General features: G+C 42.9%; 1 protein-coding gene across 1 annotated transcript; it reads right to left on the reverse strand.

Moving 5' to 3' along the window:
- Positions 1-701: 701 nt before the first annotated feature.
- Positions 702-29954, reverse strand: LOC137352619 (G-protein coupled receptor family C group 6 member A-like). Its single transcript, XM_068018354.1, has 6 exons — positions 29733-29954; positions 19535-19838; positions 13162-13944; positions 11498-11698; positions 4785-4905; positions 702-1970 (listed from the first exon to the last, which is right to left on the reverse strand). The coding sequence occupies exons 1-6, from the start codon at positions 29927-29929 to the stop codon at positions 850-852; spliced, it is 2727 nt and encodes a 908-aa protein (XP_067874455.1). The 5' UTR covers positions 29930-29954; the 3' UTR covers positions 702-849.
- Positions 29955-68926: the final 38972 nt, after the last annotated feature.

Below are 68926 nucleotides of genomic sequence, written 5' to 3' on the forward strand. Positions count from 1 at the left end.
TGTAGCAAATGAATATCAGCCCTGATATTAACACCCCTGCACTCAAGGAGTCCTATGATGCAGTTAGGACCCTAAAGTAATTTTAACCCCTGGTTGTGCAAGTTGCACACAGTCCTGAAGTCACCAGTGAAATCTGGCAGCAAGCAGTAATATGGGTGGAAGACGAGGAGGAAAGTGCCATCTTTTTATAGTTTTCTATAACATAATATTTATAATTTTTAAATAGTTTTCATGAGTATTCCTCCTGGCCCCACCAGGATGTCTGTGGGCCTTTGCTGCCCAAGGCTTCTTGACCCTCTCCCATGTCCACCATACCTGGCCAGTCCCCCAACTGACCACATACGGTAGTGTCAGGGATCGTTCCCTCAGGTCTCTGATAATAGTATTTAGCTCTGCTAAGTAACTGGCCAAGTAATGATTCCAACCACACCGCACCGCACCCCCCCCCCCCACCCCCCACCCACGCTTCAAGTTCAAATCAGGGCTAACATGTCTGAACAGACTATAGTGTCGCTCAATCCCTTTAGAAAATCTGGGTCTTGAAATTATATTGTACAATATCAGTGTAAAAATGTGTTTATAGGGAATTCTTCTGAATTTTAATTTAAAAGATGCTAACTGATATATTTTAAGCCAGCACAAAAAAGGGGGTTAATGCTGCCTTTAAAATAACAAATTAATTTCATACAAACGTGTCCTGTATTTATTTGTTAATAGTGCAAAGCATAATTTCAAGAATCTGTTATTTATATTGTGCAAACTTATTGCAGCATAGGTGTTAATTTCAAAGTAGTTAAAATAATGAAGAAGCTACTTTTTCTCTGCATTTCACTCTATAACATGAAGTATTTACCAGCTTTTATGTCTTTTTTTCAGGCAGTTTGATCCAAGCATTTGATTCTGGCAATTTTTGATCTGGTTTATGTGATTATTTTGCTGATTAACTTGACATTCAAATTCAGAATTTGTTACCTCTTGAATCAAGGAGAAAGGCTGTTCTACAGTAGAAATCTCAGAGCTTCTTTTTGTCTTGGCAATTGCACACACAAACTGTCCTTTCTGTTTGAAATGCTCTCTTGCATGTGTCAAATAATTTGACTGAACATTACTTTCTTTCTTGAAGTAAACTATATAGCAGGTTGGAAAGAAATGGCAGCATAAAATGCTATAGATTGATGCTAAAATTGCAATTGATTCAATTACTTGGAAATACTTGTTGCTAGCTTCAATATTAATATACACAACAGAAAAAGAAATCCACACAATGAAATACACGAGCATGCCAAATGTGATACATTTTGCCTCATTATACATTTCTGGAGCTTTCCTTCCTTTAAAAGCAAGAATGAAGCAGACGCATGCGAGAAAAGCAATGTATCCTAACATTAAAACAAATGTTGCCCGGGAACCTTCATCACATAACAACAAAATGATTTTGGGGATGTTGTTTCTCTGCACAGATTTTGGAGGATTCAAAGATAACCACATTGAGCAAATGACCACTTGAATTCCTGTGGTAATAATTATAATGGGCAATGGTTTATAGACATACTTCAACTTTTTATGGATAGTTGGATTAAAACTAAAAGCGAGGATGATCCGAAAAGATTTCACCAAAATACAGGAAACACAAAGAGTAAAGCTTATACCAAAAAGTGGTTGTCGGATTTTACAACTGTAATCAAATGGCTTTCCAATAAACAAAACAGCACTGACAAAACTGAGTACCAGTGAGAACAGCATTATATAACACATCCAACCTCCAGCAGCTTTCACAGCTGGCGTACCCACATATTTTGTGAACAATATGATTATTATACATATTACAAGTACTCCTAAGATGGCAAGTATGACTAAGAAAATAGAAAGACCATCTCTCCATTGAAGAAACTCTATAGTTCTATTCTGGCATGTTGAACTTCCTGTCTCAGACCAGTGGTCTTTTGAGCACTTGGTACAGTCATTGGAATCTGCAGGGGAAAGAATATTACAGAATAGCATAAAAGAGGTGAAGTGGAATTCTGAAACAAAATATTTTTACATAATGGTGGTAGTTTGATACCAGTATGAAACCTCACTGGAAGTGCACCTTCAGAATTTGGGCACACACTAAAATTCCTGAAGTGCAGCCCCAACAGGCGAGGCGAGGCTTCTGCACAGGGAGCAAAAAAGTCATAAAATTATTCTTTGGCCTATGTTGGACATAAATGTTTAATCAAATTATAGGGTACATTCAGCAATTCTGCATTCCTGTTAGGAAGCTGCTCTTAAAGCAAGTTTGAAACAGAGATAGAGCTGCATCACTGTAACACTGACTTTCTGACACTACTCCCTTAGAGTACAGGATCAGGTTACCATTAAATGTTGATAAATCTGAAGTAATGATCCACACTCATCAATCACTTTTTAAACTTTGGCATATATCAAGGGCATAGATGAACTGACATTTAACCTCCCTACTATTAGCTGCTGTTGGTAGTTATGTTGCTCCGCAGACAACTGAAAGATTTCTAATTTAGGTGTAGCACACAAATATATGTATAAAAGTCTTGCATTTAGCATGCATTTCCATTACACCTCAAAAACACCTTTTCTGTTGTTCACACATAACTTGGCTACAATTTCATATTTGTAAAACAGGAACGAAGTACATTGACTTGGAAAGGAACATGTCAATGAAAAACTGATTATAAAAAAACAAAGTGTATATAAAAATGAGCTACCAAAAATGTAAAGAAAGGTAACCAGCCAAGTTATTTCAAATACGTAAGCAAAATACTGCGGATGCTGGAAATCTGAAATAAAAACAGAAAATGTTGGAAATACTCAGCAGGTCTGGCAGCATTCGTGGAGCGAGGAACAGAGTTAACATTTCAGGTCGATGACCTGTCATCAGCCTTGGAAAAGGTTAGAGATGTGACAGCTTTAAAGCAAATATAGAGGGAGGGAAAGTGGGGAGGGGAGGATAGAACAAAAGGGAAGGTATATGACAGGGCAGAAGGTAGGAGAGATCAAATGACAAAAGGGTTGATGGAACAAGGCTAAAGTGGGTAATAACGGCACAAGTAAAGAAACAAAAGATGTGTCTAGAGGAGGTGTAAATGGGAAAGCAGAATCGTTACTAAGAGCTGCCATCCAAAAACAAAATTAAAAAACACAAAATCAAATGGAGGCAGAGGTTATGATTGTTGAAACTGTTGAACTCAATGTTGAATTATTTCATACATTTTTTGAAAATCCTTTCAACCACCCTCTTAAGCAGTCTCTCAGGTGGCATAATAAGTACTGGTAATAAGATGTGTAACATAATGAATCCATTAAAAAAGAATTGTAAGAAAATGATCATACTTATCTATGCAATAGGATTTTCTGTATCCCACTGAAAAAAGTGATGCTTGAGTTCTTGGGGCTTCACCTACCTTTCACTGTTGACTGAAAGGCTGAACAAGGTGGTAGATTATAGCTCTTAGCAGGCTTCTGAGTCTATAACTCTCTGATTTTTTAAAGTGTGACAATAAAGGGCCATGAGGTTGGGGTGGGGGGAGTCTCAGCTACCGGCTGAAGCATTGGTGAGAGCTAGGATCGTCTCCTCTGGGGAAGGCCCATCCCATCCCATGCCAATTAGGCACTTAGGTGGACAGCGGTGGGCCTTCTGCAGAGTTAAGGATACCGATGACGGAAGTCCTGCCCTCTGAGAGCCGTTGGTCAATCAGAGGACGGCCACTCTTTCACTGAACAGCGCAACCATGGATGCGATGGCTGATGCTGGTAATGGACTCACTGGAGGCGCTGGAGCCAGGACACAAGTGAGTCAGGGAGGGAGGGGTTTTGCAGGGTGGGTGTCATGGGGGAGGGGAGGGTGTGGGCGGCAAGGAAAGGGTGGTGGCTGTCAGTGCCCCCTCCCCCCCCCCCCCCACTTCCTGATGTCAGATCCCTCGATCAGGCACTAAGTGCCTTCTAACAAGGGAACCTTCCCCCAACCCCCACCGCTGCCACCACCAAGCCTGGCAAGCAACCCACATGGGTTTGCTTGGTGTGCTCCCCATGTGGCAACAGGCACGCCCGCCATTGGGCTAATACTGGTGGAGGTGGGATGAGGCCCTTAATTGGGCATTAATTGCCCACTTAAGGGCCTCAATTAGCAGTGCGGCAGGAAGGCCATCCACGGGTCCCTTCCATGGACTTATTTAGGGTGGTGGTGGGGAGGTGGTGGGCTTCCCCTCCCACCACCATCCCGCCTGATTAAATGCTCTCCCTATTTCAAAACCCTCCGCAGCGACATGCATAAAATTCCCCCCATTCTAGGACTTGCTGCTCGCAAGCCTCACCCTATTGTTTTCCAGAACCAATAACAACAAAAGAATTACTGTATCTTAGAGATGTCTTACAAACTTCTTTCTAAATCCTTTGAGTGGAGTGTGTACCTCTATTCCACTCCCACAGCCTAATGTTCCTGCTAAAACTGTACACCTCTAGTTTACTGGCCAAGTGAGATCTGCAAGTTTCTATACTATAAAAGTAATAGATATCAATAATGATTTGAAGATTGAATTATACCTTTGGAGTTCATATTATAATCAAACCTCTCAATTTTTGCTCTTATTGTTTATAACTATTTTACGACCTTGATTGGCATTGTAAATGGTACCATATTCTAAATATTATAAAAAAAACTTTGCAAACTGAAAGTCCAATCACATATTCAGTCTGTAGTATGTACATATTTTGACATATGTAACTAATTCTGCAGGTTTTCTCCCTGCCATCTTACACTTGATACCTACTATTTTTTTCAGAGTAAGATCCCGCTGGGCAGAGACTACAGTTAAAACAACAGAAGTTTTCAGTTGATGCAATCTTCCTTTCTCCAGGTCTACATGTTCGTGAGCAAATAGATAATATAGGCTATGGGAAACACAGCATAAAAATATGTCAGTAATTGTTGAGACTGCATTTCTTAAGCTACTGCCTCAAGTCAAGTCTACAACTAGCCTAGGAGATCAAAGACTAAATGTAGCACTAGCAAAGGTAGTAAAAAAACAAAATCGTCAGGGGCTGTGTTGTAGGGGGCTAGAAGGAGATCTGGTCATACAGTAAATAGGAAAACCTTAGTTTCAATTATGGTACCAGGATTTAAATCATTCTGAGGCAAATAGAATGAAAGGGTTTTCCTTTTAGCAGTCATCAAGAGTCTTTGTGAAGCAAGTTCAACCAAGCTTACAGTGAGAGCCAGTTGACAACAACAATTCAGTATAAACTGGTCAAATTTCTATCTTGGACAAGATTGGCCTGGATTTTGCAGTGGTAATGACAGTGAAACTGTCAATATTCATCATCATTCCTCCTTTGAAACTGACAGCAACTATTGGAGTCTGCACATGCAGTTAAATCCAGAAGTTGCTGCCACCGACTCTGTGCTCCCCCATCGGGTGCAATGTTGAAGTCTCCCCAGACTGCAATCAAGTAGAAAGCTCTGAATCGATGTGAACTTCCCATTTATGTTGTTTAGTCTCACTGTAAAAATCTTTGGAAAAGTTACATCTTGTTAAATGAGATGTAACTGAGAATTTAAGAGCATACTAAGTTTATAATTACTGTTGGAAAACCTCTCAGGCCATAGAAAACTAATTTTATAGTTGTAGAATTTCAAATGTCTCCATTATGATAAAAAAATCCACACTTTTAAGCTTTTTAAAGTTTGTTTATGATATTTCAGCTTCTACTTTAATCCCATGTGTATTTCCCAATTATTTAGAGTCATAGAATCATTTACGGCACAGAAGGAAGCCACTCGGTCCATCAAGTCCATCTTGGCTGTCCATGGAGCTATGCAGTCAGTTCCTCTCCCTAGCTCAATCCCTGTAGCCCTGCAAGTCTATTTCTCTCAGGTGGCCATCCAACGTCCTCTTGATGTCAGTGATTGTCTCTGTTTCCACCATCCTTGTGGGCAGCGAGTTCCAGGTCATTACCACCCGCTGTGTAAATAGTGTCTCCTCATATTCCCCCTGTATCTTCTGCCCAAAACATTCAATCTGTGTTCCCTTGTCCTTGTACCATTTGTTAATGGGAACAGTTTTTCCTAGTCTAACTTCTTTAAGCCTAACATAATCTTGTACACTTCTATTAAATCTCCCCTCAATCTCCTTTGTTCTAAGGAGAACAAACCCAGCTTTTCCAACCAAACCTTGTAACTGAAATCCTCCATCCCTGGAACCATTCTGGTAAATCTCCTCTACACCCTCTCAAGGACCTTCTTAAAGTGTGGTGACTAGAACTGGATGCAGTACCCCAGTTGGGGCTCAGCCATTGAGTATGTCCAAGACAGATTGATAGATTTCTAGATATTAAAGATATCAAGGGCTATGTGGATAATGCAGGAAAATGGCTTTTAGGTAGAAGATCAGCCATGATCTAGATGAATGATGAAGCAGGCTTGAGGGGCTGAATGGCCTACTCCCTGCTTGTATTTATCAAGGTTCAGGATAACTTCCCTGTTTTTGGATTCAATGCCGGTATTTATGAAGCCCAAGATCCCATATTCTTTACGAATCACTCTCTCAATATTTCCGTCACCTTCAAAGATCTATGCACTTGTACCCCCAGGTCCCTCTGTTCCTGTACACTCTTTAGAACTTTACTATTAAGTATATATTGCCAAAATGCATCACCTCACACTTGTCAGTATTAAATTCCATCTGCAGCCTCTCATTCTGCTCTCCTATCTATATGCTGTTGCAGGCAGTTCATATCATCCTCACTGTTTGCCGCACCTCCAAGTTTGGTGTCAGCAGCAAATTTTGAGATTCCACTCTGTATTTCAAAATTCAAGTCATTTAGATAGAGCCAAAAAAGAAGTGGTGCCAGAACTGACCCTTGGAGAACACCACTGTCTACCATCCTCCAGTCTGAAAAGCAACCATTTACTACGACTTGCTGTTTTGTGTCCTTAAGTCAATATTATTTCAGTATCTGTAAAATTTAACTAAAAATGAAGAACACTCAATGCACTTTACTTCCTTGTTTGCTGTCTGTGAGAATTCTTCAATGTGATTGGCTGCTTACCCTGCTTGATGAAATCACTGAACATCTGGAGATCCCCTTGACTTGGCGCTATATTTAAACTAACTTTTGGAAAAGGGAAATCCATGCCACAGAGATCGCTAGATCTTTGTAGGTAGCTTTCTTGGAGGTAAGTGGCATACACCATTCCTTTGCCGCTGACTGCAAATTCCAGGCCATTTTGCTGGGAATGTAAATGCTAACATCATTGCAGCAGGAAAACAGCATTAACTCACATTGTTGAGATGGAATAGACAGAAAATATGGGGAAGGCTATAAGCAACAGTCTTGTCATTTTCTTTTTGTTTCTTTTTCCTGAACAACTCCAGCAATCGGAACTAAAATCCTCTGCAGAGAAGTTCTAAAGGCTTGCTATCGGCACCAGCCAAAACCTCACAAAGAACTAGGCTGAAGTACCAACTGTTGGAACTCGCAGAAAGGGAGCTAGAGGGAACATCCATCTCTCAAAACAGCAGGAAACCTACTTACAACTTGTACCATATTCCTTTACCCTGACCAGTTGCAGGCTTAACTGGAAAATTTGTATTATATAAGTTATTAGAGGGTACAAATCACTTAATATGTTACACTATACCAGGGATAGGATTCAGATTATGTGGATAGTTAATTTGTTACTGGTGATTGGCAGCCTGTTTAATTTATTGTGGTACCATTCTACCTCTATATTTGGATTTTTAAAGTTGTCCTTTCCTTAAAGTTTCATTGTGGTTCCCTGCTTTGATTTTGCAATGTTTGATAATTCAAAATTTGAAGGTTGCAAGATATCCTCAAGGGCCAGATAACATTTACAGGAGTTTTATTTCCAAATTGTCATTTTTCATGTTCTACCATTAGGTTCCCAATATTATGGTTCATTTTAGATGACTGGCATGATCTGTGATTGGTGCCAGCAGCAGCACCGGCACATGCTTATATTTACCACTTTTTTGCCTATTTTATGAAATATATCAACACGTATTAAATATATTTCAGGTAATGGTAACTAACGGCCCAGAACTGATTCAGAGTGATCCTGTAGTGATTTAGTTTTACTATTGAGACTCATAAATGAAGTGCCAAGGCCCATAGTTCAGGATACTACCATGTTTGAAAAGAATAGGAGAGAAGATGGGATAAATGAAAAATTAGTGGTTATGCAATACAAAGGTTGTGTTTAAAAGCTAGTAGATTAAAGGAGGAAGGGAACAATGATAATTGTAAGGAGTTCCTAGGAAAGCATCTTCTTGTTCTTTCATATGGGAGGAGCAAAAAACAAATCAAATATCAATATCCAAAGTCAGATATCCAGGCCAATGCTTCCAGTGTAACAGCATTGATATTTTGTCCCTTTGTCCAGTCTCTTCCCAACTACATCGGAGACTCTTCCAATGCCCTCCATTGCTTTAACAGTTTCCAGTTTTCTGGCCCTAACTGTTCCTTTTCACCATGGACATCGAATCTCTCCACACCTCCATCCCCTGCTCTCTGTTTCTTCCTTGAATGGAGGTTCAACAGCACCATGTCCACGGCCACACTCCTCTACCTGGCTAAACTTCTTCTCACATTGAACAAATTTTCCTTCAACTCAACTCACTTCCTCCAAATAAAAGGTATTGCTATGGGAGCCCATTAGGGTCCTAACTAAGCCTACCTTTTTGTGGGATACGTGGAATGTTCTTTGTTTCAGTCCTACTCATGCCCCTTCTATCATCTCTTTTTCCAGCACATTGATGACTGCATTGATCTCATTTCCTGCTCTCACCCTGAACTGGAAAATTTCATCAACTTTGTTTCCAATTTCCACTCTTCTTTCACCTTCAGATTGTTTATCTCTTGACTCTTCCCTTCCCTTCCATTCCTCGACTTCTCTGTCTCAATTTCTGGGGATAGGCTGTCAACCAACATTCATTATAAGCCCATTGACTCCCACAGCTACCTCGACTATACTTCCTCACACCCTGCTTCCTGGAAGGACTCTACTCCATTCTCCCAGTTTCGACATCTCCGTCGCATCTGTTCTGGTGATGCAACTTTCTATACTAGCGCTTCTGTTATGTCTTCCTTTTTTTCAACCATAGATTTCCCCCCAGTGTAGTTGACAGGGTCCTCAACCATGCCCACTTCTGCTCTCAGCCCTCCCTCCCAGAACCATGATTGTGTTCCCCTTGTCCTCACCTTACATCCCATCAGCCTCCAAATTCAACAGATCATCCTCCACCAGTTCTGCCACCTCCAGCGTGCTGCCACCACCAAACATATCTTCCCCCCCACTTTCAAAATTCTGAAAGCACATTCCCTCTGCGACACCCTGGTCCACTCCTCAACCACCCCAACATTTTCTCCCCTTCCCACAGTACCTTTCCAAATAACCACAGGAGATGCAACCCCTGCCCTTTAACCTCCTCCTTTCTCATTTTCTAAGGCCCCAGAGACTCTTTCCAGGTGAAACAATAATTTACATGTATTTCTTTCAATTTAGTATACTGTATTCACTGCTCACAATATGGTCTCCTCCACACTGGGGAGACAAATGCATATTGGGTGCATATACTTCCATTCAGCCAGCAAGCATGATCCCTTTGTCCTTGCACAATCAAACCTCAGTCATTTAATCTCCGCCCTATCACACATCTTCCCTTCTCTTCTTTTTCTCACCTTCCCCCTTTCACCTGTTTAACAGCTAATTCATCTCTAACTTTTGCCAGTTCTGATGAAAAGTCAGTGACCTAAAGCATTAACTCTTTTCTGTCTCCACAGATGTTGTCAGACCTGCTGAGTATTTCCAGAATGTTCTGTTTTTATTTCAGATTTCCAGCATCCACAGTATTTTGCATTTGGATATTTTGTCGGGTGCCTGCAAATTTTCTTTGAGGGTAGTGCTTGATGATATGCTTCAGGGTCTGATTAGGATCTTTGCAGTCACATAATGGGGCTGCTTTAATCGTCCATGTATGGAGAAGATGGCAGCATCTACCATGAGCAGTTCTGAGATGGTTGATGGTTGTCCACAAAAAAAGGTTTGATTCTTCAGGTTGTCCTGTGGGATTCTCTATAAGAATCCATTTGGTATGTCGCAGTTCTTCCAAGCATTACGTCATCAGTCATCAAGGAAAGAATGACTGCGAGTGGTCAGTGATGTGATGAGTTGAATTCAATACAGTGAGGATATAGGGAGGGGAATTAGTATATGTGATGTAAAAATCTTCTAAGCTTCAAATGCAAGAGTGGAAAATTCAAAAAAAGCAATGGGCATAGTAGTAGTGATAAAGTGACAATTGAAGAGATAAGTTACAGGTTAGAGGTGAGAAAATGATGAAAAGCTTTTCCTCATACCCTGTGCAGGAACGTAAGTAAAATTGTCAGAAGAAAGTCTACAGGTATTTGTGAAGTATTAATGGAACTGAGACTCAAATAGTTGTTGAGAGGAAAAGTAGTTTGGCACAAAAAGAAAACTAAGCTTCTTGGAGCAGATTTTAGCAGTAAAGGAGACGTGGAAGTTCAATTTATATTAATAGATGAGGAAGGGCTGAACGTTTCCATCAAGTTAAGAGATAGTAGCCGTTTTTGGACTTGTGAAAAAATGTGGCCAAAAATGAGGTGCTAGCACCATGTTAAAATGAACTGAATTTGCATGATGATAATAGGTCAGCTCATTAAGGTAATTTAGTGGTATATGGCATGCTAAGACCATCACAAGGGGTTATATGCTAAAGAGAAGGGGTCCAACAGCAACAGAATGATTGATGGTTGCCTGTACGGTGATGCTTTGATTTAAATGCCTTGCGACAAAAAGTCCAATTGAAGAATTTACCATTTGAGGCTTAGACAAAAGTAAGGTATGAAGCAAAGGTGTCCCTACACTAAAGAGCACACTGAAGCAAAACTAACATTTTTTTTAGGCAGATTTTCCTTTCAGTACCTGTTGCATATGGACATTCAGTGACTGGAGTGCTGTTTAGGCACTCTAGTTAAATTATACCGAGGCCCCAAATTCAAATAAGCTCTGTGTATTGATGATATTTATGTCAACATATAGGTTTCTAGCACACTAGGACCTGCTTGCCTGCATCTGGGTGCATGGAGCTTGTTGGGAGCAGAGTAGACCTCAGGCTTCTATGCCTGATAATACAGATCCAGGCATTTCAAGCATCTGCCAGTTTTATTGGCTCCATTGGGGAAAGGTGGTTGGAGGATATTAAGGAATAGAGTGTTTAAAATGTTTTTAAATCAATTACAATCTAAACACTCATCTGTAAATTTTACCTGGAGCAATGACTTTTCCAATGTAAGTTTAAGACCACTGCAAAACTTTCTAAACTATAAAGAAGTCCAATTCTAAAAACAAATTGTTTTATATTAGATATTCTTTTTAAAAATTACAGAAAAATTAGAATGCAAAAGAACCACATCCATTCCTGAATTGTTTTAAATAAATCACCTTTGTAGTGTTCCTGAAGCTATCGTTGATAATTATCATTTGTTTCTTCACATCGTAGTCACCAACGTTGACAAACTTTATAGAACCTTTCACCATTGTCCAGGTGATTATGTCATATCCATTTGAGAAATCTCCTGAACTGTCAAATTCATATTGCCCATCTTCTATCTTAAAGGTAACATTCTTCAATTCATTTAACAACTGCAATTAAAACATTCTTCAGTTATTAGAAGTTTGTAGAGCAATATGTTGAACAAAGAAAGCAGACATACCTTATTTTCAGAATGTTAAGGTGTGCAATAGTAACAGTCTTTGGGTAGACTGAGGCTTGGGTAGAGCAAGAGAGTCTTTATAACAATGACATTGTGACTGAAGGAGTTGGGACTATGGCAGGTTAGGGTTTGGTATTATAACTGGCAAGAGTTTTCTTTGGTTTTGTTTTGTTTTTCCTTTCTTGCTTTATCATTTCAGGTACCAAAGAGGGATTTTCAGAGGACTATCACTGTCACCACTTCCAACAAACAAGTTCATCATTGTTTCATGTGCAAGCATACATCTCAGCTAACTTTGGAAAGGAGTGGGTTCCCACAATGCACTGTAAGGAATTCATCTGTTCCATATGTGAGGGGATATAGCAGTAGATGAGTAGTTACAAGGTTAGTAAAGCAGATTAGTGAACTTAAATTTGTATAAGGATTTTTTCTGCACTTCTTTACTGGTAGAATGCTGAGATTAGTGTTCACACAGCTAAGTAATTTCTGCTCTCAAGCCAGATGGAAGCTTTCATGGAGAGTAGTAGACACTAAGTAAGAAAACAGATGTAATTAGGGACGAAAAGCCAGGCAAAGGGGAGAATTGCAATATTTCCATGGAAAGGAAAAGCAGGTGGGTTGCAAAAATAAGTGATTGGTTTGCTACTGCCTGTTCTTGAATAGTGATTTATTTTTTATTTATTTAGAGATACAGCACTGAAACAGGCCCTTCGGCCCACCGAGTCTGTGCTGACCAGCAACCACCCATTTATACTAACCCTACAGTAATCCCATATTCCCTATCACCTCCCTACACTTGGGGCAATTTACAACAGCCAATTTACCTATTACCTGCAAGTCTTTTGGATGTGGGAGGAAACTGGAGCACCCGGCGAAAACCCACGCAGACACAGGGAGAACTTGCAAACTCCGCACAGGCAGTACCCAGATCCCTGGAGTTGTGAGGCTGCAGTGCTAACCACTGCGCCACTGTGCCACCGAAGAGTCAAGTTTTGTGGAGACCTTTGAAGGTGAGGAGAGAGGTAGCTGGTAGCTTTACCATTTATGATGGATTTGAAGGAGAGATTGTGTGGAGTAGATGAGAGACGGAAGACTGGAGTGTGTATTTGGAGCATGGATATGGAGGAGATTGCAAGGGTAGGATTGAGTGAGGTGATGAACAAATTTAAAGATGAGGACAGTGCATACAAGGCTTGTTTGGAATAGGAAAGAAGCTGTGAAGTTCTGAATGAGTTGAAACTTGCGAAGGGGTGAAGGCAGAGTGCCAGTTATGAAAGGGTTGGAGAAATCAAAAGTTGGAAGGATGAAGGCATGGGGCTCAGGGAGGGGAGTAGGCTATTGATGGTCTCCAGATGCCTCCATAATACAGAAAGAATCTTGACATTTGTTTACCTGCCATGGTCGAAAATTCAAATTTAGATTGCAGTTTCCTTGACTACAATTGAGCATCTTCTGAAGAGCAGAAACAATAGCATTGATAGCTAAGTATACTCCATAGATAGTGGATTCATTAATAGTTTCAATTATTCGGTTAAATGCTAGAAATTTGTTTTGCTGTGAATTTGTATCATTCTGAGTTGCTTTATTTGTATCATTTTCATAGCTTATATATTCTTCAATAAGCTTGTTAGCATCTTGGGGATACAAGTCAAACGTTTTAAAGTAGTCTTTAAAGTTTGGAATGTTTCCACCTTTGAATGTAAAGCCCAAAATAGTTCCAACTTTGTCAATATGATTCATGCTGGCAACCTGCTTAGAACTGGACCAGGAATCACTGGCAATCCAGGTTTTAGTTACATTCTGTTGAATCAATCTAGTGAACAGTTTGACAACATCAGATGATCTTACAAATACGATCATTACTTCTGCAGTTGATTTCTTAATCTTTTCAGCTGTTGCATTGATTTTAGCACTTTGTTGTCCATTGTTATAAACTGGGATCAGTTCAAGAAAATCAACACATATATTGAGCTTTTTTGCATGTAAGATAAAACTATTTATTCCAGCCTGTCCGTATGCATCTTCAGTAGCAATGGCTCCAACCCAGTTCCAGTTGAAGTGGTCTACAAGTTTAGCCATGGCATAAGTTTGATGACTGTCACTTGGAATAGTCCGTAAAAATGATGCAAAACTTGTCTTGTCACTGAGTATTTCTGCTGATGATCCATAACTGATCTGTCAAGAGTTCAAGGAAGGAGGCAATGTTTCAAACCAGAACCATTTTGTACTGTCAGAAAAAATATATTTAAATACAAACATACAATCTTTAAAGTAGATTTTTTTAAGCAAATATCAAAAGTGTGAGGCAGAAATTTGTTTTCTTTTACAAATAATGAAAAATGCAAGATGCAATAGAGAAATAAGTTTGTACAGACTCAATTCAGTTTTGGTAGCATTGAACCTACAGCCAAAAACGGGCTGATAATTTCGTACCAATTGGCATTGAGTTCTACTCAGTCAGCTCAGGCTAATATAAGCAATGAAATGTATAAGGACGAGAAGCCTTTTTTGATACAATTATCTAGCTGGACAATCAACAAGCATGCTTTGGGAGCTGGGAACAATGCTGATGGGGGTAAAGCTTGCTTTAAAATTAAAACCTGCTGGACTGTTGCAAAGCAGCAAAACTAGACAGTACTATCAAGAAGGAACAAAGACATTGTGTAGCTAGGGGAGACATCTGTGTAAACGGGGCCTTGGTGGAATTACACAGAACTCAATGGGCCTCTTCAATAAACAATCCTTATCAGAAAGTTTGCCAGCTCAATGGTTGAGATTTGTGTGAGCTATCCAACCAATCACTAGTACTGTGGTCATCACATGATGGAATTTACTGAAAAGAAGTTTAAGTAAGGTGGACAATGTCGTGTGGGCTTTAACTTTCAAGTTTTAAACAAAAACACAATATATTATTGGTTATTATGATCTAAGGCTATTATTGATAGGTCAATGAAGCCTTGGCAAGGTAACATCCTGTCCACCATTGAAAGGAAAGAGATATAGAAGAAGCTGTTCAGGTAACCGTATTACTGCAGACAAGGAAGGGACCTCACCGATCATTGGCGGACAGCTGCAGCCAAGGGAACCAATTGTCAGAAGGAGATCGGCAGTCAAAGAGGGAACCTGACTCATCTTCCGAAGAATATTTGTTCTGTATTCAGAACTAGATATTTAAAGGGAGCCCGACCCATCGTCAGAAGGATATCTACAATCAACAGGAGTTTGCCACACCAGGGTGATTGTACGACCATTTACTTAGAACATATTTGAGCCTTGTACTGCTACAGCGTCTTTGCCAAGTACATAAAGAAGGGCTTTTTCTCTGTTTGAAATATATAACTCTGTGTGTGCGTGTGCCTATGTGTAAGCTCCGTGGTTTCTCTTTGAATCTGCTCAGTATATTTATTGTAGGTGCTACATAGTCCATAGTAGAATAGAATATTGCATTGTATTACTGCTTTAATAAATGTGCTCTCGTAATTTCTAGTAATTCTCGTATCCAAACTGAAGTGTAACCTATCAAAGGTAGAAGGTTACGTCCTACAAATGTCACACTGGGGTAGAGTCTCAACTTACCACCCACACAAAAAACTCATGTTGCAGATTGGTTGCAACATCAAACTTTCCTTGCACTTTAAAATTCTAAGAATGCTTGTTCAGGTTGATGAGAAACGGATGATTTTCACAGATTAAAATAAGTTTTGTAAAACCACTACATAATAGGAGCAGCAGTTGACAGACTATATTAGACTGCACCAAAAATTCAGTTTGCTAACATAATAGACTTGAAAACTTTTTTTGTATAGAACCAGCTGCTTCTAGGGGCCCATGAATAAAATCCTCTACAAAAAGTATGTCAGAGTGCAGTGCATGTATGTTGATGCTGCAGTGCATTCTCCAGTTCATTAGACGAGTCAAATCTTACTGTCACTGTTTTATTAATATAATAGGCCAGATGTTATCAGTAGCCATCAGTAGTATGTAAACCTTCAAGTCTCAACATAAGTGTCCCAATTTTGCTTTGTGCGTTCCTCTTCCCACCTCTGCATATCCACTGAAGGCAATGACATGCACACATCCATACACATATAGTTTGGTGCAGGGATCATTGAAGGGTGGGAACCTTGTCTGATTTTTCATCTGTCTACCCCAGGGATACTGAGATCAATTGCAGCATTGCTGCTATTACCCTGAGCTCTGTTTACTTCAGCACACATTGAGGATCAAGCCTGAACCTTTCTTAGTCACCATGGCAAAGTAGCACCCAATGTAGTGCATTCGCCACTAAAGACATATGAGAAGGTACCATCAGAGTTGCATTTGAATTATTGGGCTGAATTTTATGGGCCCCTTAGGTATGGGAACAGAGGTGGGAGGGCCCATAAAATTGCCTGGGAAGGTCAGTAGGGGAGTGCCCATCACCTTTCCAATGCCTTCAAATTTAGTTCACTTTCGGGTCTCTTCCCGCCTCCATCTCAATTTAATGGAAGGCAGAGGGGCTCGCCACCGTGGCGAGACGTTGCTAGGTAAAATCTGGTAGGGTGGGCGGGGTCCTTCCTTCGGGGGCAATCCAGGGTCCCCGGAGGGCTTCACCTGGAGGTGATGAAACAGTAACAAGATATTGCCTCCACCAATATATGTTCTACTCATCTCTTCTACTCTTTTCTGTCCCTATCTTGCATGTTTATATCGCATGTGCATGCTAGTGTGAGCGCATCATATATCCGCAGGTGTGAACCATATTAGAATTAAGGTTAATGTTTAATAAATTTCCTCTTTCTGCTTTAAACCAAAGAAAACCTGTTTCTGCTCAGTTATTTGCCTGATAATTGGAAACTGTGAACACGGATTCACAAAAAGGGGAGCTTAAAACACAGTGTGTTTAAAATTAAACCCTGTTACAATAAGACCAGGTGAAGACAGCAAGAGACCCCTGGACACATTGCTCACCTGGTCATAACAATGACCTTTCCACCATCAGAAGGCCGGAAGTGGACCTGCTCACTAATGATTGCATAGTTCAGTTCCATTCGCAATTCTTTGGGTAATGAAGCAGTGCATGACTGATTGCAGCAAGACCTGGACAGCATCAAGGCTTGGGCCAATAAGTGGCAATTAATATTTGCACCACACAAGTGTCAGGCAATGATCATCTCCCAAAAGAGAGAGCTTAATCATCTCCCCTTGACATTCAATGGCATTTCTTCTTTGGCCTCCTTGTCTCGAGAGACAATGGGTAAGCACCTGGAGGTGGTCAGTGGTTTGTGAAGCAGTGCCTGGAGTGGCTATAAAGGCCAATTCTAGAGTGACAGACTCTTCCACAGGTGCTGCAGATAAAATTGGTCATCGGGGCTGATACATAGTTGGCTCTCTCCTTGTGCTTCTGTCTTTTTTCCTACAACTGGCGGCACAGTGGCGCAGTGGTTAGCACTGCAGCCTCACAGCTCCACCGACCCAGGTTCAATTCTGGGTACTGCCAGTGTGGAGTTTGCAAGTTCTCCCTGTGTCTGCGTGGGTTTTCGCCGGGTGCTCCGGTTTCCTCCCACAGCCAAAAAAACTTGCAGGTTGATAGGTAAATTGGCCATTATAAATTTCCCCTGGTATAGGTAGGTGGTAGGGGAATATAGGAAAGGTGAGGATGTGGTAGGAATATGGGATTAGTGTAGGATTAGTATAAATGGGTGGTTGATGGTCGGCACAGACTCGGTGGGCCGAAGGGTCTGTTTCAGTGCTGTATCTCGAAAAGAGAAGAACTGCTAAGTCTCTTCGACTCGCCATGCTTTAGCCCCGCCTTTATGGTTGCCCGCCAGCTCTGGCGATCGCTGGCAACTGACTCCCATGACTTGTGATCAATGTCACAGGACTTCATGTCGCATTTGCAGACGTCTTTAAAGCGGAGACATGGACGGTCGGTGGGTCTGGTACCAGTGACAAGCTCGCTGTACAATGTGTCCTTGGGGATCCTGCCATCTTCCATGCAGCTCACATGGCCAAGCCATTTCAAGCGCCACTGGCTCAGTAGGGTGTAAATGCTGGGGATGTTGGCCGCCTCGAGGACTTCTGTGTTGGAGATACGGTCCTGCCACCTGATGCCAAGGATTCTCCGGAGGCAGCGAAGATGGAATGAATAGAGACGTCGCTCTTGGCTGACGTACGTTGTTCAGGCCTCGCTGCCGTAGAGCAAGGTACTGAGGACACAGGCTTAATACACTTGGACTTTTGTGTTCTGTGTCAGTGCGCCATTTTCCCACACTCTCTTGGCCAGTCTGGACATAGCAGAGGAAGCCTATCCCATGCGCTTGTTTAATTCTGCATCGAGAGACAGGTTACTGGTGATAGTTGAGCCTAGGTAGGTGAACTCTTGAACCACTTCCAGAGTGTGGTCGCCGATATTGATGGATGGGGCATTTCTGATGTCCTGTCCCATGATGTTTGTTTTCTTGAGGCTGATGGTTAGGCCAAATTTGTTGCAGGCAGCCGCAAACCTGTCGATGAGTCTCTGCAGACACTCTTCAGTGTGAGATGTTAATGCAGTATCGTCAGCAAAGAGGAGTTCCCTGATGAGGACTTTCCGTACTTTGGTCTTCGCTCTTAGACGGGCAAGGTTGAACAACCTGCCCCCTGATCTTGCGTGGAGGAAAATTCCTTCTTCTGAAGACTTGAACGCACGTGAGAGCAGCAGGGAGAAGAAAATCCCAAATAGTGTAGGTGTGAGAACACAGCTCTGTTTCACGCCACTCAGGATTGGAAAGGGGTCTGATGAGGTGCCGCAATGCTGAATTGTGCCTTTCATATTGTCATGGAATGAGGTGATGATACTTAGCAGCTTTGGTGGGCATCCAATCTTTTCTAGTAGTCTGAAGAGACCACGTCTGCTGACAAGGTCAAAGGCTTTGGTGAGCAACGTAATGAAAGCAACGTAGAGGGGCATCTGTTGTTCACGGCATTTCTCCTGTAGCTGGCGAAGGGAGAACAGCATGTCAATGGTGGATCTCTTTGCTTGAAAGCCACACTGTGCCTCAGGATAGACACGCTCAGTCAGCTTCTGAATCCCTCACTATTAACATCCTGAATAGAAACTGACCTCAAGCAGCCATATAAATGCTGTGGCTACTGGTCCAGGTCAGAGGCTGGGTACTTTATGGCAAGTGACTCATCTCCGGACTCCCCAAAGCCTTTCCATAAGGCACAAGTGAGGAGTGTAATGGAATACTCTCCATTTGTCTGGATGGATGCAGCTCCAACAACACTCACGTAGCTCAACACCATCCAAGACAAAGAAGTTTGCTTGATTGACACTCCACCCACTGAATTAAACACCCAACCCCTTCACCATCAGCTTACTGAAGCTGCATTGTATATTATCTACAGGATGCATTGCAGCAACTCATGAAGGTTTCTTCTCCAGCATCTCCCAAACCTGACACTGCCACCAACTAAAAGGACAAGGGCAGCAGGTGCATAGAAACACCACGAACTCCAGATTTCCATCCAGGTCGCACACCATTCCTTGTTTGGCAAATATCGCCATTCCTTCATTGTCGCTGCGTCAATATTCTAGAACTCCTTACCTACCAGCACTGTGGCAGCACCTGCACCACAGTGACTGCAGCAGGTCAAGAAGAAGGCTCACTACCACCTTTCCAAGGGTAACTAGGGATGGGAAATAAATGCTGACACCCACATCTGAAAATGAATTATAACAACATACACTTGAAGTGAAAAAACAATGTTACTTTTAAGGTAATAAAATGAATACACTTACCTGTGGAATGAGGTACAGGTTCAATAATCTTGCAACTACAATTGATATTTCTGAGTATAAATCCCCAACAACTACTTTTACACTTGGTAGATAGTCAGTGTAATTGCAGTGAACTTCAACGCTGCTCTCTGATGAGTTAAATTTCGAAAGAAATCTTGTGGTCGCTTGTATTGCGGTGATGACATCAGAGCAGCTGTCATAAATTTCGTATCCTAGTTTAACACCCGGTAGAAAAGTAGAATTGTTTATCCTTTCAATGCTATATATCATAGCCTGGACTTGGAGAAACACGGAAAGGTCAAATCTAGACAGAATATAAAAACACAACAATTTTTCCCCAATTTTGAATATATCCTTTTACTCAAATATTTAGTCTGTATTAATGTACTGATCTAAGACATAATGAAGTATATTTTCAAATTGGTATTATTTTGCTACAAATTGTTTTAAATATGTTAAATCTTATGTTGCTTTAGCACAGATAGGAATTAATTGTTCATACCAAAAAAATCTTGATTGAAAAATATACCCCAATGTGTCTATGATTTGTTTGCAAAATTCAGAACGTTGTGGCTTTACTCTAGGTCTGATATAGTATGGCACTTCCTAATGTCAGTAAATGTTACTACAAGTTACACATGTTTTATAAGTTAATGCTCTAGTCATCTTTAAGAGTGTTGGTATTAAGGGAGTTTTAACGCACTATTATTGAGAAGTTAAACTATCCAATCACCTGTAATAATCACAGTAAAGCACCTAATCAAGCCAGAGGTGAGGTCCTTGACAACAATAAGTAACAAAGTATAATATCCAGTTGGAAATTGTTGCACCTTACTAAAACATACAGAAATAAGAATTTACTGACAAAGAATTGGATCTGTAAGTGATGGAGGTCATCGATGGACGTCCATAATATTTAAAATTAATATCAATTTACCCAACTGAAGGATGAGAAGGAGGCCTGGTGGGAGGTTGCTCAACAAATAAGTACAAACAGAAAGAACTACCTACTATGAGTCTTTTTTTTAGCAATACGAATAAGATGACAAAATATAAAATTGCATTTAATTGCCAAGGAAAAACAGTAACTTGGAAAATAACCCTGCAGTTTAAAAAAAACTACAGTTGAGCAAACGAGTCTCTAGTTGGTGTTAATGAAGAGGAGGTAAGATACAATACAAATAACACTAACTAGCAAAGTGATTAAATATCAAGAATAATGCATCATGATGCACTATAATACACAGTAAGATTTAAACACTAATCCTATATAGAATAAAAGCAAAATACTACGGATGCTGGAAATCTGAAATAAAAACAAGAAATGCTGGAACCACTCAGCAGTTCCGAAGAAGGGTCACTGACCCGAAATGTTAATTCTGCTTCTCTTTCCACAGATGCTGCCAGACCTGCTGAGTGGTTCCAGCATTTCTTGTTTATATTTCAGATTTCCAGCATCCGCAGTATTTTGCTTACTGTGTATTATAGTGCATCACTCTTTCAGCTGCCTTTCTGACATTAAGACCTGGATGATTGTAACTTCTTCCACCTGACAGTTGGCAAAACCAAAACCATTCTCTTTGGCTTTCCCACCAGCACCTTTGTGCCAAATCCAATCTGGCTCCAGGATTGGCCATTGGGTGGCACAGTGGTTAGCACCACAGCCTCACAGTTCCAGGGACCCGGGTTCAATTCTGGGTACTGCCTGTGTGGAGTTTGCAAGTTTTCCCTGTGACTGTGTGGGTTTTCACTGGGTGCTCCGGTTTCCTCCCACCGTCAAAGACTTGCAGGTGATAGGTAAATTGGCCATTGTAAATTGCCCCTAGTGTAGGTAGGTGGTAGGGAATATGGGATTACTGTAGGGTTAGTATAAATGGGTGGTTGATGGTCGGCACAGACTCGGTGGGCCGAAGGGCCTGTTTCAGTGCTGTATCTCTAAACTAAACTATTCATGTTTTCAAAAATCCATTTAAGATCCATCACTTTGTGTTTTTTCCCTCCCCTCCCCAAAACTGGTTCCCTCTTCACTTTCTGTGCCCATCATTTCTGTAAAGCACTCTGAAATGCTGTGTTCACCCATCATCTCTGTGTTTGCTGACCTGCATTATTTCCTGTTCTGGCAATGCCTCAATTTTAAAATTCTCATCCTTGTTGTCAAATCCATCCATTGTTTTTCCCCACCCTATCTTTGTAACCTCCTCCAGCAGTACAACCCTGAACAGAGTGGAACCAATGCCTTGCAGGGCAATTTCCTTGTGTTATTGGGGAGGGTTTAAACTAACTTGGCAGGGGTGTGGGAACCAGGAGGTAAATTTAGAGAGGAAAACCAAGGTGTACAGAGAATTGGGTGAGACTGATAGCACTAGAGTATGCAATAGTAAAGTATTAGGTGGGGTCAGTGTAAGAGGGAATGTAATAAGATCTAAATTAGGTTTACTGTGCATGTATATGAATGCACAGAGTGTGGTAAATAAGGTTGGTGAGCTGCAGGTGCAAATAGCCACATGGAAATATAATGTTGTCGAGATAACAGTGACCTGGCTCAAAGAAAGGCAGGACTGGATACAAAATATTCCTGGAAACAAGGTGTTCAGGAAAGATAGGGAAGGAAGGAAAGGAGGAGGGATAGCTGTATTGATTAAGGAGAACGTTATAGTGCTGGAGAGAGAGGATGTCTTAGAGGGGTCAAGGATAGAATCTATTTGGTTAGAGCTAAGAAACAATAGAGGTACCATTACATTGCTGAGGGTATTCTATAGGCCACCAACAAGTGGGAAGGACATAGAGGAACAAATTTGCAAGGAAATTACAGAGATGTGCAAGAATTATAGAGTAGTTATAATGAGGCAATTTACTTATCCTAATATAGACTGGGATAATAATAGTGTAAAAGGCAGTGAGTTTCTAGAGTGTTCAGGAGAATTTTCTACATCAGTGTGTCTTAAGTTCAACAAGGAAGGAAACATTGCTGGATCTGGTTCTGGGGAATGAGGTGGGTCAAGTGAATCAAGTGACAGTAGGGGAACATTTAAGGGACAGTGAACATAGCATCATAAGGTTTAGGTTAGCTATGGAAAAGGATAAGGAGCAATCCAGGGGGAAGAGGGGGAGGGCCAGCTTCAATGGAGTGAGAACAGATCTGGCCCAAGTAATTTGGAATCAAAGATTGGCAGGCAAAACTGTAACTCAACAATGGGCTGCTTTTAAACAGGAGATACCTCAGTTACAGTCAAGGTAAATTCCCACAAGGGGAAAAGGTAGGACAAACAGCTCCAGAGCTCCCTGGATGATGAAAGAGATAGACAGTAAGATGAAGCAGAAAAAGGGTGCATATGACAGATCTCAGGTAACTAATCCAATTGTGAGCCAGGCTGAATAAACATAGAAACATAGAAAATAGGAGCAGGAGTAGGTCATTTGGCCCTTCCAGCCTGCTCCACCATTCATTATGATCATGGCTGATCATCCAACTCAGTAGCCTGTTCCTGCTTTCGCCCCATATCCTTTGATCCCTTTAGACCCAAGATCTATATCTAACTCCTTTTAGAAAACAGTCAATGTTTTGGCCTCAACTGCTTTCTGTGCTAGCGAATTCCACAGGCTCACCACTCTCTGGGTGAAGAAATTTCTCCTGGTCTCAGTCCTGAAAGGTTTACCCCGTATCCTTAGACTATGACCTCTGGTTCTGGACTCCCCCACCATCGGGAACATCCTTCCTGCATCTACCCTGTCAAGTCCTGTTAGAATTTTATAGGTTCCTATGAGATCCCCCCTCACTCTTCTGAACTCCAGCGAATATAATCCTAACCGACTCAATCTCTCCTCATACGTCAGTCCTGCCATCCCAGGAATCAGTCTGGTAAACCTTCGCTGCACTCCCTCTATAGCAAGAACATCCTTCATCAGATAAGAAGACCAAAACTGCACACAATATTCCAGGTATGGCCTCACCAAGGCCCTGTATAATTGCAGCAAGGCATCCTTGTTTCTGTACTCGAAACCTCTTGCTATGAAGGCCAACATACCATTTGCCTTTTTTACCGCCTGTTGCACCTGCATGCTTACCTTCAGCGACTGGTGTACGAGAGCACCCAGGTCTCGCTGCATATTCCCCTCTCTCAGTTTATAGCCATTCAGATAATAATCTGTCTTCCTGTTTTTGCTCTCAAAGTGGATATCCTCACATTTATCCACATTATACTGTATCTGCCATGCATTAGCCCTCTCACTCAACTTGTCCAAATCACCCTGAAGCCTCTCTGCAACCTCCTCACAACTCACTCTCCCATCCAGTTTTGTGTCATCTGCAAATTTGGAGATATTACATTTAGTTCCCTCATCTAAATCATTAATGTATATTGTGAATAGCTGGGGTCCTAGCACTGATCCCTGCGGTACCCCACTAGTCACTGCCTGCCATTCAGAGAAAGACCCATTTAGCCATACTCTTTGTTTCCTGTCCGCCAACCAATTTTCTATCCATCGCAATACACTAACCCCAATCCCATGCGCTTTAATTTTAAATGCTAATCTCTTATGTGGGACTTTGTCGAAAGCCTTCTGAAAGTCCAAATAAACCACATCCACTGGCTCCCCCTCATCAACTCTGCTAGTTACATCCTTGAAGAATTCTAGTAGATTTGTCAAGCATGATTTCCCTTTCGTAAATCTATGCTGACTCTGTCCGATTCTACCACTGTTCTCCAAGTGTTCTGCTATGAAATCTTTGATAATGGAATCCAGAATTTTCCCCACTACCGATGTCAGGCTGACTGGTCTATAATTCCCTGCTTTCTCTCTACCTCCCTTTTTAAATATAGACAGTTCAGAGGGGAAGTGAAAAAACAAATATGAGAAGCAAAGAGAGACTATGAGAAGAGACTTGCGGATAACATAAAAGGGGATCAAAAAGTTTTCTATAGGCATATAAATAGTAAAAGACTGATAAAAGGAGGAGTGGGGACAATAAGCGATCTAAAATGGGATTTACGCGTGGAGGCAGAGGACATGGCTGAGGTACTAAATGAGTACTTTGCATCTGTCTTTACCAAGGAAGAAGATGCTGCCCAAGTGATGGTGAAAGAGGAGGTAGTTGAGACACTGGATGGCTAAAAATTGATAAAGAGGAGATATTAGATAGATTGGCTGTGCTTAAAGTTGATAAGTCACCAGGACCAGATGAAATGCATCGAAGGATTCTTAGGGATATAAGGGTGGAAACTGTGGAGGCACTGGCCATAACCTTCCTTAGATATAGGTGTGGCTCCGGAGGACTGGAGAATTGCAAATTTTACATCCTTGTTTAAAAAAGGGTGTAAGGACAAACTCAGCAACTACAGGCCAGTCAGTTTAACCTCGGTGGTGGGGAGGCTTTTAGAAATGATAATTCGGGACAAAATTAATAGGCACATGGACAAATATAGATTAGACTGCATGGATTTGTTAAGGGCAAATCATTTTTAACTTAACTGCTTGAGTTTTTTAATGAGGGTTGATGAGGGAAATGTGATTGATGTGGTGTACATGGACTTGATAAAGTGCCAGATAACAGGTTTGTCAGCAAAGTTACAGCCCATGGAATAAACAGGACAGTAGCAGCATGGATACAAAATTGGGTGAGTGGAAGGAAACGGAGAGTAGTTGTGAACAGTTGTTTTTTGGACTGGAGGAAGGTATATAGTGGGGTTCCCCAGGGGGTGGTGTTGGGACCCCTGCTTTTCTTGATATATATTAATGACCTAGACCTAGGTGTACAGGCCACAATTTCCAACTTTGTGGATGACACAAAACTTGGATATATTGTGAACTGTGAGGAAGATATTAATAAACTTCAGGAGGACATAGACAGGTTGGTGGAATGGGTGGACAAGTGCCAGATGAAATTTCATGCAGAAAAGTGTGAAGTGATTCATTTTGGTAGGAAGAATGAGGAGAGGCAATATAAAGTAAAGGGTACAATTCTAAAAGGGGTGGAGGAGCAAAGGGACCTTGGGTCATTGAATCATTGAAGGTTGCAGAGCAGCTTGAGAAAGCGATTAATAAAGCATATGGGATCCTGGGCATTATAAACAGGGGTATAGAGTACAAAATCAAGGAAGTTATGATAAACCTATATAAAACACTGGTTCGGCCTCAACTGGAGTATTGTGTCCAGTTCCGGGCACCACACTTTAGGAAGGATGTTAAGGCATTAGAGGGAGTACAGAAAAGATTCACGAAAATGGTTCCAGGGATAAGGAACTTCAGTTACGTGGATAGGTTGGAGAAGCTGGGTCTGTTCTCCTCGGAGAAGAGAAGATTAACTGGAGATTTGATAGACGTGTTCAAAATCATGAGAGGACTGGACAGAGTAGATAGGGAGAAACTGTACCCTTTGGCAGAAGGATTCAGAGCCAGAGGACACCGATTTAAGGTGACTGGCAAAAGAAGCAAAAGTGGCAGGAGGAAAAACCTTTTTATAAGAGATGAAAAGGGAAAAGAGAATGGGGGGGAGGGGTGGAGAAAAATCATTTTTTTTCTTTCTAGATAAACTTCTGTTTTCCATTGCAACAACAATTTAGGAAAGTCAGTTTCAAAGTTAGGGAAAGCAGCTTCTTAGACTTATTTATTGTTGAGATACAAGAAAAGGAAGGTGGAGTCATATGTATCAAAAAATACTGGAACTGAAAAAAATGCAAGACAAGAAACATTAGAACATGAAGGAAATTTACACTTATTTGGTTTTATCCGTCTTTCATTCTTTCAAACAAGCTACAATCTCCAGAACTTAGAAGTGAGATGTTTTAGGTGGACAGGTGGTGCTGCATCTTTGATTTACTGATGAAAATGCCTGTATTCTAACTGCCTGTTTATTCGATAAGTTTAAAGCAACCTAACATGAAAAAAAATAAAGAATCGAGTAAATAAGGAGGAAATGCATCCATTGGCAGTAGAATTGGAAACCAGAGGATGTCGAGTTAAAGGAATTGGCAAAAGATCCAGTGATGGCAAGAGGAAACTGTTTTTTCTGCAGTAAAGTGTTATGATCTTGAAATCACTACCGGAAAGGGTGGTGGAAGCAGATTCCATAATAAGTTTCAAAAGGGAATTGGCTAAATACTTGAAGTGGAAAAAATTGCAGGGCTATGGGGAAAGAGCAGGGGATTGGGACTAATTGGATTGCTTTTTCAAAAAGCCGGCACAAGCATATTGGGCAAAATGGTCTCCTGATGTGCTCTATTATTCAATGATTCTATGAAGCTGCTTCTGTTTTAAGCAGCTGTTATTGTCCTTAACCACGCACGATGCTCACACAGAGACCTTGTATCTTCTTGAAATTGGGAGAGAGAGACGGAAAGGTAAGGTAATAGAGCACAATGCAGAATAGCCAATGTAACTTTATTTATTTTAAAAAATTTATTTAGAGATACAGCACTGAAACAGGCCCTTCAGCCCACCAAGTCTGTGCCAACCATCAACCACCCATTTATACTAATCCTACATTAATCCCAAATTCCTACCACATCCCCACCTTCCCTCAATTCCCCTACCACCTACCTATACTAGGGGCAATTTATAATGGCCAATTTACCTATCAACCTGCAAGTCTTTGGCTGCAGGAAGAAACCAGAGCACTCGGCGAAAACTCACGCAGTCACAGGGAGAACTTGCAAACTCCGCACAGGCAGTACCCAGAATTGAACCCAGGTCGCTGGAGCTGTGAGGCTGCGGTGCTAACCACTGTGCCACTGTGCCGCCCTGTTGTGGGACAACTGGCCAAACTCTAGCAGAAAGTAGGATTCCTTTTAACCATGTGATGCTTCATTGTTGAAAATATTGGCTACAACTTTTTTTGAAGTTTGTTTGGATGGTTTGATTTTGTTTCATTCTCTTGCATTCACACTTACAATTGTACTGTGCCTTAAAGTACATCTCAAGTGCATGTAGTATTCATAAAATGGTCCACAACACATTCGTGTCTATGACTATAAAAATAACTTTTGCTTATGAATACAACAATGCACAACCTGTTGTGGGACAACCTTAAGAGTGGACCACCTTAAGGAGCTGGAAGTGAAGGTTACTGGAGGAAGTGATGTCATGTTACACATGACCAGGAGTTGTGGGTGTAGCCCAACAAAGTGAAATGTGTTTGGATGCGGCTCGTGCGGTAACTGTTTGTATATAAAAGTTATAACAAAACCCATGGTTTCTTTGAATATTATTTGCAGCCCTGTGAATCTTACAATAGTTCACATACCAAGGAAACAAGTAATATTACATAACCTTGGGCATTGTATGACTCAGATTAGCATCTGTAAGCACAACAAGGTGAAATGGGACCCCATCCCACCCCCCAACTTTTTTGTTATGGATTACTGCTTGGAACCTTAATTCTTCACTTTTGAGTTTACATTTAGTACTATGTCAAAACTTCTATACCAGGATTGTCCAACCTTTTCGCATGGGGGGGGCCACATTACAATTTTTATCTTACATGGGGGCCGGTGAGACAATTTCTGAAAGATGAAGGCATTAAAATTTATCTTACTATTAATCAAAACAACAGCAAAGCTGCATTTTTGTGAAGAAGCTTTAAATGAGAAGACTAATATATTGACTTACTTTCTGGTCACTATGTTGGACACTGATTTAGTGAAATACCTGGCATTTTTGTTGCTTGCACAAGTAGTTAATGTTTGCTCACACATTTTTTGTCGTGATGCAGAGTATTCTGCTAGATATCATTCTGTCAGGAGTGATCTTGATCACTCTCTCTCCCTTTCTCTCTGACCCCCCTTCTCTCTGTGTCCCTCTCTCTGTTTCCCCCCTTTCTCTCTCTCTGTCCCCCTTGCCCTCCCTCTCTCTTGGCCCCTCTCTCTCTCTGTCTCCCTTTCCCTCTTTTTCTGCCCCTCTCTCTCTATTCCCCCCTTTCTCTCTGTCCCCCTTTCCTTCTCTCTTTGTCCCCTTTTCTCTCTCTTTCTCTCTCTCTGACAGTTGCAGAGAGCGGGAGCGCTCAGCAGACGGTTGATCATTGTTAAACCTCAAGTCAGTTTCACAGCTGACAGATCCTGACATCGGGAACAGCAGTTTCTGAATTTTGGACTGATTCGGAGTTTTTTAAAAGGCTCCCGGAAAACCCCGAATCTGTCTAAAGTTCAGAAACTGCTATTCCCGATGTCAGGATCAGTTAGCTTTGAAACTGACTTGCAATCTTTTTTAAAAGCCGCTCTGACAATGTGGAATTTCTCACTTCCAGTCACGGACCCCTGAGGAAGAGGAGAAATGGCCCTGGGTACAGTTTACATCTGCGGGCCAGATGGAAACGTATGGCAGGCCGGATTCTGGCCCGCGGACCGTATGTTGGACAACCCTGTTCTATACTAATCAGGGCAAAGTGTATATAAGATGTAGATGGAGTTTTACGTATATGTAATGTGATTGAAGAACTATTACGTGCAATATTTGCAATTGGTTTTCCCAATATTTTACAATCAAAGATAGCATTCTAAATAACCTTCAGTGTGATGTGTTCACAGGCATTAACAAAATAGCTCTTAACTACTACACTGTCAGAGGTGCTGTATTTCAGAAAAGATTTAAAAATGAGGATCTATCTGTTCTTGCAGGTGGACATAAAACTCATGGTACTATTGAAAGAAAAGCAAGGGAGCTCTCCAGGCATTCTGGCCAACATTTATCTTTTAACTAATATTACTAGAACAAATTAACTGGCCACTTATCACGTCACTGTATGTGAGACCTTGATGTGTACAAATTGGTTGCTGTGTGTTTTAAATTATCATTTTAACCTAACCACTCGGTGGGAGGCTGACACCACCCGATTTAACTTCATTATTCATTAAATTAATGCATTACTCATGCACCACAATCCCTCCTTGCCTCTGCTTAGATTGGTTGTTATTCTTATATAATATTTAAAGACTTTAAACAGAAATTATTTTTAGTGAGTGTAGGCTTTCCACGGGCTGGATTAGGTTAAGATTATAGCTAATGATTACACTTCAAACGTACTCCCTTGGTTGTGAAGCACCTTGGGACATTCCAAGGACTTGATAAGCACAATAAAAATGCAAGTTTCTTTCCTTCTGTCCTCATTTTCCTTTAAAAATCTCACTGAGTTCAATTGAAAATAAGCAGTCTTAAAGACAGTAAGCTATATCAAAGGAAAGCTAATTAATAATGATGCAAAACTTACTCCGAACAATGTAATGGTCCTGGCTGTGTCCGTTTTGCCAGGTTGTTCACCCGTTTGTGGACTGGAAAGAGTCCTCCAATGATGACGTCTCCTGGAGCTCTGGCTGCTACAATATCATCAGGAAACTTGCAAAGCCTGACTGGGTGCAAAAGTAAAGCCCAGCAAGAAACTGTGAGCACAATATGTGTGGAAGGCATATTCAACAATTCGTCAACATATCAAGCTGGTTCTGAACTTAGATGCATCACCTGAGAGGTGATTAATGCCTTTGTTAAAGTGGATTGTAATGTAACACTACCCTCAACTGCTTTTACTATCATTCAGCAGGGAGGAGCTATGCTTGTATCAAATTCCTCTCTCTGTGTCTGGGATTTTACATGCAGAGCCAAGGAGCGGCTGCCGGGGCTGGAAACAGATGGCACTGGTGCTCCCAACCCGATCCCTGATTATGTTGCTATCTCGCGTCGGCTGACCAATTAACTGCCAGCAGGTGGGGACAGGCGAACTATTCTGGGGAAAGGGTCCGGTATTGAGTTGGCAGCCACGGCATAGCTGATGCCAATGGATGTGCTGGTACCATCTTTAAATAACTTCCAGCACCTGAACGCAGTTGAAGCCTATCCTTCCTGAAGCCTTCCTTGACTGAAACAAACCTTCCCTGAAGACCCAGTCGGGCCTGCCAGTGGGAAAAGGCCAACAGGTTAGCGAAGCAGTCATTGTGAAGGCCAGAGGAATGAGGCACTTCTTGCCATAGCAAAAGGAAGATCCAGGGTGGCCCTAAGGTGCAGTGATCACTCCCTGCATGCTCTCCACCAGGCTGCTTGGGAAAGGCTGGAGGTCCTCTTCCCCAGGACAGAAGGAGGAGACCTCCCTGCCTAACCAAGAGAGCCTGGTCAGAGATGGTCAGCAGCCGTGGGGCTATCTGGAGAATCTGGCTGCCGCGCTGCAAGCGCGTGACTGAACTTCTTTGTTCCGCCAAGATGAGTACCGAACACCTCAGTCCCTTTAGAGGTTTACAAATAGATAAGTGTGAGGGTGTGGTTGTTGCGGAGGGAAAGTCTACACAGTCAGTGGCAATGGGGTCAGGCTGCAGCAATTCCTATAAATGGATGCAGCTCGGTCAACAGGTGTTGGTCACTGCAGAGTGGCCGAATGTTGGACACATTCGAGTGCCCCCAAAATGGACATCTCGGCTGCCATCCACTTAGGCGCTGTGCCAGTCTTTGTCAGGCCACTAACATTGCTCTTCTTTGTTCCTGCTAGAGAAGAGAGCACACAATACCAAAGAAAGGGCCCAGACTGGCGGCAGGGTGCCATTTCTCGCCATCCTCACACCCATGGAAAGGCGGCTCTGGAACTGGTAGGGCAAAATGGCCGCCACTCCATCATGGATGATGAGGCAGGAGTGCAGGTGCAAGAGGCTGAGTAGCCTCATGACTGGGCACAAGGGAGCCTTGGGCAGGCATGAGGGATGGTGTTCCCATGTCCTTCACTGCATATACATCCATTCTAAAGACCAGCCGATTATGGAGGCTTGTGTTTGGAAGGCTAAAACTGTTTGATTTTTCTGTTCTTTCATGCAGGTCAACCACAAGAACAGAGAGCTGCCATCTCTGGGGGACAACTGCCCACCTCAGAGGGTCCAGCATCACATCATTCTCTCATACCCTCCACCAGTGCAGATACTGCTGACTATGAGATGCCTCACATGTCTCTAGTGGGCCCTTGGAATGAAATGGAGAAGTTAAAGGCCATGCTCATTTTCACCGGCACTGGTATTAGGTGACCACCAATACCAATAGGGCTCAGCTTATCTGTCATCATGGCACAACGATCTGTGATAGCCTCTCAGGAGAAACGCATGCCTCATTGCTTCTATGTAGCAATAAGTAACCAAACAATCTTAAGTTGAGTGGTCATAAACTGTGGCTCTGTGTCGATTGGTGTTGTCCTCAGGTGTAACATGGCTACATGTAGATCCTGTTAAGTTTCATGACATTTTACAGTCAGTGTCTTAACTGTACGTATCATTCTCTTTGTTTGGCCATTTGACCTAGGGTAATATGGAGAAGAAGTGGCATGGTTTACAGCTCATGGCCTGCATATGTCTTGGAATGGTTTGGCAATGTATTGCAGACCATTGTCCGGTATTATCTCTTCTGGGGCACCAAACAAGCTGAAAATTGCACTGATAGTGTTGGCAGCAGATGCACTCGAAGTGTTCCTTAACTATGTATTACCAGAAATTTAGACTAGTAATCGGTGACTGGCAACTAATCGTCGCTTTTAATTGTGAAGAGATCGATGGTTATCCTTAACCAAGGATCTGACAGAATGTCATGAGGAAGGAGTGGCTCTTTATGCTGGCATGGTTGGTACTGCTGGCAAGCATCACATAACTTTACCACTTGCTCAATGTCACTGTTCATACCTGGCCAGTAGACAGTTTTGAGCATAAGTTTTCTAGACTTCTCAACACCCATAGGGCCAATATGTAACTGTGAGAGGATGTCAGGGTGAAGTATCTGCAGAATTATTGCCTGCCTGCCTTTGAAGATAACACCACTAGAAATTCCCAACTAATCTTGGTATGGCTAGAAAGATCTGAGCTCCGCAAGAAACCTCTTGTATGCTGTAAGGCCATCCTTTAATAATGAGTTGCCATAGTGTCTTCAAGACTGGATCTTTTGAGGTTTCTTACTGTAATTCTTCATGCTCCTTCTGCCCGAAACGTATCAAATCAATCAGGTATATATCCTCCAGCTTGATGTCAACCTCATCAACCAGGACGTCTAGTGGAAGATCTTCGCACTTTCTGGAATTAGGTAGTCTGCTTAAAGCGTCAGAGGTCACCATGAGATTCTCTAGCTTGTATTTGACCTCACAGTCATATCCTTGCACTTTTATCAACAGTCTTTGCAGCCAGGGAGGCATGCTTGTAAGCGGCTTCTGCCAGATCATCGCTAATAGCTTATGATCTGTTTCGACTACAAAGTGTTTTGTCGAAGAGATAAGTGTGAAACCTTGCAATTCCAAACACCAGTGCTAATGTTTCTCTTTCTATGTTGGAATAGTTGGCCTGTGTGGGGGATAGGCTTTTTGAACTGAAAACTATTGGGCATCTGTCCTGCAACAAACATGCTCCCAGGCCTTTTTTGAGGTATCTACTTCGAGAATGATATCCTTGTTGGGATCTTGTTACTACAAACATGCATCCATAATGATTGCTTCAGCAAGTCGAGTACATGCTGGTGGTGCTGATACCACAGAAATGGTGTTTCCTTTCTGAGGAGTTCCCGTAGAATCAAAGACATCTCAGAGAAATTTGAAATGTAAGGAGCTAAGAAGTTGAAGAGACCAAGACATCTTTGCAGGTCTTCTTTGTCTTGTGGGCTTGGTATGGACTGAATATCCTCTATCTTGTTGGGATCTGGTCTTCTGCCTGTGTCTAAATAAATGAAGCGGAAGAAGTTAATGTGTCTCGTGTTTGTAGTACATTTCTTACTGCTAAATACGAGGCCCTCGTTCCTGGCTCTTTCCATCAGCATATGTTAATTCCCATCATGTTCTTCTTTTGTGCTGCCCACAACTGTGATATCATCAACAATATATATACACCCTGGCACATTCTCTGTAATGTGATCCAGGCGCTGCTGAAACACTTTTACAAGATAGCTCTGTCTTACATGTGTGACTAGGTGTCTTGCTCAATTCCAGCCAACTGATCACATGCTGTATGACATCACTTCCTGTGATGGTGTGTGGCGTACTTACATTGTTCAAGTGATATCACAACAGTGTAGTCTTCAGTGACAGTGCCACTCTGACGTCTGGAGGTAGCCCATCCTCTGTCTGTACATCCTTGCTACAGGGTACCTTCTTTTCTGTGCTCAAGCCTGCTCGTGGTTCCCTCTGCAGCCTTCTGCCGCTTCCTCACCACAAGATTGCCCTTGCAGCTGGCCATGTGACTGCTGTCTGGATTCCTGTGGCTGCATCGCCCTCTCTCTCAGGTTCTCCTTCTCGATGGAGGACCTGCCTCCTGATTGGATGATGCCCATAGCAGGTGGGCACTCCTGGTCTTAACGGCCACTCTCCCAGATGCTTCCTCCAACAACCCACCCCACTCCACCCCTTCTCAGCCTTCTTTCAATGTAACCAAGTGCCAACATCCAGATGGCACTAATAGAGGCTGGACCCCAAAGTTTCCCCACTTCTTTCAACACTACGCTATGGCCATGCTGTCCCAGCCTTCCTGTGAAGGAACGCTGCCTCACCTGATGGCTGCTGAATTCAGCAATGATCTAACTTGCCACTTCTTTGCCACCCTGATATACCTGCCAAGTTCTGGCGCCCCGTGGCCCAGTGCATTTGGTGATAAATGGGAATGGGCCTATAAAATCCCAGTCGAATGGCACTTTAAGTGCCTTAAGTACCTTGTTTTTAGATCCGTGCGCTATTTCAACTAGAAATGCTGGCCACTCCTTGTAAAATCGATACCTGGCATGATGCTCCGTTCTGACGCTACCCCTTATGATTTCATCACCCCCCACCCCCGCGCACCCCCCCCGCCGTCTGCAAAGTGGCCAAAATATCTAGTTTTAAAAAAAGTTCCCGTCAATGTTAATTGTGATTTTAATGATAACTAGAACATAAGAAATAGGAGCAGGAATAGGCCCTTTGGCCCCTTGAGCATGCTCTGTCATTCAATAAGATCATGGATGTTCTGTTACGTCAGCCACACCTTCATGCACTATCATCTTTCCCTTGGTTTTCCAAGATCTGTCTATCTCTGACTTGAATATTCTCATTGACTGAGCACCCACAGCCCTCTGGGATACAGAATTCCATAGATTCACAATCCTTTGAATGGAGAAACGTATACTTATCGCAGTCCTAAATGGCTGATTCCTTATTCTGAGACTGTAATCCTTCTTTCTGGACTCCCCAGCCAGGGGAAACATCCTCTCAGCATCTACCCTGTCAAGCCCCTTAAGAATTTTATATATTTCAATAACATCACCCCTTATGAAATATTATTGTTAATATCCGACAGTTGAGTGCATTCAATTTTTTCTTCTACCATTGAAATCAGTTAAAATATCCTTAATTTAAACATTGTATACAACTATTCTCTTAACTGTTCTTTGCTGTTACCTCACGTAGTTTTACCAATGAGCATTCAAATGTGTGCAGAAGCTACAAGTGAATTTGTTATCCAAATATTACTTTTTAATAACAATGCTGTAAAATAAGCCATTAGTTACAGGAAACATTTGATATTTTGATACATGCCCTATAGACAACAGTGTAAGGCCTCCTCGGATGGGCTTACTAACAAGCTTTCCAAAATGAGGACATAGTTACCACCTTTCACAATTCCACTGCTGCCATGAGGGTCTGCACACTCTCAAATGAGCAGGAAGCATGACATTGAGGCCAGGAGCAGAGGTCACCTAGACCTGTCAATGGATGATGTTGCTATCTCTCCAGATTGCTGTCTATTCATGGCAGTATGCCTTCACCACCACCCCACTCCACTCTCCCACCAACACCGTCGGCGCTCCCCTGACTTTGAGAGCTCAGAAACTTGAACACATGCACAAGATCACTACTTCAAGCTATACCGCCTCGCAGGGTGGGGGTGTGGGGAGTGTGGGCCTTGTTCGCACAGAACAAAAGGTGCTTATGCGCCATAAGCTTATCAATAACAGTTGTCTGCCTTGCTCTTTCCTGGTTCCTGCCACAGCATTTACATCAAAAAGAAGCACAGGTTTAGTCAAATGAACACAACATCTGCTGGCAGGGAGAGGGGGCCCTGTGAGAGCAGGAACAGTTTATTGGTTTGACACACAGCATGACCTGTGCAATATTCAGTCTTGGGCTGATAAGTGGCAAGTAAAATTCACACCACATAAGTTCCATCAATGACCATCTCCAACAAGAGAGAATCTAACCCTCTCCCCTTGACATTCAACAGCATTACCATTGATGAATCCCCCACCATCAACATCCTGGGAGTCAATATTGACCAGAAACTTAACTGGACCAGCCACACAAATACTGTGGCTACAAGACCAGGTGAAAGGCTAAATATTCTGTGGTGAGTAACTCACTTCCTGACTCCCAAAATCTTTCCACCATCTATAAGGCACAAGTCAGGAGTGTGATGTAATAATTCTCCACTTGCCTGGATGGGGGGTGCAGCTCCAACAACTCTCAAGAAGCTCGACACCATCCAGGACAAAGCAACCTGCTTGATTGGCACCCAATTCACTGCCTTAAATAATCATTCTGTCTACCACTAGTGCACCCTGGCTGCACAAGTTACACTGCAGCAACTCGCCAAGGCTTTTTTGTCAGCACCACCTAAACCTTCAATCTCTGCCCTCCAGAAGGACAAGGGCAGCATGCACATGTTCCCCTTCAGCAGCAGATCAACTGAGGCAGGGGCAAAATCAGGCAATGTTACAGAAGTGGAAATAGGTGCTCTTAATGATGGCATGGATATGTGGTCAGGAGCTCATCTCAGGATCAAATATTACACCAAGGTTGTGAATGGTCTTGTGTAGCTTCAGACAGTTGCCAAGGACAGAGATGGAGCAAAACAAAACTTAATGCAAAGCAAAATTTCAAATTTGTAAGCTACAACTGAGCTGATAATGAACTCTAGCTGCCTCAGCCTGTCTCAATGTAGTTCACCTCACTCAAACTAGTGCTGCTGTGTATATGGATCAGTAAAATATGACCTGTGACTGTAGCTAATGCAGGGAATTGTATTAAAGTCTAAATAACTTCATGGAGGTGACAAGTCTGTTTCTAGTGCAGTGATGAAGACTACATTGGAAAATTGACAGGAATTTTGAGACAACTGCATGGGAGCGAAAGCCCAACTTTGGAAATAACTAAAATAAAAGCAAAATATTGCGGGTGCTGGAAATCTGAAATAAAAACGAGAAATGCAGGAACCACTCAGCAGGTCTGGCAGCATCTGTGGAAAGAGAAGCAGAGTTAACGTTTCGGGTCAGTGACCCTTCTTCGGAACTGACAAATATTAGAAAAGTCACAGGTTATAATCCAGTTGGAGAGAAGAGCAGAACTTCTTCAAGGTAGGCATTCCTGTAAATAACTACCCATTTTTCCTGTTCATTGCTCCATAAAAATAGGTACACTTGGGTGAGGAAAATTGCCTGTTTTCATTCCCCTAGACTGAGCTGGAGTCAAACCCAGAGGCCAATGATGAAAGGGTAATGTGCTAACTGGGTGAACGTATAGAAAGGAAGAAAGAAAGACTTGCTTTTATAAGCACCTTTCATGACTTCAGGACATCCCAAATTTCGTTACAGCCAAATAAAAACTTTTGAAGTGTATTCACTGGTGTAACGCAGGCAATGTGGCAGAGAGCAACGTGTCATAGTCCTGTAGTTTGTTTTTTCGGAATATACGGTTTGCCTTTAAGGCTTGCAAGGGATCAGTATTGCTTTAAGAGCCAGCAGGCCTTAGGAGTTATAGGAAGGTGCATTTTCGTTGCCTTAGAAATGGCCATTTGGAGACTGCGATTCAAAGGGTGCATTCTCGATACCATGGAAACAGCTACTGGGAGTGAGCCTGATGCGATACATTTGTTACAATTCAGTTTGAACTGGCAGTTAGTAAGACAGTTTGAACACACAGACAGAAGACACAGAGGACACAGCTGTGATGAGCACACCTTAAAAAAGAGCTCTCTACCATTTAAACTGAAGGAAGAGGATTTTAGTCTGATTATTATTATCTCTCAAAATTCTAAAAACATCAAGCAAAGACAGACCTCTGGTAATTTAAATTGAAGAAAGGGAAGTTAGACTGTATTAATCTTTTATCCCTCAAAAACTCTAAAGTCAGATTGATTCCATTGAAAGTGTCTGCAAGTCGTTAATTGTTGAAGTTTGCTGGAGAAGGAAAGCATCACCTACTGAAGTTAGACTACGGACTGTTCTGCTGTGGAAGAATCTTTTTTCCTGCATTGGACAACTGCGAGGACTTCAAGCAATCTCGGATTGTAAATTTGCAAGGACTCTAATTTTTTCTATTTTAAATGTTGTTTATATCTTCATAGTGTTTAAGAATTTAGTTCTTCTAATTAAAGAGTTAATTTGTTGATTTAAAGACTCCTGGTTTGGTTAGCCTCATTTGGGGGTTAATAGATGGTACAATTTGGTGGGTCTTTCTTTAATTTGGAAAGTTTTTAAATGATATGCTAGCCGATCTGTGGAGCAACAGGATTGAATTAACAGTGCGTTTCTCCTACCACAATCAGAATCGTATATTTTGATTTGGGGCTTTGACAGGAGTGGTCGGTCGTAACAACTGTGATAATGATGAGACATTCTGGGCTGAATTTTACAGATCCCCGCGATGTTGGACGTTGTGGCGGGGGTGGGGGTGTTGGTGGAAAATGCCTCCGGCAGAGGCCCACCAAGGGCCTCGACACCGGGAAAGCCCGGCCCGATATTGCCGGCGGAGGCGAGGCCTTGTGGCGGCAGACCCCTGCCACTTGGCAACGGAAGCCAAATTTAAATTAATGAATAAATGACCTACCCGCTCCTGCTGTCCGTTCCCGAGTGATATTCGTGCCAGTGGCCAGCACTTCCGCTCCTTCGGGTCCCCGTCTTGGGGATCTGGGGAACACTGATGGGGAGGGGGGAGCAGGTAAGTTTTTCAGTGCAGGCCTGGTGGAGCGGAGTAAAACTAATATCATTGGTTTAGGGGATGGTGGAAATGGGTAAAAATTAAAGTTGATGAGCTTTGGGAGTGAAGGTCAGGTGGGCAGGGAAAGTGCTTTGTGGGGGAGAGGGGAAGTAATTAATTACATGGTTAGTGAGGGGGGAGGGACAAATTAAATATTTTAAAAACTTTTTCCAGCATCTGTCTTTAAAAATTTAAATTAAATGGAAGGGCTCCAAGCCCTTTAAAAATGGTGTCAACTCCTGTGCAACTCCTGCTGATGTCATTGCCGGTGATGGACTGCCGGCCACCACCCCCTCCCCCCAACCCCCGCCCTCCCCGCAGATCATCAGGGTGGTGGACCGCTCCAGCCATTTAAATGAGCCGCGAAGTGCAGCCCCCATTGTTTACGTTTGCTGCCGCAACTTAAAACCTTTCAGCCCTCTGTTTTTAGTGAAGGTGTTTGAGGGATAAATATTGGCCAGGACATTTAGGTTTAAGAACAGTCCAGATTGTGTTTACAGTACTTTTCAGTTGTATATTCTTCTCATTTTCTGGCATTATTAAGTTCATATTAAAGTTTTAGTGTCAGGAAAATATTATTTCTATTTATTACACCACTAATTTACTGAAAATTGACTGGCTAAAATTTAATTTCATAATTTCAACCTGCAGTTTCTTTAAAAGAAATGCAAGCTTATTAGCATTCTAAAGTGCTCCAAAAGGGATGACTGTGCAGTTCTAACCTGAAACAAGCTTCCAGAAATATTACTGTCTTGTCCTTGAGTAAACCTAACATCCTGCACAAATACTGAAGTTAATTAAGGTCCTCTAGAGGTATGACTAAGATATTAAATCTGCAGCGTCCAATAATGACATTTGTTCCTTAACCAGCACAGCTAATAAAAAAAACGAGCTGTAAAACTTCTGGCAGGGACCTCTAGATTATGTACTTCTATCCATTGCCCCATTACTGCCAATCATTAAACTAAGTGTCGAGAGGGCAAGCAGTGTCAAGGGCATACCGAGCCTTGACATCAATTGTGCCCAGAACTCATCAAGGCCCCATTTGAAAACAAGCACTACAAAGGGAAAAGAAGCAGATTTTCCTCAGCTGCCTGGCCTTCCATTATAGATATCCAGCTTATCTTACCTTATGCAGTTTAGCCTCAAAAGGCTGATGTGTAAGTTCTCCTCCAAGCCACACACCATTCTGACTTGGAACTATATCGCCATTCCTTCACTTGCCGTTGGGTCAAAATCCTAGAACTCCCTTCCTAACAGCACTGTGGGTGTACCTACACCCCAAGGGCTGCAGCAGTTCACGAAGGCAGCTCACCGCCATCTTCTCAAGGGCAACTAGGGATGGGCAATAAATGCTGGCCTAGGCAGTGACACCCACATCCCATGAACAATTAAAAAAAAGTGCTGCAGTCACCTACATCCCCAGAAAATAGTGTATTTAATATGCCTGCAGCCCTTTGTAAGCTGCTGGTCTAGGGCAACTCACCCAGGTACAGCAAGTAATAAAGAAGGCTAATGGAATGCTATCCTTTATTACAAGAAGAATTGAAAATAAAAGTAATGATGTTATGCTTCAGTTATACAGGGCATTGGTGAGACCACATCTCGAATACAGTGTGGAGTTTTGGTCTCATTATTGAAGGGAGGATGTAAATGCGTTGGAGGCAGTTCAGAAGAGGTTTACTAGATTGATACCTGGAATGAGCAGGTTGTCCTATGAGGAAAGGGTGGACAGACCGGGCTTGTTTTCACTGGAGTTTAGAAGAGTAAGGGGAGACTTGATTGAAGTTTATAAGATCCTGAACGGTCTTGACAAGGTGGATGTGGAAAGGATGTTTCCTCCAGTGGGTGATTCCAGAACTAGGGGGCACTGCTTTAAAATTAGGGGTCACTCTTTTAGGACAGAGATGAGGAGAAATCTTTTCTCTCAGAGGGTTGTGTGACTTTGGAACTCTGCCTCAGAAGGTGGTGGAGCCGGGGTCATTGAATATTTTTAAGGCGGAGGTTGATAGATTCTTGTTAGGCACGGGAAACAAAGATTATAAGGGGTAGATGGGAGTGTGGAATTTGAGACACAAACAGATCAGCCATGATCTTATTGAATGGCGGAACATGCGAGAGGGGTGAATGGCCTACTTCTGCTTCTAATTCGTATGTTTGTATGTTCGTATTTGGTGTCGCCCCATGTGTCATGAGCAGCATGCAGTGGGCAATATTTAACTATTGTATTGAGTGAATCTCATATTATAATGCATGGCTAGCACAGGAGCACAGAGCTGGATTACAATCCTGGTGCTACAACACATTATCAGATCCCACTGTATAACAATATCAATTCCCATTGCGGAAACAATCTTAAACTCCATTCAGTTCAGAAGAAACTGTTTGTCATGTAGACGTCAGCAAATAAATAAAAGAGGAAATCAATACTTAAGGGACACTGAAGATTCAAAATAAAAATTAAATTATATCTTATTGCTCAGTTTTTTCTATTTCTCTTGTTTTATCGTGTGATTGGTTAAAAACTTGGGAATTTAGAATAGTGGGAATGGAGGTTAAGGCAGTTGAATGTTCCTCCTGCAGAATGTGGGAGGTAAGGGTCGCCAAGGGTGTCCCTGCTGACTGCATCTGCAGGAAGTGCACCCAGCTCCAGCTCCTCGAGGACCGCGTTAGGGAACTGGAGCTGGAGCTGGAGGAACTTCGGATCATTCGGGAGGCGGAGGGGATTATTGAGAGGAGTTATCGGGAGGCAGTCACACCTCAGGTAAAAGAAGGTAGATGGGTTACCGTCAGAGGAAGGAGAGGGAACCAGCAGGCAGTGCAGGGATCCCCTGCGGCCGTTTCCCTCAACAACAGGTATACCGTTTTGGATACTGTTGGGGGAGACGACTTACCAGGGGTAGGCAATGGGGTACAGGTCTCTGGCACAGAGTCTGTCCCTGTTGCTCAGAAGGGAAGGGGTAAGAGGAGCAGAGCATTAGTCATTGGGGACTCCATAGTTAGGGGAACAGATAGGAGGTTTTGTGGGAACGAGAGAGACTCACGGTTGGTGTGTTGCCTCGGATCGTGTTTTTGGGATCCTCAAGGGGGAGGGGGAGCAGCCCCAAGTCGTGGTACACATAGGCACCAACGACATAGGTAGGAAGACAGATGGGGATTTAAGGCAGAAATTCAGGGAGCTAGGGTGGAAGCTTAGAGCGAGAACAAACAGAGTTGTTATCTCTGGGTTGTTGCCCGTGCCACGTGCTAGCGAAGTGAGGAATAGGGAGAGAGAGGAGTTGAACACGTGGCTGCAGGGATGGTGTAGGAGGGAGGGTTTTGGTTTCCTGGATAATTGGGGCTCTTTCTGGGGTAGGTGGGACCTCTACAAACAGGATGGTCTTCACCTGAACCAGAGGGGTACCAATATCCTGGGGGGGGAGATTTGCTAGTGCTCTTCGGGGGGGTTTAAACTAATTCAGCAGGGGGATGGGAACCTAAATTGTAGTTCCAGTGTGCAGGATGTTGAGAGTAGTGAGGTCAGAGATAAGGTTATAAGGACACAAGAGGGCACTGGCAAGCAAGAGCTTGGTTTAAAATGTGTCTACTTCAACGCCAGGAGCATCCGGAATAAGGTGGGTGAGCTTGCAGCATGGGTTGGTACCTGGGATCTCGATGTTGTGGCCATTTCAGAGACATGGGTAGAGCAGGGACAGGAATGGATGTTGCGGGTTCCGGGATTTAGATGTTTCACTAAGAACAGAGAAGAGGGTAAAAGAGGGGGGGGTGTGGCATTGTTAATCAAGGAAAGTATTACAGTGGCAGAAAGGACGTTTGAGGACTCGTCTACTGAGGTAGTCTGGGCCGAGGTTAGAAACAGGAGAGGAGAGGTCATCCTGTTGGGAGTTTTCTAAAGACCTCCAAATAGTTCCAGAGATGTAGAGGAAAGGATAGCAAAGATGATTCTTGACAGGAGCGAGGGTAGTGGTTATGGGGGACTTTAACTTTCCAAATATTGACTGGAAATACTATAGTTCGAGTACTTTAGATGGGTCTGTTTATGTCCAGTGTGTGCAGGAGGGTTTTCTGACACAGTATGTAGACAGCCCAACCAGGGGCGATGCCACATTGGATTTGGTACTGGGTAATGAACCTGGCCAGGTGTTAGATTTAGAAGTTGGTGAGCACTTTGGTGATAGTGATCACAATTCGGTTAGGTTTACCTTAGCGATGGGCAGGGACAGGCATATACAGCAGGGCAAGAATTATAGCTGGGGGAAAGGAAATTATGATGCGATTAGGCAAGATTTAGGATGCGTAGGATGGGGAAGGAAACTGCAGGGGATGGGCACAATCGAAATGTGGAGCTTATTCAAGGAGCAGCTACTGCGTGTCCTTGATAAGTATGTACCTGTCAGGCAGGGAGGAAGTTGTCGAGCGAGGGAGCCGTGGTTTACTAAAGAAGTTGAAGCGCTTGTCAAGAGGAAAAAGAAGGCTTATGTTAGGATGAGACGTGAAGGCTCAATTAGGGCGCTTGAGAGTTATAAGCTAGCCAGGAAGGATCTAAAGGGAGAGATAAGAAGAGCAAGGAGAGGACACAAGAAGTCATTGGCGGATAGGATCAAAGAAAACCCTAAGGCTTTCTATAGGTATATCAGGAATAAAAGAATGACTAGAGATAGGTTAGGGCCAATCAAGGATAGTAGTGGGAAGTTGTGTGTGGAATCGGAGGAGCTAGGGGAAGTGTTAAATGAATATTTTTCGTCAGTATTTACAGTGGAGAAAGAAAATGTTGTCGAGGAGAATACTGAGATTCAGGCTACTAGGCTAGATGGGATTGAGGTTCACAAGGAGGAGGTGTTAGCAATTTTGGAAAGTGTGAAAATAGATAAGTCCCCTGGGCCAGATGGGATTTATCCTAGGATTCTCTGGGAAGCCAGGGAGGAGATTGCAGAGCCTTTGTCCTTGATTTTTATGTCGTCATTGTCGACAGGAATAGTGCCGGAAGACTGGAGGATAGCAAATGTTGTCCCCTTGTTCAAGAAGGGGAGTAGAGACAGCCCTGGTAATTATAGACCTGTGAGCCTTACTTCGGTTGTGGGTAAAATGTTGGAAAAGGTTATAAGAGATAGGATTTATAATCATCTTGAAAAGAATAAGTTCATTAGAGATAGTCAACACGGTTTTGTGAAGGGTAGGTCATGCCTCACAAACCTTATTGAGTTTTTTGAGAAGGTGACCAAACAGGTGGATGAGGGTAAAGCCGTGGATGTGGTCTATATGGATTTCAGTAAGGCGTTTGATAAAGTTCCCCACGGTAGGCTATTGCAGAAAATACAGAAGTATGGGATTGAAGGTGAATTAGTGCTTTGGATCAGAAATTGGCTAGCTGAAAGAAGACAGAGGGTGGTGGTTGATGGTAAATGTTCATCCTGGAGTATAGTTTCTAGTGGTGTACTGCAAGGATCTGTTTTGGGGCCACTGCTGTTTGTCATTTTTATAAATGACCTGGATGAGGGTGTAGAAGGGTGGGTTAGTAAATTTGCGGATGACACTAAGGTGTTGTGGATAGTGCCGAAGGATGTTGTAGGGTACAGAGGGACATAGATAGGCTGCAGACCTGGGCTGAGAGATGGCAAATGGAGTTTAATGCGGAAAAGTGTGAGGTGATTCACTTTGGAAGGAGTACCAGGAATGCAGAATACTGGGCTAATGGGAAGATTCTTGGTAGTGTAGATGAGCAGAGAGATCTTGGTGTCCAGGTACATAAATCCCTGGAAGTTGCCACCCAGGTTAATAGAGCTGTTAAGAAGGCATTTGGTGTGTTAGCTTTTATTAGTAGGGGGATCGAGTTTCGGAGCCACGAGGTCATGCTGCAGCTGTACAGAACTCTGGTGCGGCCGCACCTGGAGTATTGCGTGCAGTTCTGGTCACCGCATTATAGGAAGGATGTGGAAGCTTTGGAAAAGGTGCAGAGGAGATTTACTAGGATGTTGCCTGGTATGGAGGGAAGGTCTTACGAGGAAAGGCTGAGGGACTTGAGGTTGTTTTCGTTAGAGAGAAGGAGGAGGAGAGGTGACTTAATAGAGACATATAAGATAATCAGAGGGTTGGACAGGGTGGATAGTGAGAGCCTTTTTCCTTGGATGGTGATGGCAAACACGAGGGGACATAGCTTTAAGTTGAGGGGTGATAGATATAGGACAGATGTCAGAGGTAGTTTCTTTACTCAGAGAGTAGTAGGGGCGTGGAACGCCCTGCCTGCAACAGTAGTAGACTCGCCAACTTTAAGGGCATTTAAGTGGTCATTGGATAGACATATGAATGAAAATGGAATAGTGTAGGTCAGATGGTTTCACAGGTCGGCGCAACATCGAGGGCTGAAGGGCCTGTACTGCGCTGTAATGTTCTATGTTCTATGTTCTAAGTTAATTTAACCTCCATAGATGTAGTGGCAATTTGTGGGTATATCACAGCAGGGCAGGAGGCAGCGGAGGAGAAGGTCACCTGGGAGCACTGACAGCGTAGAAGTCACTCTAGTTATAGTAGATATCTGAGGAGGTGGGCTTACTGAATTAGAATTAGCCAGCTGTTCATGGTGGTGAGCAGTTCCTGAGGAAGCTCGAGCTCACCAGGGAGGTGTAGCTAATCATTGTCATCTTGCTCTGCAGGGACTGTCAGCCATCTGCAGTGCACCGATTATGGCAATGAACTCACATTTGCCCTCAAAAGAATTTCATAGGTCCCCAGAGGGAACATCTTAAATGTGAAATACTTTGTTTAGCTTTTGAGTAAGCACCACTTAATGTTTTGCCTATTGGAAGAATGACACAACGCAAGACATATTAAAAGTGAATTAATTCCATTCACTTTCACAGTGCCAGCATTGTATGTGTTCAAGTTGTTTTGCTGGCAAGTTTGTCTGTTGTGTGTTATAAACTTCTCTTTGTTTGTTGTTGGAGTGCCCAATTACTAAATACTCGCTTAACTGGATTATCATTGCATGTATAGCTGTATAGACAACTGAAAATGACAGGGGATCCAGAATACCTGCTGTCTGTATCAGTGACAAAAGTGATCAGTCAGTACCAGCCTCTACTTGATCCATCCATACCAGCCTCTACCTCATCCATCTGTACCAGCCTATACCTCATCCATCTGTATCAGCCTCTACCTCATCCATCTGTACCAGCCTCTACCTCATCCATCTTTATCAGCCTCTACCTCATCCATCTGTTTCAGCCTCTACCTCATCCATCTGTACTAGCCTCTACCTCATCCATCTGTGCAGCCTTATCTCATTCGTCTGTATCAGCCTATACCTCATCCATCTGTATCAGCCTCTACCTCATCCATCTGTATCAGCCTCTACCTCATCCATCTGTACCAGCCTCTACCTCATCCATCTTTATCAGCCTCTACCTCATCCATCTGTATCAGCCTCTACCTCATCCATCTGTACCAGCCTCTACCTCATCCATCTGTACTAGCCTCTACCTCATCCATCTGTGCAGCCTTATCTCATTCGTCTGTATCAGCCTCTACCTCATCCGTCAGAACCAGCCTCTACCTCAACCATCTGTGCCAGCCTCTACTTGATCCATCCATACCAGTCTCTAGCTCATCTGTCTGTACCAGCCTCTATCTCTTCTGTCTGTACCAGTCTCTACCTCATTCGTCTGTACCAGTCTCTACCTCATCCGTCTGTACCAGCCTCTACCTCATCCGTCAGAACCAGCCTGTACCTCATCCATCTGTACCAGCCTCTACCTCATCCATCTGTGCCAGCCTCTACTTGATCCATCCATACCAGCCTCTATCTCATCTGTCTGTATGTCTCTACCTCATTCGTTTGTATCAGTCTCTACCTCATCCGTCTGAACCAGCCTCTACCTCATCCATCTGTCCCAGCCTCCACCTGATCAATCAGTACCAGAATCTATCTTATTCATCTGTACCAGTCCTACCTAATCCATTAGTGCCAGCCTCTACCCAATCTGACAGTGCCAGCCTCTATTACTATGGACTCAGTGCTTTCAGACATGGCATCTACTGCCACTTGATCAAGTTTTATGGTAGCACAGACTACCCGTTATTTCCGTCTTACTCTATACTGATGGAGGAATCTCTTCATGCTGTCTACTGCATTGTGTGAGCATAATAGGCATCTATGAGGTTTCAGAAGCCCTCTTACATCGTTTTCTTTAACCATTCTAGAAATGAGAAAAGGATGCATGGAAGGTGTAATTGAATCCCAAACCTCTGTAGTAGAAGTGAGAGAATTCATGTGAGAGGTTCATATTGTGTCCATGCCCTTCTCTTTATTTGTTCATGGGATGTGAGCGTCACTGGCAAGATGCACATTTATTGCCCAACCCTAATTGCCCATAGGAATGTGGTGGTGAGCCGCCTTCTCGAATCGTTGCAGTCCATGTGATAGGGAATATTCGCATTACACAAGTGCCAGATAATGACTATCTCAAACAAGAGAGAGTCTAACCACCTCCCCTTGACGTTCAACTACATTGCCAACACTGAATCTCCTATCACCAACATCCTGGGAGTCACCATTGACTAGAAACTTAACTGGGTCAGCCACATAAATACTGTGGGTATAAGAGCAGGTCAGAGGCAGGGTATTCTGTGGTGAGTATCTCACCTCCTCCCTCTCCAAACCCTATCCACCATCTACAAGGCACAAGTCAGGAGCGTGATGGAATATACTCCATTTGCCTGAATGAGTGCAGCTCCACCAACATGCAACAAGTTAGACACCATCCAGGACAAAGCAACCCACTTGACTGGCACCTTATCCACCAGTGTAAACAATTCACTCCCTCCATCACCAGCTCACAGTGGCAGCAGTGTGTACCATCTACAAGATGCACTGCAGCAACTCACCAAGGCTCCTTCAAAACACCTCTAAAGTCTGTGACTTCTACTGCCTAGAAGGACAAGGGCAGCAGATGCATGGAAACACCACCACCTGTAAATTCCCTTCCAAGTCACACACCATCCTGACTTGGAAATATATTGTTGTTCTTTCATTATCACTGGGTCAAAATCCTGGAATTCCCTCCCTAACAGCACTGAGTGTACCTACACCACACGGACTGCATCGGTTCAAGAAGGTAGCTAATCACAACCTTCTCAAGTGCAATCAGGAATGGGCAATGAATGCTGGCCTAGCCAGCGATGCCCACATCCAATGAATGAATAAAAAAAAGGTTTGTTATATCTGAAGGTGTCTGAAATTGTTAGTTATTTGGCATGCTTTGTAGAAGCAGATTGTGACAATTATCCATAATAATTCAGGAAAATAATTTTTGTCAATGTAGTATCTTTTATTTTCAACAAGCAGCAGAAGACAGAAAATACAGTAAAAATGTCTGAATAGTTCTGAAATAAATAGATTGTAAATTAATTTGAGGCATTTCAGTTTTAGGCTCGTTTGCTAATTATGGGTTTTGAATCCAGCACTATATGATAATTAAGCATCTTGGACACAGCATCACAAGACATTATGGCTTCGTAACAGCTGTTTTTAATCTAGCACTTCTGAGGAAATTGGAAATATGTATATGCTTATACATGTGTAATCTATATATTGCGTTACTCATATAAACAGTGTTTTTATACCTAAGTGTATCTTTCTAAAAATGCATGTCTGCATATGTGAAATTTATGGGAGAATTTGATTTAATAATGATTTTAAATACAATTTGGAATGTTTTGTATATCAGTGTGTAGATTATCACAGCTTATTTACTTTTTGCCAAAGAAATTGATCTAATCAGTGGCATGATTAATGTAATTGCAGCTCCCTTGTTTTGAAAAAATTCCAATTCAGCTACAGAATAATTTGCTGAATTGTCTAGCTTTAATTTGTTTACAATCTTTTTTACAATTATATACTTGCATGCCTATATGTGCAGTATTTCTTTTTTAAGCTGGTAGATAAAATGTGGTGTACATCAGTTCCAAATTAACCTTTCAAAGAAAGGATTGCATCAAATAGTAGAAAATGAAATGAGCATGTGGAGAGATTGTTACAGAAAAGAGTAAAAAAGGGAATTACTTGCATCCTGTGTGTCATTGACTGGTATCATAGCAACAGCAGAATCAGGATAACATTAGCCGCATCAAGCTGCCATCAGCATTCAGTGACCTTACTAAGTCAACAAATAGAGCTCAGACAGCTGCAAAATAACAAGATGTGCTCTACTCCTCCAGGCAGCTGTCCAAAACCTCCTGACTAGTAAGATTTGGCTGGCACCTATTGTATTTTTGAATTCTGTATTTTCTGCCCACCAAACATTGGAAACCTGCTGGACTCGGTCAACGTCTGATTCAGCTCCACTAGGTCTATGCAAGGGACTCTGACATGCACTGGCAATGTTGAAAGGGTTACACGTTCGTTCATGCAGCAAGACAGATATTTTCTCTCAATTTTTCTCATCTGGTCATTGGTGTTTGAGTCCAAGATCAACCAAGGCTTTCCAGGTAAGTGGAAATGGTTCTATTTCTGATTGCAATTGCTCCCATTTTGGACAATCGTTTGACTGACAACAATTCTCTGCCAAGTTCAATGGATCGTTTTTTGTTTGTTTCCACGTGAAGTGATTTGGATGTACCAATCAGAGGTTAAACCTTTATAGTAAAATGCATAGGATGAGATCCAGAGGTTTTTAATAATGCATAAAATACTGTTATTGTTTGCACTGTCAAAGATAACAGATATTTACACTTGGTATTCGGACATTTACACTTCTCAAATAATATATCTGTGCTCAACAAGATTGTTAATAGGAATATTGTTGCATTACTGAGGCTTGAAGGGACTTGTTGATAACAGGAAGGATTGCCTCTTCGTTGTGTAGCGATATCCTAAACCCATTCTTTATAAAGAGGCTTCTGATTTTTTTCTACATTGTGCACAGAGGAAGTCAACAATGTCTCTGCAACAATGTTGAATAACTTGTGATTAAATATGTGTCCTAAAAAATCACCATAATGTAATTAATAGCAATAAAAGTTATATTTATATTTGGGAAGCTCCTAGTCAATAATAAAGTATTAATTTTGTATAAGATAGCATTGTAGGTTGTGATGTGAATGGGAAGACCTATTGATCTAATGTCACAATAATTAAATGAATGCACATTGTTACGACCAAGACGGGAGCAACATACTGTCAGTTCAGTCCCATCACACCACAGATTGCAGCATATTGTTAAAGTTTTCCTATCTAACCGAAAACCAGCCAAATTAAACACTCTAGTAACCCCAGAATAAAACAGACCAAACCAAATATCTTTAGACAACAACAAATTAACTATTTATGAAACACTAAATCTTAAACACCATTAAGATAAACCTATGTCTAAAGACCTTATGACTTCTTATTTAACCTAACTCCCCCTTTCACACACATACATTCAAAAATCACGGTTAAATGATTTCTTTTGAAAAAATGATGTTTTAAAAAATTAGCTGTTTCTTAAGAATAAATAAATAACTGGCATATAAGTCTTTATGGGTACGTTCCTGATGGGTGAGGTATTCTAATGTGAAAATAATCAAATGCCACTCGAAGTCTCCAGGCAGACTTGATGAAACAGTCTCTTAGTACCTAGGCATTCAAAACACTTCGGTTGTAGCAGGCATCAAACAGTTCTTTCAACGATGAGCACAGCAATAGGTCTACTTGAATTTTAAAACTGACAGTCTGTCAGTCAAAACTTTACTTCAACAATGCAAAGGGTCTCTTCAAAGGGTTATTTCCTCCTTAGGCAATTAACTTAGCCTGTAGCTCCTTGTAGAATTTTTGCTGAGAGAAATAGACAGCTCTTTTCTTCAGTAGTACGCTTTTCTGGTGAGTCTTTCAAAACTGGTTTCAGCTGTTTTTTACACACAATCAAATCAAAACATTATACCATGTGACCTGTCTCTCCTGCTGTGGCCTAGGTAACAAGTGCAGCTGGCAAACTGTGCCTCCGAAATCCAAAAGCTTCTCTCTCTGTCTTAAAGGTACACTGTTTCAAACAGAGGAGAAAAATAAATACAATTCCATGACACCATCCATCTGTGATAATCAGATTGCGTACAACCCATAATTAAATAAAATTAGACAAGTTTGTGTGTTTCTCGAGAGTGAGAATCTTGTAATTAAAGAGACTGACACAGAGAGAAAGTGAGTGAGAAGGGGCAGTAAATGGTACCTTTGCAGACACTGGGAAGCCGCACCAATTTAGTTCAATTAAAATAGAAATGTATGGAAATATTTGAGTTTTTGTATACAGATCTTCAAGCATACAAACTTTTAAAAAATCATTAGGGCAATGTTGATATTTATTGCTTTTGTTTCTGGATTTTTCTACCATTCTTACTTGAGGTTTTTCAGTTTCTGAATGTCATGCCATTGAGTGTTTTCTTCATATCCCGATAAGAACATAACATAATATAAAAAATAGGAGCAAGAGTAGACGATTCGGCCCCTCAAGCTTGCTCTGCATTCAATACGATCATGGCTGATCTTCGCCTCAACTCTACTTTCCTGCCTGCTCCCCATATCCCTAGATTCCCTGAGAGACCAAAAATCTATCAATCACAGTCTTTAATATACTCAACGATGGAGCATCCACAACCCTCTGAGGTAGACAATTCCAAAGATTCACAACCCTCTGAGTGGAGAATTTTCTCCTCATCTCAGTACTAAATGATCAATCCATTATCCTGAGGCTGTGTCCCCATGTTCTAGATTTCCCAGTCAGGAGAAACAACCTCCCAGGACAGGATTATCATTATGAAGGCAGGAAACAGGATTTGGGACTGGTTTTGGGTCAGAAATCTGCCTCCTGTGGGAAACTGATTCAGATTGCAATTTTCAAAAGGGAAAGCCCTGAATTGGTATGGAGACAGGTTTCCTGTCCTCTTTGAGCCAGTGGATTGAAAATGGCAATGGGTCAGATCAAATGTGGGGCTCATGTAGACTTTCACGGCAGTCATCACTGAGGCTGCTGGTTGTCCTGAGGGAGAGATCTGCCTTCCACTGTACCAGAGGGAAGAGAGATATTCCAGGGGACCTGGAAGCCTGGCACTAGGGGCTGGGCAGATCCTCACTTCATCATTGCCCACATGGATCTAATGCTGGAGGCGGTGACGGAGAGGAGGGAGGTCCTCTTCCTGGAGTGTTTTTTTTCATTTGTTCCTGCAATGTGGGCGTTGCTGGCTAGGCCTGCATTTATTGCCCATCCCTAATTGCCCTTGAGAAGGTGGTGGTGAGCTGCCTTCTTGAACTGCTGCAGTCCTTGGGGTGTAGCTATACCAACAGTGCTGTTAGAAAGGGAGTTGGAGGATTTTGACCAACAGTGAAGGAACGACAATATAGTTCCAAGTCAGGATGGTGTGTGGCTTGGAGGAAAACTTGCAGGTGATGGTGTTCCCATGCATCTGCTGTCCTTGTCCTTCTAGGTGGTAGAGGTCATGGAAAGTGCTGTTGAAGGAGCCTTGGTGCATTGCTGCAATGCATCTTGTAGATGGTACACACTGCTGTCACTGTGCATCGGTGGTGGAGGGAGTGAATGTTGAAGGTGGTAAATGGGGTGCCAATCAAGTGAGCTGCTTCGTCCTGGATGGTGTCAAGCTTCTTGAGTGTTGTTAGAGCTGCACCCATCCAGGCAAGTGGACAGTATTCTATCACACTCCTGACTTGTGCCTTGTAGATGTTGGACAGGCTTTGGGGAGTCAGGAGATGAGTTACTCGCTGCAGACTTCCCATCCTCTGACTTGCTCTTGTAGCCACATATTTATGTGACTGGACCAGTTCAGTTTCTGATCAATGGTGATTGCCAGGATGTTGATAGTGGAGGATTCAGTGATGGTAATACCATTGAACGTCAAGGGCAGCTGGTTAGATTCACTCTTGTTGGAGATGGTCATTGCCTGGCACTTGTGTGGCACGAATGTTACTTGCCACTTATCAGCCCAAGCCTGGATGTTGTTCAGGTCTTTCTCTACATGGACAGGGGCTGCTTCAGTATCTGAGGAGTCGGACCTGGTGCTGAACATTATGCAATCATCAGCGAACATCCCCACTTCTGACCTTATGATGGAGGGAAGGTCATTGATGAAGCAGCTGAAGATGGTTGGGCTTAGGACACTACCCTGAGGAACTCCTGCAGTGATGTCCTGGGACTGAGATGATTGACCTCCAACAACCACAACCATCTTCCTGTGTGCTAGGTATGACTCCAACGAGTGGAAAGGTAGCCCCCTGATTCCTAATAACTCCAGTTTTGTTAGGGCCCCTTGATGCCATACTCAGTCAAATGCTGCCTTGATGTCAAGGGCAGTCACTCTCACCTCACCAAGGCTGTAATGAGGTCAGGAGCTGAGTGGCCTTGGCGGAACCCAAACTGAGCATCAGTGAGCAGGTTATGTGTCACTTGATAGCACTGGCAATGACCCCTTCCATCACTTTGCTGATGATCGAGAGTAAACTGATAGGCCTGTAATTGGCAGAGTTGGATTTGTCTTGCTTTTTGTGTACAGGACATGCCTGGGCAATTTTCCACATTGCCGGGTAGATGCCAGTGTTGCAGCTGTACTGGAACAGCTTGACTAGGGGCACGGCTAGTTAGGAACACAGATCTTCAGTACTATTGCCAGAATGTTGTCAGGGCCCATAGTCTTTGCAGTATCCAGTGCCTTCAGCCGTTTCTTGATATCACCTGGAGTGAATTGAATTGGCTGAAGACTGGCATCTGTGATGCTGGGGACCTCAGGAGGAGGCCGAGATGGATCATCCACTCAGCACTTCTGGCTGAAGATAGATGCAAATGCCTCAGCCTTGTCTTTTGCACTGATGTGCTGGGCTCACACATCATTGAGGATGGGGATATTTGTGGTACCTCCTCCTTCTGTTAGTTGTTTAATTGTCCACCACCATTCACAACTGGATGTGGCAGAACTGCAGAGCTTAGATCAGATCTGTTGGTTGTGGGATTGCTTAGCTCTATCGCATGCTGCTGCCACTGTTTGGCATGCAATTAGTCCTGTGCTGTAGCTTCACCAGGCAGACACCTCATTTTGAGGTTTGCCTGGGTGCTGCTTCTGACATGCCCTCCTACATTCTTCATTGAACCAGGGTTAGTCCCCTGGCTTGATGGTAATGGTAGAGTGGGGGATATGCCGGCCCATGAGGTTTCAGAGTGTGGTTGAATACAATTCTGCTGCTGCTGATGGGTCACAGCGTCTCATGGATGCCCAGCTTTGAGTTGCTAGATATGTAGTGCCACACAACACAAAGTTGGTATCCTCCAAGTGAAGACAGAACTTTGTCTCCACAAGGACTGTGTGGTGTTCACTCCTACCAATACTGTCATGGACATATGCATCTACGACAGGTAGATTGGTGAGGATGAGGTCAAGTAGGTTTTTCCCTCTTGTTGGTTCCCTCACCACCTGCTGCAGATCCAGTCTAGCAGCTATGTCCTTTAGAACTCGGCCAGCTTGGTCAGTGGTGGTGCTACCGAGCCACTCATGGTGATGGACATTGAAGTTCCCCACCCAGAGTTCATTTTGTGCCCTTGCTACTCTCATTGTTTCTTCCAATTGGTGTTCAACATGGAGAAGCACTGATTCATCAGCCAGGTTGGAGGGGGGTGCAGGGGGGGGGGGGGGTGGTGTGTTGTTAGGTGGTAATCAGCAGGAGGTTTCCTTGCACATGTTTGACCTGATGCCATGAGACTTCATGGGATCTGGAGTCAATGTTGAGGACTCCCAGGGCAACTCCCTCCTGACTGTATACCACTGTGCCACCACCTCTGGTGGGTCTGTCCTGCTGGTGGGACAGGACATACCCAGGGATGGTGATGTCTGGGACATTTCTTGCAAGGCATGATTCCATGAGTATGAATATGTCAGGCTGTTGCTTGACTAGTCTGTGGGACAGCTCTCTCAATTTTGGCACAACCCCCCAGATGTTAGTAAGGAGGACTTTGCAGGGTCGACAGTGCTGGGTTTGCTGTTGTTTCCAGTGCCTAGGTCGATGCCGGTGGTCCGTCCGGTTTCATTCCTTTTTTTAGACGTTGTAACAGTTCGATACAACTGAATGGCCTGCTGGGCCATTTCAGAGGGAAGTTAAGAGTCAACCACATTGCTGTGGGTCTGGAGTCACATGTGGCAGGAAGAGAGCATTTTGTCATGCAGCAGGCACACCTCTCTGTTCAGTGTTATCCCCCTCTGCCTCTCTTCCTCCTCCTCTCTTACCTCCTGCTTCTCCCCGATGAGCTGTCTCCTTCCAGAGCCTCACTGTTCTCAAGGTCCACACCTTTCTGGAGGGTCATGTTATGGAGAGCGCAGTAGACCACCACAGTGACTGAGACTCTTGCAGGAGGGTATTGGAAGGCACCACCCGACTGATCAAGGCACTGGAATCTCATCTTCAGAAACCCGATGGCCTGCTCAATGGTTGGTCTGCTGAGCAGGTGGCATTGTTTTTTCGCTTCTGTGTCTCTGTTTGGGGCTCCCGTAGATGGGTCAGTAGCCACTTCTTCAAGGGATTTCCCTTGCCCCCTCGGATCCATCCATGCACTTTGGGGGATGAAGTGATGAGCTGCAGCACCCTGGACTGACAGAGGGTGAAGGATTCATAGCAGCTGCCAGGAAAGCGAGCGCACACATGGAGGAAGCTCTTGTTGGACATTGAGGGAGTGGAAGCTTTTTATTACTGACAGGTGACAAGTGGTGTGGGTAACTTCCACTGACCGCAATAATGTTTTGTTAAGAATAGTGTGTTAGTCCCTGAGTGTTTTAGGGTCAAATGAACAGACAAATGACAGGTTTTCTCATAGGTTTAAAAAAAGGTTAAATTTTGATTTTAAACAGCAAAACCTGAATTGTTCGCAACCTTCACCCACTCACGCATTCACACACACACGTATATACATGAATAGAGAGGAAAAAAAAGGGTAGGATGCAATTAAAGTCCAAAGTGATTTAAGAGTTTGTGGTTCACAGAAATCTGTTGTATCTTCTCGGGTGCAAAAGCTTGACAGAGGTGTAGGCCTAGATGTTTGGAATTGTGAATATGCTGAGGTGTTATGGAATTCTGGTGGTTAAAACTTCAGGCATGTGGTTCTCTGCTCCAGCAAGTTGAAGTATTGTATCAGCAGCAGGACTTCTTCCTCGTGTTGGACCAATCTTACAGCCTTTGGCTGGAATTGGCTTTCTGCGATCTTTTCTTGATCTCCCCCTCTCTCCAGAGGGCTACCTTTTTAAGGTAAAAATCCATCGCATTTGAGTCTCTGTCAGGTGACACAGAGCCCTCTTCCCTGGTGTGACCACACAATGGTCCATGATATGGAAACCATTGCGATCTTGCCATCTGGATGGGACTATACTGTTACAATGGTGCTACCTTACACCCATTCAAAGGGTTTGGGCTTTGGAGTCAGTCTATCTTACAGAACTTTAGTTAGTCTCATTCCTGTGGGTAGGAGTCATTAACAGGTGATGGGCTCCTTTCACTTTCAATGGGTTTTCCCCAGAACTAATTCAGATGCAGTTAATGAGTTTGTCTTTGCAGACAGGCTTGTTGATTGTCAGTACAGGAGGGGTGACCTGATCTGTACTCCATTTTGACTGTGGTACAGATGTGCCCATTTTCTTGTGGTTTAGTTTACCAGTTGACTTTTTATTGTCATAATTCCTCCAGTTCATTTTTTGTTTAACCCCTGCTCCTTTCGAGCATGACACCTTCCTATGGATGGATCTCACTGGCCGGTCACTGGGTGCCTTAATGGCCACGTGGACACAAGCGATGATGCCCTGTACCTGGGGGAATCCAGCAAAGGAGGCTGAACCCAATGCCCTCTGTGCCTGCACAAGCCAATCTGTGTCAAAGTAGGTGCAGTTCCCTGCCCTCTTGAAAATGGCATCTGTGACCTGCCCGATTGCCTGATAAGCTGCCGACTCCGATATTCCATGGGTCCACAGTTGATCCCTGGAACAACTTGGTTGCCTAGAAATTCAGGGTGACAGACATCTTGACGGCTGCAGGTAGGGACTGCCATTGGGGCCATGAGGCCACAGGTCATTGTGGAACAGACTACACAGGACTGAGACCATCTTGCTGGAGAGGCGCAGGCTCCTATGGCACTGACGCTCTGTCATTTGTAGATATCTGCCACTTGGGCTGTGCACCTGATGTCTTGGATAATGCTGTCCTCCCCTTGTCGCAACCACCCCCCTCCCCCCTGATGTGCTCCTCTGACCTCCTGCTGTCCAGGAGGCTGCATGTGCTGCAGCTCATCCTGGCTGCTCTGTCCAATATCAGAGTAGCCTGTTCCCATCTGACCTCCCTCAGCTGGGCTTTGTGTATTCACCAGGCCTCCCTCTGCCAACTCCAGCAGCCCAAATAATGCCAGCGGCCTCAAGTCCCTCTCCAGTTTTCGGCCACTCATCACTGAGAAAAACATGTCTTACAGCTGCAGCAATGGCCACTCTGTGGCACTTTTGAAGCAGCTGAGCTTTTTTTGGGGCTTCTGCAGTCGTTTAATCAGCCCTTCCCATATTCCTCATAGCCGCCTGAAGTGATTTATGACTTTAACCCCTTGTAGGGACTAAACTAACTCAGGAGCACATCCCCACGAATTTCCTTTAATCAAGTTCAAACCAGACAAATTCTTAGACACTTATTTGGGTCCAAAGAATTGCACTAGCTTTTCCTCAAAGAAAGAAAACTAACAGAGAATTTTACCATCTTTCGGATAGCCAACTTTTAATATTTTTATGGCTGTCATAAATATCCCAGATATTATAAGGGTCTGGGAAACTCTCTTCAATATGTATCTCTCCAATTAAAGAGACACAGAGAGGGGGTTCTTGTAGTTGTATACAGAATATTACATGAGATGATTTATTAACTTTTATATATTTATTGAAGAATTTAACATGCAATAAACTTAAGTGGATAAGTATATCACAATATCAAATATTACTGAGAGATGTAACACATATTTTTATTTCTAACATAGAATCCAAAAGTTTAACCTTGCTAATGTTACAGCAAAATTATCTTCGAATATCCAGAATATCCATCAAAATTTAAAATAAACTTGTACATTAAATGCCCCATAGTTGAGAAGCATTGTTGAGGATTCAACACTTCTAAATGTTTGCTTCAGAACCTTGCATTTTTATACTATTTCTAAGGTGTCATATGACTTTTGCGTTAGATGTGACCTTTCTGTGTTCCCTTTTAAAATCTAAATCTCCAATCAATGCTTTACCGGAATTTGAAGTTTGTGAGCTTTTATCTGGTCAAAATGTTCATAATTGTGTTTACCTGACCTCTCTTGTTCCTGTGAGTACGTTTCATTTATTGTTAATTACCCTTTCCATGGTACCCAGAGTAACCTCCGAAGCCGACCCGTTTGAACAACAACCCCATAAACCAATTAAGTTTTATTGCTACCTCTTACTGAGGTCACACAAGATAATTCAATGTTTGTGTTTATCTCCCAAGCCCCTGGTAACAGCAATTCTATTCTAACAGAGACTTTGAAATGTTTAACTCTACCATCTTAAAGGGGAACTTCAGTGAGCTCTGAAAACTAACCATTTACTCAATCTTTAACTCTAAAGGCAGAATACACTATTTCCAAATTCTACTCAATCAAGCCCATTACACCTATATTCCTTCACACGCCCACTGTGTTCATGAGCACCCTGCCATTTTCCCCCCATGGCGTCCTCCACGTTCCCAGCCTTTGAAAATTAAAAACTCCTGCTGACAAACCTGTTAATGAGCTCTTCAATGAGCTCAACAGGTACCTAATTGCAGTTGTGTGTCCAACCCGTTCCCTTGCTGTCGGCGTCCCTTTAGAAATGGTGTTGTGTCCCAGAGGCAGTACCGACCTCCATGAACAGGATATTCAAACTGTGCTCACCTCCGTACGCACACTCAGCTGGTTTTGAAAATCCAGCCCTCAGTGTCTACCCTGTCAAGCCCCTTCAGAATCTTGTATGTTTCAATGAGTTCACCTTTCATTCTTCTAAGCTCAGAGGGTATAGGCCTATTACTTAGCCTCTCATCATAGTACAACCTCTCATTCCAGGAACCAATCTAGTGAACCTTCGCTGTACCGCCTCCAAGGGAAGTATATCTTTCCTTAGATATGGAGACCAAAATTGCGCACTGTACCCCAGGCGTGGTTTCACCAAATCCCAATTCAATTGTAGCAAGACTTCCTTGTTCTTGTACTCTAATCCCCTTGCAATAAAGCCTACATGTCGGTTGCCTTCCTAATTGCCTGCATGCTAACTTTTTGTATTCCTTGTACAAGTACACCCAAGTCTCTCTGAATATCAACATTTAAAAGTTTCACGCCTTTTAAAAAATGTTCTGCTTTTTTATTCTTCCAACCAAAGTGAATAACCTCACAATTCCCCACATTATACTCAATCTGCCTCCTTGTTGCCCACTCACTTAACCTGTCTATATCTCTTTGCAGCCTCTATGTGTCCTCACAGCTTACGTTCCCAGCCACCTTTGTATTGTCAGCAAACTTAGATACAATACTCTGTCTCTTCATCTAATTCATTAACATAGATTGTACATAACAGGCCCCAGCACTGATCCATGCTACACTAGTTACAGCTAGTTATTAGTTTTCAGTAATGCACCCAGAATATTAAAGAGAGCAATTTTTATATTAATTGTTTTAGCTGCTGTAAATTTATTCTATACTTCTTAGTGTCTTTCTTCCTTCATTGCTCAGAGCCAAACCATTATAACTTCAGACCTCATTTTAAATTTATATTAGGTGAATTTATTTGACAAAGGGTGAACAAATAAATAACCACAGTATAATACATACATGTATTTATTGTGGATATCCTCCTAACACATCAAAAGGAAAATGAAACATTTTATACACATATGTACATTTTGTCATTCGGTAGCACAGAACTTGAGTATTGCTGAAAATAGAGACATGTTGTCGAAGCTTTTCATCTTGCACTCATCAGGACAATACGCAAGAATACAAATGTAAGGGAAAACAACAACTTTATACTGTGTGAGAAGGCAGTGCTGATTAGTTGTCAAGTGAACTCTCAGTGGTAGAATGCACCAGTTTACGGTGACTGACAGTTTTGTTTGAAATTCAAACTGGGTAGCTTGACTCTGATTGGTCAAAGCATTGCCGTGAGGAATGAACCAGCAAATTGCTGTTACTTATTTTGTTTCGCTGAAACAGGTGCAATGTTTGTACATGTTCTTTCTGTCTGGAAACAACAGGGCCCTGTGTATTAATATATGTAGCTTCCAGTATGTGCAAATGCGCCATACTGCGAGCCCAACTGACAATCTTAAATTGGTTTTTAGTATAATTCTTAGCATACTGAGGATTATTTAGCAAATGTTGTCTAATTGCGGAATCACAACTAATGCTGAATACTATGTTTTCAGTTTTGCAAGCACTGGCTGGTTGGTTACGGCCTGTACCTTGCCCATTGCGAACAGCTTAAGGGGCATGTTGTTTGATTGGATCTGACAGTCTTTGGGACGTATGGCCTATATACCTAGCATCACACTGGCATTGAAATTTATATATCACGTTACTGATTTGTGTGATAGGCAGGAGTTCTTTTTGACTTGACGGCAGCGTCCTGTTAGTGGCGAACACCACACTTGTTGCTACTGCATAGTATCAGTCTGAAACAGCTAGCTTCACCCATTGTTCAAATTTTTGGATACATTACCCTTCCAGGGTAATTTGAGGTAGACTGGGCAGTTTTCAGGGCCGAAAAGAACGGCCTCAGGCCTGTTCATAAGTTTGCACGATATACAGCGAGAAATGATCTGATCAGGGTAGCCATTTTCATGCCTTTGACTGGCCCTATTTCAGCATCAGGTTTGCATGGTGAGCAAATGGCTCGGGCCCTATTTACAAGGTTGCTGATAAGGCCAATCTTATAGCCCGTGGAACTGTAAGAATCCCAACGCGTGTATTGACCAATGAAGGTAGGTTTGCGGTAGACAGTGGTAGAGAATCCCTGAACAGATTTCTCAACTAGTATGTCAAGGAAAGGGAGCTCATTTGATTGCTCCATTTCAAAGGTGAATCTGAACGCAGGATGGAGCCCATTTTCCTTACATGTCTTCATGGGCTCCATACTCTGACATTGGAGCTGTAATAGACTGAAGTGAGGCAAAATCAGTTTGTATCCACTTACATTTCTGGTCAGGCTTTAGGCAGGATTAGGCAGAATTTCCCATCTGAAGCAGGCAGAATTATTGAGGTGGACCTTTCAAGTGCAGTTTCAGCTTCAGAGGTCTGGGTGCAGCTTGCAAACAGCATGCAGATTGTAAGCAGAGTGTGTAGATACAAGTTTATTGAGTGGGGAGTTTGGTGAAGTGGGGAGGAGGCACTCAGTTTTGCTACTTTTTTTAACCCTCCAGAATTTGGTTCTTACTTCGGTGCAGTGGAAGGAGATGTTTGGTGAGTAACTGGTAAGCTATTCTACTTATAATAAATAGTCTGTAAAGTTAAGGTATGGCAGGGCAGCTCGGCTGAGTGGAATGTATAGCCTGTGGCATGTGGGAAGTCATGAACTCACCACATGTCCTAGACAAACACACCTGCAGGAAGCGTCACTGGCCGCACAAACTTGAGCTCTGAGTTTTGGAACTCTAGCAGCGGCTGGAGTCACTGTGGTGCATCCACAAGGCAGAGAACTACATGGATAGCATGTTTAGGGAGGTGGTCACACCGCAGGTTAGGAGCATGCAGGCAGATAGGGAATGGGTGACCAGCAGCCAGGCAGGTAGTGCAGGAGTCCCCTGAGCCAATCTTGCTCACTAATCAGTTTTTCATTTTGGATACTGATGAGGGTGATGGTTCCTCAGAGGAGTGCAGTCAAATCCAAGTTTATGGCACCACAGGTGGCTCACCTGCATAGGAGGGGAGGAAGAAGAGTGGAAGAGCAGTAGTGATAGGGGATTCATTAGTTAGGGGAACAGACGTTCCTGCGGCCATAGACGTGACTCCTGGATGGTGTATTGCCTCCGGGTGCCAGGGTCAAGGATATCACGGAGCAGCTACATGACATTCTTCTGGGCGAGGGTGAACAGCTAGAGGTCGTTGTCCACATTGGCACCAACGACGTAGAAGGGGGATGAGATCTGAAAACAGATTTTTGAGAGCTAGGAAGGAGATTAAAAAGCAGGACCTCAAAAGCAGTAATCTCAGGATTACTCCCATTCCAATGTGTGAGTAAGTATAGGAATAGGAGAATTGAGCGATTGAACATGTTGCTGGAGAACTGGTGTAGGAGGGAGGGCATCAGATTTCTGAGGCATTGGGACTGATTCTGGGGCAGGTGGGACCTGTACAAGATGGACGGGTTGCATCTTCGCAGGACTGGGACTAATATCCTCGCAGGGAGCCTTGTTAGTGCTGTTGGGGAGGGTTTAAACTAAATTGTCAGGAGAGTGGGAATTTGACAGGAAATATCAGAGAGGAATACCAAGGTGCACAGAATACTGAGAGAGATAGATAGCACTAGAGTAGGAAATAGTAAGTTATTCTTGGGGTCAGAGTAAGGGAGAATTTAATAAAGTCTAATTCAGGGTTAATATGCATGTATGCAAATGCATGTAGTGTGGTTAATAAGATTGGTGATTTACAGGCGCAGACTGCAATGTGGAAATATGGCTATAACAGAGACCTGGTTCAAAGAAGGGCAGGACTGGGCTTTAAATATTCCTGGATGTAAGGTATTCAGGAAAGATAGGAAAGGGAAAAAAGGGGGAGGGGTTGCGGTATTGATTAAGGACAGCATTGCAGTGCTGGAGATAAAGGATGTCCCAGAGGGGTCGAGGACAGAATCAATTTGGCTAGAGCAAAGGAACAAAAAAGGTGCAGTTACATTGCTCGGTGTTGTCAGTAGGCCACCAGCTAGTGGGAAGGATGTGGAGGAATAACTTTGCAAGGAAATTACAGAGAGGTGCAAAAATTATAGGGTAGTTATAATGGGGGACTTTAATTATCCAAACATAGACTGGGATAGTAGTAGTGTAAAGGGCAGTGAGAGACAAGAGTTCCTAGAGTGTATTCAGGAAAATTGTCTACAGCAGTATGTTTCTAGTCCAATGAGAAAGGAGGCACTACTACACCTGGTTGTTGGGAATGACGTGGGTCAAATGGATCAAGTATCAGTAGGAGAGCATTTAGGGGACAGTGATCATTGTATCATTAGTTTTAGCTAGACTCTGGAAAAGGACAAAGAACAATCCAGCATAAGACTAATTAACTGGGGGAAAGCCAACTTCAATGGGATAAGAACGGAGCTGAGATGAATAAATTGGAGTCAAAGGTTGGCAGGAAAAACAGTAGCTGAACAACGGGCTACTTTCAAAGAAAAGATAGTTCTGCCACAGTTAAGGTATGTTCCCTTGAAGGGGGAAGGTAGGGCAAACAAATCCAGAGCTCCCTGGATGACAAAAGAGGTAGAGATTAAGATAAAGAAGAAAAAGTGTGCTTATGACAGATGCCAGGTAGAAAATACTATTGAGAACCAGGCTGAATATAGAAGGTCCAGAGGGGAAAAAGCAAATAAGAGATGCAAAGAGAGAGCATGAAAAGAGACTGGCAGCTAACATGAAAGGGAATACCAAAGTTTTCTATAGACATATAAATAGTAAAAGGCTTGTAAAAGGAGGCATGGGCTGATTAGGGACCAGAAAGGGGATTTATACATTGAGGCAGAGGATATAGCTGAAGTATTAAATGAATACTTGGCATTTGTCTTTACCAAGCAAGAAGATGCAACCAGACAATGGTGAAAGAGGAGGTAATTCAGACAGTAGAAGGGTTTAAAATTGATGAAGAGCTCATATTAGATAGGCTGTCTGTAATTAAAGTGGATAAAGCACCAGGATCGGATGAGATGCATCCAAGGATACCGAAGGAAGTGAGGGTGGAAATTGCGGAGCCACTGGCCATAATTTTTCATTCTTCCTTAGACTCTGGGATAGTGCTAGAGGACTGGAGAATTGCAAATATTACACCTCTGTTCAAAAAAGTGTGTAAAGATAAGCCCAGTAAGTACAGGCCAGTCAGTTTAACTCAGATGGTAGAGAAACTTATGGAAAAAATAATTCAGGACAAAATTAATAGTCACATGGACAAATGTGGGTTAATTAACGAAAGTCAGCATGGATTTCCTAAGGGAAAATCATGTTTAACTAACTTGCTGGAGTTTTTTGAGGAGATAACAGAGAGGTTAGTGAGGGCAATGCTGTTCATGTGTACATGGACTTTCAAAAGGCATTGATACAGCGCCACACAACAGACTTGTGAGCATGCTTATAGCTCATGGATTAAAAGGTACAGTAGCAACAAGGATACATAATTAGCTGAGTGACAGCAAACATAGAGTAGTGGTTAATGGTTGTTTTTCGGGCTGGAGGAAGTTATGTAGTGGAGTTCCCCAAAGGCCAGTGTTGCTTTTCCTGATTTACATTAATGACCTAGACCTTGGTGTACAGGGCACAATTTCAAAGTTTGCAGATGATACAACGCTTGGAAGCATTGTGAACTGTGAGGTGGATAGTGTAAAACTCCAAAAGGACATAGACAAGTTGGTGGAATGGGCAGACAGGTGGCAGATGAAGTTCAATCCAGAGAAATGTGAAGTGATTCATTTTGATAGGAAGAACATGGAGAGACAATATAGAATAAAGGGTACAATTCTAAAGGGGGTGCATGAGCAGAGGGACCTAGGTATATATATGCATAAGTCATTGAAGGTGGCAGGATAGGTTGAAAGAGCGGTTAATAAAGCATACTGTATCCTGGGCTTTATTAATAGGGGCATAGAGTACAAGAGCAAGGAAGTTATGTGAACTTGTATAAGACACTAGTTTGGCCTCAGCTGGAATATTGTGTCCAGTTCTGGGCGGCACACTTTAAGAAAGACACAGAAAAGATTCACGAGAGTGGTTGCACAGATGAGTATCTTCAGTTATAAAGATAGATTGTAAAAGTTAGGCCTGTTTTCCTTGGAGAAGAGAAGGCTGAGAGGTGATTTGATAGAGGTATTCAAAATCATGAAGGGTCTGGACAGAGTAGATAGAGAGAAACTGTTCCCACTTGTGAAATGATCAAGAACGAGAGGGCACAGTTTTAAAGTATTTTGTAAGAGAAGCAAAAGTGACATGAGGAAAAACTTTTTCACGCAGTGAGTGAATGCACTGCCTAAGAGTCTGGTGGAGGCAGAAAGCATTCAAAAGGGAATTAGACTGTTATATGAAAAGGAAGAATGTGCAGGGTTATGGGGAGAAGGCAAAGGAATGGAACTGAGTGAATTGCTCTTTCGGAGAGCCAGTGCGTACACGATGAGCCAAATGGCCTCCTTCTGCACTGTGATTCTGTGATAGAAGTTCATTTAAGGGAGCAAAATATTGACCACATGCTTGTAGGCCTTTTCTGGGACTTATTTTAATGTTTTGTTAAATTGCAAACGTTTTATGACATCACTGTACAGTTTCTTTTAGCACAATACTTTCAAGAGAATACATCAGCAAGGTAACTTGATGACCATAGAATTATAGTGCACAGCATGGAGGCCATTTGACCCATCTTAGAAAGACCTATCCAATTAGTCCCACTCCCCTGCTGTTTCATGATTGTTACTGCTGAATCTACTTACATCACCATTTCAGGCAGTGCATTGTGGATCATAAAAATCTGTGTCTTTTGGTTACTGACCTTCCTGCCAGTGGAAACAGTTCATTCTTATTTACTTCACCAAAACCCTTCATAATTTTGAACATCTTTATTAAATCTCCCCTTGACTCTCTCTGCTCTAAGGAGAGCAACCCCACCTTCTTTAGTCTCTCCACATAACTGAAATCCTACATCCCTGCTACCATTCTAGTAAATCTCCTCCGCATCCATAAAGCCATTGACATCTTCCTAACGTGTGATGCCAGAATTGAAACCCATACTCCTACTGAGGCCTAACCAGTGATTTATAAAGGTTTAGCATAACTTCCTTGCTTTTGTACTCTATGCCTCTATTTATAAAGCCCAGAATCTTGTATGCTTTTTTTTTAAACAGAACTTCTCAACTGGTTTACAGATACCCCCAGGTCTCCCTGTTCCTGCACCCACTTTAAAATTGCACAATTTAGTTTCTATTGCCTCCTTCTTCCTTCCAAAATGCATCACTTCATACATCTCTGCAGTAAGTTTTATCTGCCACCTGTCTGCCCATTTTCCCAGTCTGTCTATGTCCTCCTGAAGTCTGCTACTGTCCTCTTCATTGTTTACTACATTTTTGAGTTTTGTGTCATCTGAAAACTTTGAAATGATACCTTTTATACCTACATCCAGGTCATCGATATATATCAAAGGAGCAGTACTTCTAATACCGACCCCTCTGGAACACCACTGTTTACTTCCCTCCAATCTGAAAAACATCTGTTCAGCACTAGGCTCTGCTTTCTGTCGCTTAGATAATTTCATATCCCTGCTGGCACTGCCCTTTTAACCCCATGGGCTTCAATTTTGCTAACAGGTCTATTATGTGGCACTTTATCAAACATCTTTGAAAGTCCATATGCACAACATCATCTGCCCTAACCTCAAGGATTCTCTGAGTAAGTGATGTTGTCTAATGTCTGAAGCCATCCTGTTCAGCTTTTGCCAAATATGCCATGCCCAAACACTAGCCCCCTTCCCTGAATGCTCATTCAGACTGAACCAGATCAGACCTTGGTGTCTTGTTAGACTCAGCTGAGCTTCAAATGTCATATTGTATCCATCACTGGCTGCTCACTTCTAAACAAACCTCTATCAATTATAAAAGAAAAATACTGTAAATGCTGGAAATCTGGAATAAAAACAAAATGCTAGATAACACTCAGCAGCAACTGTGGAGACAGAAGCAGAGGGAAATTTTTAACCTCCCATGATGGCTGAAAATGGGTCGGGAGGGGTTAAAAATTAAAAATGGAGTAACGCTACCCCAATCTGTCGCATACATGCCTGTCGCCTTTATATGGCAGCAGGTTGCTGTGTGCCACTCAGGTGAGGCACCTCATTATAATTAAATCAGGCTCCTTCCTTCTTATTGCCTTACAATCTTTCCCAGTTGCCAGGGGTTGTCCCTGCCCCTGGCTAAGGCCTTCTGTCGCTGGCTTTCCCAATTGACAAGCTGGCCGGCTGCCAGATGGGAAACAGACTAAAAACATGAAAATGATCTGTCCTAGCTGCCATTAAATTCAACAGGATGTCTGTGTTCCTGGGATTTCTGGGTATCCCCCACAACTGTTGCCCTGTTTCCCTCCCCACCTCCCAGTAAATATATGGGTCAGAGATAATGGGCTAAATTTTAACTTGCTGGAACATGTAGTTTGGGAGTAGTTGGGGGTTTAAAACTGACGAAATTGATAGTGCATTGGGAAGCTGGCTCCAACCCGCCTACTTCCGCACTTAACTGCAGCCATCAGACTGTGTGCGAGCAACCCGCTTGGGACAGGCAGGTTGTCAATTTCAATATGTAATCGCTTAATTACAGTGATATTAATATAGCTTTTGCTATTTAACTGTGAATCCATGGATTTCCCAGGAGTCCCAGGACTCATCAGTGAAAGCAGGGCAAGTTCACATGGAAGTGAAAAATGCCAACTGAATCCTCACATCTGTTTTCTTGCATGATTGTGTGAAAGGCTTTGTTCTCAGTGCTTGTGCTGGGAGGTTACTTTCATAACTTTGGAGGTTACATTGATAACTTTGTAGCTTTGTACGGGCAATCTCCACTTTTGAACTCTGAGCTATGAGATCAGTATGGGTGCCAATGGTACTGTGTTACTTTGGACCTCAGCTGACCAGCAGCACCAGCAAGAGTAGCAGGAGCAGCAACCGTCTGCTCCTCACAGACCTGCATCTCCTCATGAGAGAGGGGATAAGCAGAAAAGTGCAGCTTGCAGGAGGCCATACCTGACACACCCAGTCTACAGGCAGAGGATTAGCTTCCTCGACATGTCGGAACACCAGTGTCTCGGAAGGCTCAGGGTCTTGCATCAGGTACTGGCAGACATTTTCAGCCTGCTGGAACAAGATCTGCTGCCAAGGGGACCTGGAGGCCATACTTTACCAGTGACTGATAACAAAGCAGTTGATGCCTGCATGCAGCAACCTTCAGGCTTGGGCTGATACGTGGCAGGAAACATTCGCGCTACGCAAGTTCCAGCCAATGACCACCTCCAACAAGAGAGAATTTAACCACCTCGCCCTGACATTCAATGGCATTACCATTGCTGAATCCCCCATCATCAATATCCTGGAGGTTACCATTGACTGGAAGCTTAACTGGACCAGCCATATAAATACTGTGGCTGCAAGAGGCTGGGAATTCACCACATTGATAGTAGGTGAGTTACTCACCTACTGACTTTCCAAAGCCTGTCCAACATCTACAAGGCACAAGTCAGGAATGTGATGGAATACTCTCCACTTGCCTGGATGAATACAGCTCCAACAACACTCAAGAAGATCAACACTATCCAGGACAAAGCAGCCTGCTTGATCGGCACCTCATCCACAACCTTAAACATTCACTCTTTCCACTAACAGTGCAAAGTGGTAGCACTGTATACCATCTACAGGATGCACTGCAGGAACTCGTCAAGGCTCCTTCAACCTATGACCTCTACCAACTAGAAGGACAAGGGTAGCAGACGCATGGGAACACCATCACCTACAAGTTCCCCTCCAAGTCACACAACATCCTGACTTGAAACTATATCACTGTTCCTTCGCTGTTGCTGGACCAAAATCCTGGAACTCCCTGTCTAACAATACTGAGGGTGTATCTAAACCAGATGAACTGCAGTGATTCAATAAATCAGCTCACAAGGGTATTTAGGGATGTGCAATAAATTCTAGCCATGTCAGCAATGCCAACATCCCATAGTAAAAAAAAAGCAAAGTCATTACTGCCGTCAAATTCTTTGCCTTTGGATCCTTCCAGGGCTCTGCCATAGACGTTTGCAGGATCTTGCAGTTGGCTGCACATCAAAGCATAAGGCAGGTAACTGCTAGCTTGTTTGCCAGGGCAGGCAATTATGTATACTTGTAACTGATGCACTAGTCAAAATGAGTGAGGACTTGAGTTTGTAGGTCTAGCTGGCATCCCACAGATGCAGGGCATCATCGACTGCACACATGTGACAATTAAACCACCCTCAGATCACCCAGGAGTATTCGCCAACCACAAGAGCTTCCACTTCACTCCCTGCAGATGGTGTGAAACCACAAAAGATAATTGTGCAGGTGTGTGCAATATTCCTGGGCAGCTGCCATGATGTTTTCGTCCTGTGGTAGCCCCTTTTGTCCTGTGACAGTCCTCCCACCGGATCTCTTCACACTTCAAAGTAGATTTACTGGCTGGCTGCTGGGAGATAAGGG

The sequence above is a fragment of the Heterodontus francisci genome, chromosome 3, assembly GCF_036365525.1.
Source record: "Heterodontus francisci isolate sHetFra1 chromosome 3, sHetFra1.hap1, whole genome shotgun sequence".
Taxonomy (NCBI): domain Eukaryota; kingdom Metazoa; phylum Chordata; class Chondrichthyes; order Heterodontiformes; family Heterodontidae; genus Heterodontus; species Heterodontus francisci.

Coding starts and splice junctions, on each gene's coding strand:
- LOC137352619 (XM_068018354.1), bottom strand. CDS start 29,929: ATGCCTTCCACACATATTGTGCTCACAGTTTCTTGCTGGGCTTTACTT. Junction 13,945..19,534: donor ACCTGTACCTCATTCCACAG/GTAAGTGTATTC, acceptor AACTCTTGACAG/ATCAGTTATGGATCATCAGC. Junction 4,906..11,497: donor GCTTCAGGAACACTACAAAG/GTGATTTATTTA, acceptor TGTTTCCCATAG/CCTATATTATCTATTTGCTC.